Below are 72089 nucleotides of genomic sequence, written 5' to 3' on the forward strand. Positions count from 1 at the left end.
TTACTGGGTCAGTTCACGCAGCTAATTGGAGAGATGAATGCGAGAAACTTTTGGAGCGAGTTTTGGAGACCATTTATAGAGCCCGGATAGATATGAATTGGCTAAGACGAAATTTTAATGGGCTCGATAAGGATTTGACTAAAGTCCAAAGGGTACAACACGCTTGGGCGTACATCCTTATGATTATTGGGGGTCTCCTAATGCCAGATAAGTCATGAAATCTCATCCATTTAACGTGACTTCTAAAACTTTTCAACTTTAAAGAAGCGAGCAAACTCAACTAGGGGTCAGTCGTGTTGGTAACGTTGTACAGGGAGATGTGTCGGGCGACCGAACCATAAAATCAAAATCAATGGTTGCATGCTTCTACAACAATCATGGGTGCGGTATCGACTGCAATTTTTACATCCTCAAGCGGACTACCCTTATACACTCCCACTCATAACAAGGTAAATTTCATTAGATAATATATTTACCAAAATAAAATTATTTAAAATTTAAATTGTTGTGTTAACATATTATTTCAATAGGTGGAACCATGGGCTTAGTTACGTGGGACTACCTGATAAGCTTCGAGATATATGGTTTCTATTAAACCAATGACCGGAAGCGAATGTATGTATTTTTTAAATTTGAATTATATAATATTAACATAGTTCATTTAAGAATTAGTAGTATATAGATAACTAATTTTTTTTATTATTTTAATATAGTTTGAATGAATACCTTACTCCGGTTCGACAATTCAAGAATGCATCCCATCAAAATTCTTAGTCAATCCCAACATCTGGCACGTGAAGGTGCCATTGGTAATGTACGCTACCGTGGAGATACATGAGTCGGGTAGAGTGTTGCGGCAATTCAGCTTCAGGCAATTGATTCCAATGACACCCCAAGACATCGAAGATCTGCATCATGTCGACTTGCAGGGGAGGACGGATGAGAATTGGATTACATTCCATGTAACAGTCCAATTTAGACCCTAGTCGGACAGTGGTTTTGGGACCACAAATTTGAGTCAGAAAAATATTTTAATATTATTTTCCGTGCTTATAGTATGTGAATTGATATGTGTGAAATTTTCATGATTTAATTTATCCGTTTGTGTGCTTAATTTGTGAAAAGGGCTAAATCGAATAAAAAGTAAAAGTGGCATTCTTATTGTTAATATGCTAATTTGTTATGATTTGATTTATGAAAAGTTTTTAAAAGGTTATTGTGCGATTAAAAAGTTAGTGGACATTTATGTCCATGATTCAAATGACTTAAATTATTGTTTTATTTAGGTTAAAATAGTAAAAAGGTTAATAACATTAAATTAAATAAAATAAAACATAAAAAAAGGCCATGCATGTTCATTTTATTTGGCCGAAAGTTGAGAAAGGAAAATAAGCTCTTGAGCTTTCAAGTATTCGGCACTTTGGAGCCAAAAATTTGGTATGTTTCTTGTTCGATTTTTAATAATTTCTACGTTTTTGATATCGTTGCTTCGTATTCTAGCTAGCTCGTGTGTTAATTTTTGAATTGGTTGATAAATTTTTGAGTTGCCGTTGATGATAGCTTGATTTTTTTGTTTCTTAATGATGAAAAATAAATATTTGTTGATAGATTATTAAATTTTGTTAAGTAATTTTTGATAAAAAATTCAAATTAGGGATTTAATTGTAAAAATGAGAAATTGAGGGGATAAAATGTGAAAAAAATGAAATATGTGGGCCTATATGAGCTACAGGAATATTCAGCCAAGCTATGATGTTGTCAAATTTTGAATATTTTTTGTTTTGTGAAATAAGGACTAAATTGTGAAAAATGTGAAATGTTAGGGGTTAAATTACAATTTGCCCATTTATGTATTTTTAGAATAAATTTGAATGAAATGTGTTATTAAATAGCTAAATTTGAATTTATTTAGATCAAGAACAAAAGAAAACAGAATTAGAACGGGGGAAGTCGAAAGTGGTCAAGTAGTCGATTCCATCGGCTTGTCTTCGTCCGAGGTCAGTTCGTAAGTAAATTATTGAAGTTAAATTTACTGTATTTATTTTATGTATAGCTTAATCTAAATTTGTATGTGTACCTTATAATGTCGAATTGTATTTGACAAATGATGATTAATTACGAGTTTTTAATTGATTGATTTATGACATCCGAAAGTCATACGAACTACAGAAATACTGAAATGTGACATCGTGTAAGACCATGTCTGGAACGTTAGCCTCGATTTGAGATTTTCGTGTAAGACCATGTCTGGGACATTGGCGTCGTATATGATTACGTGTAAGACCCTGTCTGGGACAGTGGAATCGTTGTTTGATTACATGTAAGACCACGTTTGGGACGTTGGCATTGTACGAGCTTTTTGAGTCGATCGAGTATCATTTCTTTGAATCTGAAAGGTATAACGGGAAACCATACGGTAAAACTGAATGTGAGTTTGAGCTAAACAATTCAGGTATGTTTAAGTTATACAAAATTGAAAGTAAAGGTAGGTAGTATATATATAACATGAAAAGATGAATTAATCTTATAAAAATGACTATATATGTATGTGTACCTGAATGGTAGAATTCGGCCTACCGGTGTAATTTTTTATAAGTTCTTTGAAAATTATGTGCTTACAACTTACTAAGCTATTTAAGCTTACTGTGTGCTTGTTCATTCATTGTTTTATAGATTTTGGAATCTTGTTACGAGCTCGGGAGTCGTCAAGAAAGTCCGTCACACTATCGATCTCTATCTCGGTATTTTGAAAATTTGAATTTTTGAACATATGGCATGTATAGGCTAGTATTTGTCTTGTTTAGTCATAAAGTGTGTACATATAATTAGTCATGTGAAAATCGCTTAATTAATCTTGATATTAATACTTATGTGTTCGGTATGGTAATAGTATATTATGAAAATATATTTCATGGTATTTATATATGTATGGTATTTGATTATATAGATTTGTTATAATGTTTAAGCTTGTGCATTATGGTCGAGTTTGAACCTATTATGAAAATAGGTTATCGGTATATATGTATATATATATGTATGAGATGTGAAAATAATTTTGAATGATGGATAGTTGTATAATTTAGCTTAGTAATGTAGTAATGATAGATATGTAATGGATAAGCATGCATATATTATATAGGTTTCGATAAATGAATTTTTAGGTATAGTTCATGATGAAATTGACATGATTTATTTTGGAGGTTAATTGTGATGATTGAATATGTGGTTAAGGGATTGGCTATGTGTATGAAAGTTTTAAGTATGTGATTTAAGTGTACTTAAAGTATTATATATATATATTCAAAATGGTTCAAAATAGCATGGTCTCTTGCACATAAAATTGTAATGAGAAAAATGTATGATTTGGTGTTATAATCTAAGGTATAATTATCTTGGAAATAGTTTGTGAGTTAGTATATAATGTGTATGCAAATTCGGATATTCAAGAGTGAAAATAAATGTATAAACTAGTAATATAACCACTTAAGGTTGGTTTACTATGAATAGGTTCGTGTGGGTATGATATGTTTCAATATGAGTGAAGTGGTATATTTGGCCTTACTTTAATGGTTATATATATGGTATGGCTTGATTATGGAATTTGTAAATGAAGTATACTATGATTTGTAGTACGTGTTATAAATTGGTTTATATTAATTAGGTAAATTGAGTGTAAGACTATGATGATTAAAATTTCATACTTGACCACTTGTTGAGGTTGTTTAGGCCGAATATGTTAGGTCTATATGCTGTCTGATATTGCATAGTAGTATAATTTGTACGGTATAAGTTTTATAATAATATAAGCTTAGATAAATTTTTTTTTAAAAAAGCAAATGAGATGAATTTAGGAGTTTTAAGCTTCGAAATTTGAATGGGATAAATGTATTGATGTGGTTAATTTACGAAACATGAATTGTATTGAATGCCTGTTATGAGCTGTGATCTGTTCGGTAATGCCTTGTAACCCTAATCTGGTGACAGATACTGGTTAGGGGTGTTACATTCCACACTCAAAATATCAACATATGGAACAATAAGTACCAATTTTTACTTACTCGCGAGGTCATTGTCGCTTTTGAGTTAGCCTGCTATCTGGAATATATGTCATGGTTTAGGGTTCATGGCAAGCCATATATGCTAAGTTAAGAGGCAAGGGGCAAGCCAAGCCATACGAGGAGGCCACGATGGTGCTGTCGAGGTGGGTCCATTGTCTCTACCTACGTAAGAACCGACATTGATGATTGCACTACCCCTCAATTAGTATGACTCGATTTATTCTGGTCTTTATACTAACCCCTTCTTTTTTACATAAGCACCACACATTGCACCACATTTTTGTGCTTCTACTTGGATACTAGGTTTTGCTTGTGAACCTTCATCCCTGACATATTACATGTCGATGTAATCGACATTTTCGACGACCATGATGTCGACGACGACGTATAGGTCATCCATGTTTGGGGAACCGATCTGGAGTTCAATCGATGTGCCATCGGTGTATGGGACACAATATAATTATACCATTACGCAGATGGTGTCGCAAACACCTTCGGGATCATTGTTCTACCAAGGTGGAACATATTTGCAACCACCTCTTCCTCGACCGGAGGATACACGACGGCAACCGATGACCAATTGATTGCAATCAATTATGGGCGAAGGTGAAGAAGATGAAAGGTCGAGACCACAACCTATACCAAAGGTTAAACCAAGAAGGAATCTGGCTCGCAATTGTCAACCACTCCGATGTGGCACACATTTTGACCGGGGATTGAATTGATTTATTTTATTTTTGTACTTGTCATGTAAAATTTTTAAATAAATAAGAAATGTTTTTATTGTATCGATGTTGGACATTCTTATGTTTTGTAAATAATTATCATTTTTGACGTTATCATTTCATATTATTAAAACGTCGACGTACGAGAATAATGGAACAATGTTGCATTTTATTATTTGTATGGTATAATAAAAACACGTGTTTACAAATAACACCAAAATTTGTAAATGAATAGAAAAAGTTAATAAATATGTTAATGAAATGTTGTTTTTATATCATCCTATCGTTTTGGACATGACGACATTGTATGCCTTAGATTCCTACACCACCCGCATAACATCAATTAATTTGACTTCTCCCGAATGTCTATGTTGTCGCGTATCCGAGTCGGTGTCAGTCGACCTTTTAGTTTACGACAAGATAATCTATCGGGTAAAAACTTGAATAGAGCGCTCGATACAGGCGACCACATATGTTCATTTAGGACCAGTGGAAATACGTTTCTCCAAACGTTATACATATGTTCTAGTTTGTACATTTTGTCCACAAAGCTCATGTGATCCAAGCGTTGATTGCTACATGCTGCAATTGCATGAGCGCATGAAAAATGAAGTGCGCCAAATCTCTCACAATCGCAAGTCCATTGTCTCAAGTCTACACGATACACTCCCCCAATAGTACCTTGGTTTCATCTGCCAAACTCTGTGACCTGAAACAATAGGTCTTCACGAGAGTGACACACTAGATGCATACAGTTCGCTCATGTTGTAGCCTTCCTAATTTCTTTCAGTACATCCTTGCTCCAAATGTGGTCACCCTACATCTATCCAACATATTTCACCACTAACTTTGGAAAAATTTTAGTCAAACAGAAATATGTTTCTTTGACAACTGAGGTTATTAACAAATGACGCATTCCCTTCAAGACGGAATTGATGCATTTCGCTAGGTTTGTAATCATATGCCTATCGTAGACCCCCGTCATATGATTGTATCCACCAATCGAAGGGTATGTTGGATAGGTAGCTCGTACCCACATCATTAATGGCTCACAAATTTTCCAACATTTCGTAGAAACGATGTCAGATGAGCTCGTACCCTATTGAGAAAGTAAATAGGTTATCCATTAATCACAACATCTGTTGACCAGTTAAATATCAAATAGTTGATAGTCGCAAATACATACCTATATTGATCACTTGTGCACACTAAGCTGCAAAATTGTACTATTTGTGGTAGTTCACTGTAACATGTCTTAGACAATAACTATAGTGTGCGCGGTCCTAAAGGTTTCCCTGTCGTTCAATTACGACCAGTATTCTAGGTCCCCTATTGGAGATGACGCATATATCAGGTTGGGGGAAAACATGTCACCTCAACCTAGATTGGAAGAAATCTCAATCGTCTGTTAACTCTTCCGATGTTATTGTGAAGGCAACTGACAAGATTTTTCAATTGTCGTCCTATGCCACAGCCAACAACAACCGATAGGTGTATCTCCTATGCATAAAGGTACTGTCAATTTGTACCATGCATAAAGATACTGTCAATTTTGTGTTACCACCAAACCTCGACTGTTCGGTGTACCCACTGTCGCTGTTAACATCTAGGGTCGAAACAGATGAGTGTTTTCCCATTAATGATTTTGGGATATTATAATGGAAACATTCTAATAAAGCGATGAACCCACCACACAACTGTGTCGTTGGACTCTTGCCTTGTTCTTCCATTTTGACCTCTCAAATAGGAATATATGTTGACCTTCGAGGGCCTTCATCTATCCTTGCACCAACTCGAGAAATGGTAATCCACTGTCAATATACGTTTGCATCATCGCCTCCAACCCCCTCACAACTCTGATATCGAAGGCATCATATATGACGGGGTCGACCGAAGCACAAATTCAATATTTAAAGGATGATACTCTCATCTGGTTGGATTTGACACTTTTTTGCTTAATTTTTTTCTGAAGTTCTGGCAATTGTATGTTCTGGTTAAAAGCCAACCGAGTTGTGTTCTCTGATAAAAAACGACCCCGCTCTCGGTGTCATGCACTTCACCGTCATAATAAACAATAAAATTAATTCATCCACTCATTTTCAACAAAATAACCTATTGCACATGTTCGAAACAAAAACATCATATAGAGAAATAGTGTTGTAAATAAATATGAATAACAAAAAATGGTCTTTACTTCAAACAAATTGCGTGGTAGCTCCAAATTATGTCTTATGTGCAAACTTCTCTTCTTATGATCGTCTTTCAATTTTCTTTGCTCGTAAATGCCTTATGCCACTCAATGTTGAAATAGATTGCATTTATTGAAGAAGGCCAATTGATTCAGAAATTTTTCTCAGGCTAGTAGGAGTTGAAATTTCTAGAGAGAACATGCTTCATGTAGGATTTTTTTCAGTGCATGTAAAAAAAATCATTGAAAACACCTCAAAGGACGCGTTTTCCTACCACAATAACTGAAAACACATCCAGCTAGAAGCACTTTCAGTGTTTTTTTTTTCCTGACATGCATGAAAAAACATCCTACGTAGAGCACTTTCTCTTTAGAAATTTCAACTCCAAACTTTTAACCACTCAACCATCAAATATCCCAGGATTTTAGGGATATATTTTTAAAACCTATCTCAATGTTCGAAAATAATGAACTGGAATATTTAATCAAACCGAGTAGTTCAAGTTTTGATTTTGATGTGAATTAAAATTTACAATTCGAATAATTAGAATATATGATTGGTGTAAATACGATACTCCTAAACATCGAAGTAAATCATTATCAACTATACAACTCAAAAAATTATAAAAAAAAGTAATATATAAAAAAAGAAACCCAAAAATCCAAAAACCCTAACCTTACTGTAAAAACCTTAAAACCCTAACTCCAAATTTAAAAAATAAAACCCTAACCCTCAAAAATGTAACACAAAAAAACTACTTCTAGCTAAAAGCATTTTCCTGCAAATACGTTAAAAACAATTCCAACTAAAAGCACCTTCCTACATATCACTAACTAAAAGCGGTTTCGTAAAATTAACCTATTCCCGTAATTTTTCAAGAAAATGACCTAATCTCATAATTTTTTTAAAAAAAATTGCATTTTTGGGAAATTCAGTCGTTTTTCCAAAACAAATAAATGCTGGGAGTTGGGTCACAGTTACGCATTTATGGCATATACTATATTTGCATCAGCCATAGGCAAACGTGGAAGTCAATCAACCCAAAAGACTAAATCCAAAACAGCTGGAACCGCTGTAAAACATGGTGTGGGTTTCTGCTACGTTGGCCCAAAGAGCTAACAAAAATCGTACCCAACCCTAATTGCATTGCGGCCTAAAAAAGAAGCACAAATGGGTTAATGTTCGTCACTCCCTAACAGAGGATAACGGCGGTTTGCGTCAAAAACAGTACACACCTGTGTCATAGGATCTTCCTCGCTAGCTAACCCCTTGCCACCACACCAGTAACCAGGCTTAAAATTCATATGCAAAGAAATGCAAAATCATTTGTAGCCACAAAATGTTACCAGCATTCATAGTTCATGTCAAGTTACAGCGTCATCCATGCACATGGAAACCAACAATTTCTACATCATTAATAGGTTGACGTTTCTCATTCATATAACATAATATCTATGTAGTTGAGGAGCTGTGACTGATAAAGCAAAATCTATCCTTAGGTGATCTCTAATCTTACTTTAAGCTCTTGGGTGGGGATTCCAGATTCTACCGGCTTAAACGGCTGAATATAGGGATCAAGAGCTATTCAAAGTGAAGCTAAAGCTATCAAATCTTGTCATATGAACAACAAAGCAATAAGCTGGTAGGCCCATTACCATTTAATCCCGCCTTATAGAGAGAGAAGATGAAATCTTTCTTAGAAGAAATGGATTAAAGTAGCAACTGTTTTTCCGTTACTTACAAAAAGCTTTGACATGCAAAACAGGCTCAAGTTAAAGATCTCCAAGCTAATCCCCAAAACTAGATCTTATCAAGACTCGACCTTGCTTCAAAAAATGCACAACGGCACAAACGTTTTTGTTTTAACATTTATACAGATATGCCCTTCACCAAAATACATTATAAACATCCATCACCTTCCTTCACCTCTTGTGATGAAACCTCACTTTCAACAGGAACTGCATCTTAACCTGTCCCAATCAACAATATTGAAGATGATAAGTACAAATCACATTAAGAACATCAATTGGATTTCAATAATTAAAGCAATGACATAGTTAGGAGCAGGTTTAGCAGCAGTGGTAGCTATATTAAACGGACTCTTCAGTTTTTATAAAGTACTTGTGTCCGACAAATGTTCAGACATAGTTATAAGGGTATAATCTTCCAAATATATGGAAAAACTTACAGAAAAATTAAGCATACCCATCACTTACCCCCAAGTCCTGATGCTATAGGCAGTAGGTGGTAGTAATAATAATAACACATGTCCAATTATTTTAAAACAAGGCTACATGTTACACCCAGAACAAAATGTATCAGAGGTTAAGGTCATTTAGTCCTCACCAAACACTTTCCTTGAATCCAGGTAACCTAGATGGTATGTTGGTAGTAATAGTAATTACACATACCCACTCAATTTTAAACAAGGCCACTTAAGTACAGCAAGAAGGAAATATGTCATAGGTTACTTCAAACAAGGTCATTTAGTCCTCCCTGAACAATGCCAACAATTTCTTAGCCTCAAATATTTTCAGCACCTTTCAAACCTTAATCTTGTGATTTCAAAATAAATCCATTGTTCATCTAACTCAAACCACTTCTTAAAGAAAAACCTCAAAGCACTTAAAAAACAGAGATAGAAATGATGGCATCTTAGTGGAAAGGGCTACAGAGAAAATAATGCACTGATGGATATGCGTAAAGCACATTGCAATCGAACCAAAGTTGTAATTCGTTTCATGCATTAAAGGTGGATAAACTCATCAACTGCAAAATGCCAGAATCAGTATTTAGCTATATGGACAGAAAAGATCTTTTAACTTACTTGAGAAGTGTTATAAACAATGTATTCATTATACATCAGCTCAGATTCCTTCACACTGGATGGAACCGGTTTGCCACAAGGAACAATAATGTCATCCTTCCACTTTACAAAGTCAGACTTCTTAGGTACTTTCTTTCCGAGCCCTTTGGTAGAGTGCTTTCCTTTTGGTAGTTTTTCTATATACTGAACAAGAATGAAGAAAAGCAAAGAAAAATAATGAATAAATGCCAAGTTCTGCATCTACACATTGGCATAGAGGGTGCACTAACCTTGGCCTTTGTTAGTTCATAGACCTCCCCTAAAGCAACTTCACTGAGAAGCATGAGGCCCACAGGATTTTTCCTATCAGTAAAGCAATACTGAGCACTCTTACTGACCAAATCAGCAAAATAGACCCCCTTGCCAAACTGGAATGCAAAAGTGTTACAAATTTAATTTCGTGAAAGAAATGTGTATGTCCTGTATACAGTGATGTACAATAAAGAAAATGTAAGAGAACCATATAGCCAGTCGCTGGAGCTTCTGGAGGAGCTATTCTTAGTCCCTGGCTAAGTATCCCTACAAAATTTGTCAACCGAGAACCTACATACAAAAAAAAACGTAGCATGAGGAAAATTACCCCAAATTATTTGTAGCAATTTGCGAAGCATTCATCTCTTGCGTAAATAACAAAGCCACTTACCATGCCAGAGAAGCATTCTGTTACTAAGCTTTTCTCTGTAAGGAGCAAACTTATCAAATTCTCCTTCTCTTTCAAGTGAGAATACTTCTTCCAATTCAAGCTTCCAATCCTGCGAGTAAAATATATATAGTTGCAGTAATTTAATATTGCAAATTGAACCTACAGGAGAGAGGGAGAGGTGGGGGAAACAATAAACAAGCCCATAACCAGTTAACAGTAAGAGCTTTTCACAAATGCAAAATGCATACTCACAGTATGAGTAGGGGCATGAGTGGTAAGGAGATATTTCTCAATCAACTGAAAATTTTCACTATCATGAGGAAGGGGAGTAATATCACAATGGAGTTTCTTATATTTTTCATCAAGGGAGTCATCACTGTCAACATCAAAACCTACTAGTCTTGAGGCTATTTCAATGTCTTGAAGAGCTTCCAACATTTTCACCTACATTTCAAGCAGAAGAGGACCATAGATTACTCATAGAAAGATTGTATAAACTTGCAGATTAGTTTAAACAGTTTTCAAGCAATATTGAGCAAGTTGACTCCAACTTCCTGCCTTCTGCATACAATAGTGTAAAAAACATTGGCATCTCACTCATACCCATGGTAGATGGTACCACAACAAAGCAGTCACAAAGATAACCAGTCAATAACATTTTTCAAAATTTTTAACAGTGTTCTTTGTAGCCAAGAATAGCATCTAACTATCAAGTGCCGAGAAAATGTAGGTTCTACAAAATGAAAATGGCATTCACCAACAGCATAATGGTACAATACAAGGAGAAAATGTCCAGCTATAATCTAGCACAGTACAAGCAATCAACAAATTTTAACAAAGAGCTACAACCTAGGCACCTAATCTGCAAAAGAGTTGAAGATGTCATAAGGAAACAGCATAACACCTTCAGTATTTAAGGAAGGAAAAAAAAGAGAAGGCAATTAAGTATCAATCCTACAATGAGAAATTGTTTCTGAATTGAACATCAGAACACCAATGCTCAGATCAAACAGAGTTGGGACTGCTTAAAATAAACCGATACAGGAAGCAGACAAGTAAATTCAACTAGATGCATGCAAGAAAATTAAATAGACTACTTTATTTATTACACAATAGAAATCAGTCCCCAAACATTTAAATACGGCACAAACTAGACCTTATAATTTGGGTTTAACACAGTTTATAAGTGGCCATAAATGCCTCAAGTGAAACGAAATCAAATTTGATGGATAATGACACGGTACCATCATTGAATTGGAAGCAGTCAAAAATCAGGAAAAGGTAATAATATGTAGGATGTATACCTTTGCCTTAAAATCATCTTCATCCCTTATGACATGTGGATGGATAGAAGGAATAACAGTAAAAAATCTATTGCTGGCATCAATAATCAAGCTTTCTTTGAGAGAAGAATCAGAAGCATCACTATTCAATAGATTTTGTATCTCTGTTAATGCCTCAAAACCTGGGCCAAGAAGATATGGTTACTAAAATTTCTACTCTGCATATGCCAGAAATTTAACTCCTAGAATGCAACCTCTAAGGTGTTCAGCATGATAGAGAAAATAAACCAGATTTTACAGTTACCTACCTTTCTGAATATTGCTTTTGCTCAGCTTTCCAAGAGGCATTTCCGACATATTAATCTCAAACTCCATCATTGCGGCCCTGTAATCAAGAATGGATCTTTAAGAGATCAAAGTAATTTGAGAGAATAAGAGAGGGGAGAGTTTGCTTGGAAAATGGGCAAATTGCCTGTATGTTTCCACATTAAAAAGCATCTTCACCAATTCAAGTAAGGGAGGAGGAAGTTGACTATCTGCATCAGTGTGCTTCTTTTCTGACACCTGTTTGTTAACTCCATAGTCCTACAATTTCCAGCATGTAAAAGTGAACCATAAGAAAAGGGAATCCACTATCAAGCAAGAGGCATAATACATTTGATGACAGATGGAAAGAAAATAAGCAATACAATATCCAATGGGAAAAATCTGCCAGGCTGTTTCTGGAAATTTTGTTTCTTTTCCCATGCCTCCCATGAGTTCCCAGTTTTCTCGAGAAATAAACGTTTGAATTCAGAGATTGCATCTGATTTTGGCATCTCTTCCAATTTGCTTCTGCCAATTTTTTCATTCCCAACACGACCCCATTTACGGAATACATAACAACCTGACCCTTTATCTTCTTGGATTATTTGGAGGATGTAGTAACTTGACATAACAAACAAGTAGAAGTTAACATTTATTGAGAAGGAATATAATCAAAAGAGAACAAAAATACTAAAACAGAAAATTAAGAAAGCTAAGTGGCAAAATTAATGTGGTGATAAATTGATATACAAAACAGTCAGAAACTATGTTACTCCAACTCTTCATCTTTCTTGAAGTGCCCATGTCCGGTACTCACGTCTGGCACTTATCCAAAAATGAGTATAGGATATGATCCTCCAAAAACCCTCAAAATACATAGGAACTTTGAGAAAATTTGAACATACCGGAGATGGACACATAACCATGTCCAACACTCGCGTCCAAGTCCAAGTACCGTAGGTCAAAAAAGCAATGGGGAAAACACAATGTTTCCAAAGTAGCATGTGTGTCAGTCTTCAAAGAGGATTAAGGCAAGAAAAATGCCCTTATTATCCTCTGAAGAAGCAAGGAACACACAATCATTAAGTTGCATATGTCAATAAGCAATAAGGAAAACATTTAACACAAGTTCGAAATCAGGAATGTCAGTCAGCTATAACAGATTAGAAAGCCAACAACAGAGACAGGTGTACAAAATGAACCTGTTAACACCGGTTGATAAGTCAGACAAGTTCAGAGTTGTGTTATATATACTTCCACTGTCCTCAAGTATATGACATGAATCTTGCAGACCAGAGGCTTCATGCACAGCACTTCGTCCTTTTACTTTGACAGTGACCATGCTAGAGGACTCACCGATGGCTTCAACTTTGTACAAATCAAAAGGAAGCTTCTTCTGTTTTTTAAAACAATCAACAAGATAGTCCTCCCTAACAATTGGCAATCTCATTCTCCTGAAAAGTGAAACACTTGAAATGAGTCTAAAATGAATGAAGAACTCAAGAGAAGAAATATGGAAGCAGCTTTACCTTGCCTTCCTCCTTTCAGCATCATGACCTTCCGAGTCCCCACTCACAACCAAGCAATTTGTATCTGTAACATTATTTACTTATTTATTAAGTAAAAACCAATCAACACAAGCAATTATATCAAAATATAGTCCAGGAAGCACATACCAGTCTTGATCTTGGCATGAACCATACCACCTGCTTCCTTGATTTTTCCCTTCCACTCTTCCTGAGGAGCAAATATCGTCAAGGAATAAACAAACATTCACATTTATTCTGAACAAACTGAATATAACTTCACTAACTTTTAAAATACAGTGGAAGAGATTTTACCAAAGACTCCTTAGGCAATCCAACAATGGAAACTTTCAAATTTGCCAAGCTTTCAGCATTTGAAGTTTGAGATTGGCCATTAGCAGCTTGACTTGAAGAAGCAGAAGGTGGAGGCAGGATGCGAGCAGGTTTTTTAATTTTTTGTGATTTAAACCACTGCAAAAGTTTGAGTCAGGAAAATGTTATAGTTTAAACACTTCTACATATCACGTCAATATTAGTTAATACCTTGCTAAGAAATTCATTATTTGTTTCATCTGGTACTTTCCATTTCCCTTTAAGACGCTCAGGTTCACAAGTAGAGTAAGAACACTTGCTCCATGCCGAAATGTAGCCATGGCAGCGATATTTGCCTCCAGAAAAGCGAAGACAACCAGAACACATTGGGCATTTACCAAGTGCTCCAAACATCATCCCATCAGCACTGCACAGAATTATGCCAAAAGAATCCATTCAATTTTAAGTGCAGTTTATTAGAGTTTACGTTCATCATGGCACGGAGAAAAATCTTAAGCAATTCATCATGAAAACTACATTTAGGTACACACACAAACAACAGGTTCAATTATAAAGTGTCTGATATAGGTACAACAATTTGCATCATCAAGGTATCTCCAAAATCATCCATTACAGTTAAAGAAAAAAAGAAAACTGCTCAACTAGTGATTTACGTAAAAGGAAAAACACAATATCAAATCCATAGCATAGGAGTAACCTTACCAGCGGTCACGCAAATCAAGTTCTGATCCTGTTGCATCTTGACCATTGGCCTCAAGCATTTCACGCAGTTCTGCTGTTGTAACATGTTTCTTCAACTCATCCTTCAAAGCCCACAGTTCTTTAGCCTGGGCCTCCAGTTTCGTTTCCAGATCAGAATCTTTTGGCTTTTTGTCCGTCAAGTCATTGGCATTCTTTGTACACCCAGCCCCACGTGCAGACACTTCTCCTTCCAACTTGGTGATTTTTGATTTTTGATCATCACCAACATCCTTCTTACGTTTTGCACCAGCTGTGGAGGTTGATTGTGGCTGTTGCTCCTTTGGTACATCAGTTCCTTTGCCTGAAAGGGACAATGACGATTCAAAGAGAACACAATTGAAGTCAAAATTTAGAGTCCCCTATGGCATCTGATAAAGCCTAGGATGGTAAATCCCATACCTGTCTTAGCAGCAAGAACCTTCTTAACCAATGCAGAAATAGATGCCTGATCAGAAGATGGAATGTGTTCCCATCCAGGCAACTTTTCCACTTCAGTAGTTGGAGACAAATCCAAAAAACACTTGGCATGGTTCCACACCAATCCCTTAGATCCTTGACCCTTAGGCTTGGAAGATATTCGAACCTAACAATATTAGAAAAGCCCATGCGCAAAAGAGTGTTAAACCTCATTTCTGCACAACTAGCATCATCAGTGTTGTCTTAAAAAACTGTAAAGTGCCAAATATACCTAAAACTTAAGCAGCAGCATAAAAGCCATCAGCTGGAAACATAAATGAATTTCAAAATTCATCTCATGCTTCTACCATGTTCTTTTATATATCAATTTTCTTTAAGATAAACTAGAAACAAAAAGGAAAACAACATTCTAATATAATGAATATTTACTATAAAAATATTTATCTTTAGCAAGAAAACAAAGAAGAGCATAAGAGATTCTTATTTGAAGGACAAAAATTGAGATGCTACAGCAACAAAAATGACGCATCTGATTTGGTTCGAAGGAAACACCCAGAAACCAATGTTTGAGAGAAAACAACGGTAGAAAGCACATTAATTTCAAAGCTGAAGAAAGGTGAAATGTTAACACATCTCAACTAAATATACACCTCAAAAACACCTAATGGAAGAAAACATATGGCTCTAATCCAGCCCGTATCTCAGAACAATGATCTGACCACCTAAAACCATTTTATCTTACTATTTTGCATCTAATAACTCATTGCAAGACCAAAGGTAAAAACTTTCCAATCTATCCTTAAACATGAAGCAAACTTCTATCACCATCAATTTTTCCTATGCTAAGGCAACAAACAAAAGAAGATTGATTTACTACGTCCTTGAAGCAGTACTTTCCACCTTATACACTTACTGGGTCCTTGAACCGATACTTTCAACCTTATACACTTAATCCGTGGATCCATTTTACGTAAACCAAAAAATTAGTAACTAAAGACAAACCAAGTATATGAAAAGCATAAATAGAATAAAGCATTAAACATAAACAACCCACCTCTCCTTTCATAATCTTCTGGGAGCAACCCTTGCAAGTGGCTCGAGAAGCTAGTGAAACTTCAATAGCATATTCCATGGCTTGAGGAGTGACAGTTTTTGCATTTGAAGGTCCACCTGATTCCACGTAGTTCCTGATTTTTTGTTGGTCCTCCCATCGAAGGGATTCTATGCCTTCAACATCATCAGTACTACACATTTAAAAAAAAAAAAGATAAAAAGTTAACCTCCGCATCCAATACAGATTATCTTTCAGAAAACAGAACAGAAAATTAGTAAAGCACGTACGACTTTATCTGATTTGCTTTCCTTAGTATACAATCTGCATGGTTCCACATCTAATTCATAAAATAGACGAACATAAGTAAAAATGCTGGAAGAATTAAGCATCCACAATAAGGCAAAGGGTAAAGTTTAAGTAAAAGGTAAAGAAATGACGACAGAAACATGGAGATTTTGCGTTTTAGAATAACATAGCAGTGAATGACAACTGCCAAAGCCTAAAAGAGAAAATTGATATAAGGAAAACAACACATTAATAAGCAATTTAACAATATCCCACCAAAATCAAAATGAAAACTAGAGTTGCATGTATTTAACAATTGCCAGAATTAAGAAAAACAAAAGAAAACAGAAGACCCAGAAAAAAAAAAGGAACAGTGGAGAGAATGTACGGGCATGAAGCCATCGAACTGGGTGGCTGGGACCATTTTGCCTAGCCTGAAGACCTCCTTGTTGATAACACTCTTGCAAGTTTTGCAAGATGATCGAGCGGACTTGGCGTACTCCGCTTTCCATGGCTTTGGTGGGTTCGCCATTGCTCTCGAGAATCAGCAGCGGATGAATAGAGTAGAATGCGGTAGTTTATGAGAGTGGGGTTTCAAAAGCATATATAGGTGTGGGATAAGAGAAGAAATCGAGAGTGAATCTTGGGAAACACTGAGTGAGGAGAGAATCTGTTTGCTTGGCTTCGCCCTTACGCATTCCTTCTCAATGAGTAAAAAACTGAAAGATGAAAAGTTCCCTTTTTTATCTAACCCTCACCTCCGCCGGGCTTTTGTCTCTTCTATTAAGTTCTTAGTTACTTAGGTGGTCCATTACCCAATTACCTTTTAATTTACATTTTTTCTATTTATGATTATTTTACCCAAAGATAATCATGTAGACCAAATTCATGATTTGATTTTTTATTAATATAACATTTGATTTGGTAAATAAATCAATGTATTTTAATTATTAATTATTTAATGTTATAATAAAATTAAGAGATTAATATATTATCATGATTTTATTTTAAAATTATTTTTAATTATCAATTTAATAACATAATGAAGAATAAAAGATAATTTTGTTAGTTCAAAATTTTCTCCAATTCTCTGCTTATATACACATATATGTTTATCTTATAATGGAATAAAAAACTTCTAAGATTATAATGTTATCACGTCTCTTTTAATTATATTAAAAAATTTAAATTTTTATTTTTTATTTCAATGCTATTGCATAGAATAACTTTTTTTTTTTGAAAGGAATCGCATAGACTAATTTAATACAGCAACTATAAGTTAATATATAAACTTGGGTGGTTATAAGTCAAACTATATCCAACATTGGCTTCTGCAACAATTAAGTTAGGTGTCTGGAAGTAGTACTTAAAACATTATTCTTTGAAATGCTGAATGATGATTACTTTATCCAGTAGAAGTTGCGTTTATAATTCTTTAAATGAAATACCCCTCAATTAACTCAATAGTATTATTGCCGAATCATAAACATTAATGTGCTTGGCTTCTTCCACAATCTAAGCAAAAGTTGTAATATGAAAACAGGCAAGGAATATATACTTAATTCCAAACAATTGAATTAAACCTTTTGCTGAGCAACTTAGTTGGACAAATGACATAGCATATCAAATAACTCATACTGATTCAATGACAACATATTGTAAACTAGTATAAGGAACTGATTTTAGTGTCTCTCATTTGCCATATCAAATTCTAAGTCAACTGAAAACAAGCTCAGCACCCTTTTTTCTTTTCTTTTGAGTGGTTGGCCTAGCATTTTCTCTTACCATTCAATGGTGGGCAACTCCGAGCAGGCCGCACAATGCTTTAACGAAGCTCTGAAGAATTCTTTTTTCTGACAGTGGACACTGTTTTATTGCATCAATTATTCATAAACAAATACCTCCATGGTCGGTTTAGCAGCAGTTCTTATCTGTAGTCCTTAAATGGACAAAGACCATTTTGAACATGATGAAATATCTTAATCCTTCCATGAAGTCATCTTCCCTGCAACTGCATGCTGTGTGACAATCGCCACATATTCTTAAGTTTTTAATCATGCTGCTGGGCATTCCATCTCTATTGTTCATCAGCTCAGAAATGATTTCTCATTTCCCACTATGGCCATAAACAACTTCTTGTTTGATCTCATAATCATTACGTTTGTGTTTATGTAAGTTAATCAATACTAGGCACTAACGTACGAGCAACTTCTTCCCCGATTCAATTGCGGTAAATCCGACACACTTACACAGTCTCTTATTGCCAATTTATTTCTTATTTTCTTCACCGATTCCCACCTGCCAGCATCAGCATAGATGTTGGAAAGCAAAACATAAACAGAAGCCTTATTGGCATCCAAACGAAGGAGCTTCTTAGCTACATTTTCAGCTACTTCAACCCTTCTGTGCAATCTACATGCATCCAACAAAGCCCCCCAAACACTAGCACCTGCTCCCATAGGCATGCTGTGGATGAAGGATAAAGCTTCATCAATTTTCCCTGCCCTTCCTAATAAATCTACCATACATGCATAATGTTCCTCAGTTGGAGCAATCCCGTAATCTTGAGTCATTGCTTTAAAATATTTCCATCCTTCTGCAACCTTTCCTGAATGACTACAAGCTGACAGAATCGAAACGAATGTTATGGAATTAGGTACTTGGTTTTCTGATCTCATTTGATCGAAACAAGCCAAAGCTTCTGAGCATAAACCATGAATTCCAAAAGCATTAATCATTGCACTCCAAGAAACAACATTCTTCACTGGCATCTGAACAAAAACTTTTTGTGCCATTGCAATAGAACCACATTTGGCATACATGTCTATGAAAGCAGTGTAATTTAGATCATCCAAGTCAACCCCTTTTCTCATCATGTAACCATGAACACTCTTTCCTTGTTTCAAAGACCCCCCAAAGGAGCAAGCAAGCAGAATGCTAGCCAAGGTAGCTGAGTTTGGAGTTAATAATGGCTGTTGCAACATCTGTCTAAACAAGGCAATAGCCTCCGAGCCCTTCCCATTTTTGGCCAATCCAGAAATCATCGCACTCCACGAAACCACATCCCTTTCATTGGCCTCTTCAAACAATTTCAGCCCCAAATCAAGCAAACCACATTTCAAATACATATATATAAGGGACGTTTGCAAGAAAAGACTGGAACCAATGAAGTTCCTTTTAATACACAAACCATGAAACATCTTGCCTTCTTTATCAGCCAAAACGTTTCCGCAAGCTCGAACCAACCCTTCCACCGTAAAAGTATCAAATTCAAAATCCGATCTCTTCATTCTACGGAATAGTTCAAAGACTTCCAATTCCTCAGAGAACTTCAAGTACCCTTCCATCATAGTACCCCAAAAAACAGAATTCCTCCCAGGAAAACCCTCGAACACCTTCCTAGCATCTCTAAGAGAACCCAATTGACCGTACATCTTACAAAGAGCCGGTGCAACATACGGGTCTCCTGCCAACCCAAACTTAACAGCCAAACAGTGAATCAATTCCCCATCTTTCAGGAACGAGAGTCCAATGCATGCTTTGATTGCAAAAACTAAATTGAAGCTGTCAACCCCAACAATCTCCCTTCGCATTCGATTAAAAAGGCGTAAAACATCGAGAAAAAGCTTCTTGTTGGAATACCCAGAGATAATGGTGTTCCATGAATGGAGATTCTTGGAAGTGATGCGATCAAAGGTTTTCTGGGAAAAAAGCAGAGAACCCAAATGGATATAGGCGTCGGTGAGCCTGGATCCCAAAACGACGGATTCATTGAACCCATGGAGAACAATACGGGCATGGATTTGTTGGGCGAGAGTTAGAGTTTTGGTGAAAGGGAAAAGAGAGAAAAGGAGGGTTTTGGTGTGGTTTTGTGAAGACATGGTGGGAGTTATTTTTGGCAAGCGGGAGGATTTGTAGACTCGAAAAAAGTTTTTACACAAAAGAAAGTATTTAAGAGAAATTTATTTTGTAATGTACAAGATGTATATACAAATAAATTTTTCTCTCTATTTATAGAGGGAATTAAAAATCCTATATAATTATATTTTGAATCTCAAACAGTGTTTTTGATAAGGATTCTGCTTTAAATGGATGCCCTGCTTCCACATCTCATTTGTCTTGTTGCTTCTATAATTGCATGGTCATGGTTGTTTTCACGTTGCATACTTGAGTTAATGGTCACTTCCATTACTGCTTCTATCATGGTTGCTTCCATCACTGCTTACATCATCATTGTTTTGATGATAGCTTCCACGTTGCAAGACTTTTTTGTCTGCATCTAGATTTCTTCTTTTGTCTTCATCATGGATTTGATGATGACTTCCATGTTGCCAATCTTTATTGTTGGTATGTGGATTTTCTTTCTTTTCACGTTGCCATCTTTTTTTACTTCAACCTTCTTGATTCATCTTCTTTGTTTAGAAATGATGAATTGAAGAAATATCTTGATGACAAGTCTCCCATGTGTGTCTAATTTGCTCCAGAATATCATATGGGAAATTTTCAATTTCCATGTTGGCTAACTTTTTTAGTAGTCGAATGGATTCTTCATCATTTTCTTCAATGATTCCAGAATGAAATGCTAATATCCTTCTTCCATCAATTCTGAATTTATATTCTTTTTGTTGAAGAAGATATTTGGCTTTAGCCATTAAATCAATTCCTGCTTGGATCTGATAGTGGCTTAAATTATTTTGACACTTGTCAATTGCTGATACCAAGTGTTCTTTGTCTTCATTAAAAGCAGATAATCGGGGGCTTCCGAGCATCATATGAATCTCCCAAATTTGATATGGTTGATAAAATTTTTCTTTTTCAGTAATACCAATAAAACTACTAATTTTGATATAGAAATAATAGAAAAAATCATCATTGTTTATGATGGTTTGTAGTAAGGATTTTACTATTGCTGGAAAATCTTTTATAAGATGAAAAGAAAGATTTTGTACGAGTATTTGTAACAGCCCGATTTTTGGGTCTAGTCGGAACAGTGGTTTCGAGACCACAAATCAGACGAGAAAAATTTTATTTTTATGGTCTGCAATTTCAGGGAATGATTTCGTGAAAATTTCGTTCAAAAATTTCGACGTTTGAGCACTCAAGTTATTTAAAAGTCTAAATTGATATGTAATACCCCGAAAATTTTTACAGTAAGATATTATCTTTGATATAGTAAGGAAATAAAGTGGCAAAAAGGAGAATTTTGAGTTATGAAAACATTGGGAAGTATATTATGACATATTAATTAAAGAAATGATTAAATTGCAAAAGTGAGAAAAGTTTTGTTATCCAAGAGTAAATACTCAAAATTTGAGGGGTTAAAGTGTAAATATCAAAAGTTGAAGGACCAATAGTGTAAATATTTTAAGGGTGGAATAATCTAGAAACTAAGGAAAATGGATGGATTGGGACCAAATTGAATAGATGAAGAATTATGAGGGACTAAATCGTAATTTTACCAAATTAAGTGATGACTCAAGGATGAAATTTTAAAAGATCTAAAGGGAAAAATGGTCAATTAGAAGAAAGAAAAATCTAGAAAATAATGATGATGTTGGATATATTTTAGATTAAATAAATAAATAAATATTAGTTTATTAATATTTTAATTTGATTTTTAAATGACATTTTATCATTTTATTATTATTTTATTTAGTATATATATATGGAAGAAAAGATGAAGAATCACCTTCCTTTCCCATGCATTTCACGTTAGAAGAGAAGAGAAAGAAAGTTTTGCTTTCTTTACAATTTGGTCCTTCCACCAAAAATTTACCATTTCCACCTAGAAATCAAAAGATTTTCCATAGCTACCAAGAGAGAAAAATGTTAAGGAGACTATAGGGAGCTAGAATATCAAGTTAGATTTAAGAAACAGAAGCTGGAGGAGAGAGAAAATCAAGTTAAAGATTGAAATCAATAGCACAAGGTAAGAACATCAAGATTCCAATATACTTTTGAGTTTGATATTATTGAAAAAGTAAGAAATTAATGTTAATGTAGAGTTTCATTATATAAGGTTCTATATTCTTGTTATGTTAGTAAAGGAAATAAGAGAAAGTGATGGAAAATATTGAAGAGAAAGGAAAGGAAAGTGTTATAAATTTAGTTATCAACATTTTATACTAAAACAGTTTTGGACAGCAGCAGTAGGTTAACTTTGAAAAATCACCATAAATCATAGAAATTTAATTAGAGGATTAAAAAATATGTAATTAAATCTTATTGAGTCTAGTTTCTCATAGAAGAAACGGTGTAAGTAATGTAATTGTAAATCATGAGATACAATGAATTTTGTCAGATAAGGTCAGAATGAATTTGGGTTCCCTTGTTCTGACATGGAAAAATCATTAAAAATTGTATAAAAATAATTATGGGTTATAATTTATATATTTAAAATCCCTAATGAGTCTATTTTTAATATAAACAAACGGGGATATTATCCGAATTCTATACAAAGAGATAATTAATTTTTAGTGAAGAGGGGTCGGAACTGTCGAACAGTGAAACAGGGGAACTTTAGAGAATAAACTGTACTTATTGGCTGAACCAAAAATTCTGAAGATTTTATGGTAAGAAGAAATGTGAGTCTAGTTTCAGGTAAAATTAACGGATCTTAATTTGGAGCTCTGTAGCTCGAGATATAAATAAATTAGTGACTCAGACTCAGATGAAAATAGTGATAGTATGGATAATGTTGATTAAATGTGTTATACACATTAAGGATGAGGAATGGAGAGGAGGTGGAGGAAAAATTGGAAAATATATAAATGATTTGTGTGTAATTGGTAATACGCTCGATTATAATTGATAGACGATGAAATAGAAATAATGCATATATTTGTGCAGTATTGGTCATGGTTTAAGCTCATGTGGGAAAATAAAGTTCATAGTACGTGTGTATGGTATATTTGGTATATGATTTGGCATGAATTAATGTCATGAATGGGTATTGAATTAACACATGTTGGTAAGTTTGATACATGAATAAATATTGTGATCATGAAAGGGGGGTGGTAAGGTTTAAATTATGAAATCTTTAGTGAAATGGTTTATTATGTGATTATTTCCAAAAAGAATTATGTTTCAATGCACTAGCTTGCGACTATGGTTGAACGATATGTTTATGTCTTGTGTGATATGCATAGGAAACGAGTGTGGAAAGATAATGAAATAGTAAGTTCATATGGCTGAACTTTTATGATTAATTGTTAATGTGGGAATGATATAATGTATCAATTCGTATGTTGTTGTTGAATTATGATTATGGTAAAAATGAGAATAAGTTGAGATTGTTAGTTCAAATTAAGGGATACGCAGGATTGAGTACATACGTTCGGTAACCAGTGATGAATTGACGGATAAGTCCATAGTGGATCCATGGCAAAGTGTGAAACGTATGTATGGTATTTCAGTGAAGAAAACCATATTGAGTTGTGAAAAGTAGTTATGGTATTTCGATAAAGAAAACCATACTGAGTTGTGAAGAGTAGGTATGGTGTTTCAGTAAAGAAAACCATATTGAGTTATAGCAATGTGAAATATTCAAGCAAATCGTGGCACCAGGCAAACGATGTACTCAAATCCGTAAGACGATCCTTAATTTGACAAGTATTTGTAGTACAATTGAAGCTAAATGTTGGAATATAAGTTGACATCTAATATTGAGCTCGACTAAGAAAATTCATTATTTGATATTGTGGTTGGCAGGAAATGTTACATTATATATATTGTGAAGAATTATAAAAGCATGTTAATAATTTGAAAGTTTTAATTTTTTTAATGAAATTTTATAACTCGGTTCAATACGTTTACAGTTTATTTTTTCTGGTAATGCCTCGTACCCTATTCTGGTGTCGAATACGGGTAAGGGGTGTTACAGTATTTCTCTTACAAATCCCCATTCAATATTGGTTATATCGAACGGTTTGTGATCCAATCTAAATTTTATAGTTGGAAAACTTCCACCTATAACCACCTATAAAATTTGTAAAAACATAAGATTGTAGAAAATATTCAGAAAAATATTTTTGGAATTGAGCCTGCTGGTTACAGATGATTCTATTGATTTTGTTGAATATTTCTACCGGTAAAATCTGTCTAGATTTGTTATATAAACAGATTCTAAATACCTTATTCATAATAGGATTGTTTTTTCCTTTATGAATAAAATATTAAAAATATCAAGAAGATTGTTTATCTCCTTAATATCCATGATATAGAGTTGAATTCATCCCATTCTCTATATAAAATAGATTTTAGTAATAAATCTTCACTTCATTTTCCTTAGTTGTTTTTTCAACTAAAAATAATGAAAACTATGTAAGAGCTCTCTTGAAATTGGCTCTTTGATTTGAAATATGAGTTTTCTATATCTCGTTTATAAAACTATAAAATTCTAGTGATATACCAGGATTATAAAAATCTTTTATTTTTGAAAGATCTTTTGTTTCTTGAATTTGTTGTTGTTTCAACAAATTTTCTGCTCCCATAATAATTTCAGCATAACTGGTTTGTGCTGCCAAATTTTGATTTTGGGACCATTGTGATTGACTCACCTTTTTTGGGGTCAATGAAGAAATGTTTCCAATTGGTTGGTTTACCATTGGATATTTTAAAGCATTTGTTCAAACTGGTTGGTTTACCATTGGATAAGACACATAATATCCCTAGTTAGGATAAAATGGTATTTGAGTAGGTACAAATCCTTTTTTGGAGTTTGATTCTGCTTACCCTTTGTTGGGTTTTTTGTGAACGGTAGTCCATTCACCAACTATTTCTTGTAGAGTTTTTTACCTCTATCCATAGGGCCTACTAAGATAATCAACAATTATTAGTAATAAATCACAAATATTTACTTACTAATAATTTATTGGTGTAAAGTTTTGTTACACTCAATATCATTATCTTTTATAAGTGATGTTTCTACAAAATTGTTTTCTATAGATAACCTTACAAAATTTTTATCAATAGTAAAAGGTAAATATTGACATATAAAATTATTTCCTAATAATATATCTCCCGCATTTTAGGAAAACATAAAATCTTAGGAATTACAAATTTAACATTGTTTATGTAGATTGATATATTTTGGCTTTATAATTAATTATGGTTTTATTACCATCTATACCTATTATTTTATAGGTTTTCTCATTAATTCCTATTTTCTATAGGAATTATATTTCTTCTACAACTACTTATTGTAGCTCCAAGATCTATCAAAGCATTCGAAAATATTTTTTATATTTTCTAAATTCAAATGTAATTTCAATATTTATTCCAACACTTAATTTTTATTAATTGTTGAAGTTTGAATTTCCTCCATTCTAGTGTTTCTAGAACTTGGTTCAAGGGAAAAATAGGAATATTAACCGTTTTAATTCCTATTGGTGTCTTGTTTGTACTAATATTATCCTCTTTTTCTTCTCGTTGAGAACTAGAGGGTAAAATTAGTTTTCATTTGTATCTGGTATACAATTATTTTTAAAATATAGTCTATTACCGAAGACATATATTTTGTAGTACTTATTGGTTTAGAAGTACTATCTTTACTAATTTTTCTATAATCCAGTCTTTTGGAATTGATAGATCCCTTAAATCTAATAATTTCAATTTGTATTTTAGTAGTAAACTGTTTGGTTCAAAGAGTTTAATAATTTTGTTATTAATCTCTTTTATTTCTACTTCTGTCGTATTCGTATATTCATTAATAGAAGTCAAACTGATTGCTAGATCTTCTGCTAAATCATTTATTTCAGAATTTTTTGTCTGAACTTTAAGGCATAAACACTCTTCTATTAGAGGGTCTGTAATGGAAATAAAGTAATTTGGTTTAACTTTAAATCCTATTACACCTGTGTGTAGATTAGATTGAATTCCTCCAATAAGTGTTTTTACTGGGTTTTCAAATATTTTATCTAAAAGAACCGCTATTATAGGAATATCATAACCTCTCCTAAATAAGGCTCTAATAGTAATCATAATTATACCTAAGTGTATATATCTAACTCGAGGATATTTCTTTTAATCCTCTTAATTTTATCTTTAGTAAATAGAAAATTTCATTAATCCTCCACGAGTATCCTTAGCAATGTGTTACCGCTAATTTTCTCTATATGTCTCTGAGTCTATATTTTGAACTTAGATATTTTATATATTTCTTCTTTAGAAATATGGTTTTATTAATTTTTCTATTATTTCATCGAAAAAGTCTTTTCTTCTCGATTAAACTTCCTAGTTTAATATCCCGTTGTTCGAGATTAGGAATTTCTTCTAATTGATTATTAGAACTACTTTCTATGTTAAACATAAATATATTTTCATCATGACGCTTTGATTCTAATTCGATATTAATTCATATAATATTTCATTAGGATTTGTTTCCTCTTTATAACATATTTCTAAATCTTGTTTTTCGGGACTTTTATTTATTTTTCTAACTTCTTTTCTTTTGTTAGAAAAGTTTTTGACTATATGACCTATCTTAACACTTAAAATATATTTAAGTTTTCTAGAAGTTTTTCTTCTAAAAGATGACTATTAGTATAACCAAGAAACTTTTTATAACCTGGTTTCCATTTAACTAATTTATAGTATTTTTTCTTTTTATGCCTATGATGAGTATTAGGTCTTAATGTTTTATATCCTAATAAAGTTTTACTAAATGATTTTCCTGTATTTTCGAGATTTAACTTATTTATAGTTAAGTTTTCTATTTTATTAGTCAAAATACTAGTTGTATTTTGATCAAAAGCTATTAGATAGTTATTTGTTTGAGTATCCGAATCTATTTTTCTTTTTCCAAAAGGATCTGTTGGTTCAATATCCATAGGTTCAGGAATATCTATATTTTCATCTTCAGATGAAGTGTTTTCTTCATCAGAATTATGACTAATGACTTTTATGTTTTCATCATGATCTGTTGAAGTTTTTTCTTCATCAGATTGATTACTAATTTTTATATCCTGATCTGCTGAAGTTTTTTCTTCATCAGATTGATAACTAGAACTACTGTCTGTAGTATCATATAGTTTAGCATATAATGATAATTAAACAAAGTAAATAGATCTTTATGTTTTTCATAAAGTTCCTCAATTAACTTTAAATATTCTACTTGTTCTAATTTATCATTACTATTAGTAAATTTTTCTTTCCAATGTTCTATAAGGGTTTTATAGGATGGAAATCATATTTTGTTGTTTTCCAAATTTTTATGTTTTTTATAATTTTTAACATAGATTTTTATAATTTTTAGAAGTAGATGATTCATCTGTTGAAGTGTTTTCTTCTTGAGATAAAGCTAATATTAGTTACTATTACCGTAATATAAAAGACCTAAATCTACATCGATTCTATATTATTATTTATAACTTTGATCTAATTTATTATTAACATTAGTTAATATTTTTTAGACTCACTATTTAAATTTAAATTTTTACTTGATTAAAATATTTACTTTTCTTCTATATTACTAACCTTTTATATAATTTATTAAAATAAAAAGAAGTCATATCTACAAAACTATTTATACCATTACTTAGAGATGAAATATTGTTTTCATTTCTAGAGTCTATATCGTAATATGATCATAAGTTTTATCTTTAAACCGACACTCAATTTGCTCCATAATATTTGTCTCGGTACCGAGACCGGCTCATATCTTAACGTCTTCACACAACGCCTAAACGTCCTCCCTGGACTCAACGGCAACAAGAAGACAGACTAACAGATATATGTTTTGAAACAAATAACTGTGAAATAAACAGAAATGTAAATCAAGAATAGAAACTTACCATAAATATTACGATATTAAAAACTAAAAATATTATGCGACATTTTCAGCTCGAAACAAGCAAAGGTGATACGTGCATCATGAACATGCAACATATATGCATGTAATAGTTTTCCTTTGGTTTGGTAGCAAAAGAAAAACATGAGCTTAGATAAGGTCCTGAGTTTTTGAAAAGTTTAATGCATTCAGTTTTCTAGGTTTACCCTTAATAGCAGGGTCAACCCAAAAACTAAAATCCCTTTTGTTGGGCTTTATTTTCATTATAGCCCATTTGTTTATCTTCCCAATCCCCCTAACAAAGAAAACTCCCCAGATGAAAATGCCATTAAATCGTTCAAATTCTAATCTCAATTCCTGATTAGGATATATCCTTTTTCTTCAACAGTTTGTCGGGTGCTACCTTAGCCTTAGCAGGTAATCTTTGCAGTTTCCACGCTCTTTCTTTTTTAAGCTATTCTCTTCAGATCCGAATTTATTCACTTTCGATTTCCCTTTTTCTCACTTTCTTGGTTTCCCATTCTCCACTTTTTGTTTTCATTATTTCTTGAACTAATTCCCTTCATTTCTTGAATTAGTGCAGATTTTAAAATTACCCAAACAGGTAAAACACTTTGTTTTTCACACTTGTTCGAAGAAGATTTATAGGGCTTTGGTTATCCCATAATTGAAGAAACATGAATCCTAGACGGTCAGTTTAATCTCTATTTGTGCGAATTTTCGTTACCCCAATGGTTTGGTCGCTTAAATTGCTTGATTAGATCTGTTTGTAAATAATTGGCATCTATAAGCTATTTGAAAAGTTTACCTAATTAGTTGCCCCATTCCATATATGTTTTATTGGTTTATCCATGATTCACATGTGATCCAAAGAAGGTGTTGCGATTATAGTGATGTTCTTACATCAAAATTTTCAATCTTTTTTTTTTAATGTGAACTTGCAATCTAATTATAAATCTGAAGTGATTGGATCATAAGTTGCTCTTTGGTTATCTATCTTGATTGTGCCTTCAGTTTGTGGAATAGTTATCCTTATGGAAATATTGTGGCAGTCTACTGAGATCTGCTTTCATGCAGGGACATGCGTAACAACAGAGTTGCCCTCTTTGATGGCATCGAGGAGGGCGGCATAAGGGCCACTTCTTCTTACTCGCATGAAATTGATGAGCATGATAATGAAAGAGCAATGGAAGGATTGCAGGATAGAGTCAATCTGCTGAAGAGGGTAAGTATGGTCTTCGGTGCTAATTGAACCCTTCTATCTCATGCCATCATTAATCGCATTGTTCGTCCGGTTTATCGAGCTATATAATAAATAAGAGCTTCTTAATGAGCTTTTTTTAACTATTGAGAACCTGGATAAATGGGATTTTAGAATCTTGTCATTATATGTAATAGAAGGATCCTTTTACATTCTTGAATTCCTTGTCCTTCCCTTTTTCGCCGATTTAAATCTTGAAGCTCATTCTTTTAAAGAGTATTGAAGGTGGTATGCTCGACTTAAGTAATATATATGACAGTCTCTTGCACAAATCTATGTTTTATATTGCTATAGGCATTTCTATTATTCAGGATTTTTGGCTCTAGCATGTTTCAGGGTAGATTTTCAGCTTGAATCCTGATTCACTGACATGTTCTATGATATCATAATATAATATGTCCTGAATGTAACGCATATTCTGACACAATCTCACTTCTATAGCTTTCAGGCGACATACATGAGGAGGTGGATAGCCACAATCGCATGCTTGATCGGATGGTATGTATGCAGCAGAATAAAACTATCTTCCTCTGAATTTAATTGGTTTTTGATGCTGCTGATGTTAACATATGGCACATGGTTCGTAACTAGGGAAATGATATGGATTCATCAAGAGGAATACTCTCAGGAACCATGGACAAGTTTAAGATGGTATAAGAACTAGCAAACTCTTCTCTTTGTGACTTTGAATGGCATCTTTTGCTTGCAGTTTTTGTTTCTTCCTGTTAAGCGTGTGGATGTGTTTCTCTGTTTTGCTAAATCGATTGTTGATGTCATAACAATGAATTCGGTCTGCCTTTCAGGTATTCGAGACCAAATCAAGCAGGAGAATGTTTACACTTGTGGCATCTTTTGTGGTTATTTTCCTTGTTATATACTATCTTACTAGGTAACTAGTCTGTAATGTATGTGATGTGATACAACTGCAAGCTTTATATGAGAATTTGGAAGACCCTTATTCTAGTACATCGTGTTACTGTGAACAATGCGCTTCCTACTTGTATGATATCGTGGCATGTTTGTATAAATATGTTTTGATGTATCAAACAAACAGGCCTTTCTTAGCATGAACTGGTTAGCAGTGACATAAACAATATGCTCATTCATCTATTCCTGTCAATGGCTGTCTTCCAATATTCTACTTATAACTGAGCCACTGTCATTTGTTTCAATTTTTTAAATTTGAATTTTTGAGTTCCGAGAAGCATTTTAATGATTCTTCATCCTAAAGGTTAAAGCAATTAGGTTGTATGGTGGATTTTGACCCAGAATCACATCAATGCAAAAAACGAGACCTGCAATTACGGGAGGTCAAGTCATTAACTTCGAAGTTGATTAATCCTTTTTCACTTTCAATGAGATGGTAGAGATTGGCAGGATTCATCTAGTTTCCAATTTCAAAGCTTTGCCGTCCCAATAATTCCGCCTAAATTTGCCAGTTTCCACACCTACTACAGTCGTCACCCACACTGATTCTAATTCTATCTGTTGTCGATACTTGAAAAGGATAAGCCTTTGAATGGTATGACATCCACGATAAGTTTTTTTGACTTTTGGTAATAAAAAAAAAAAAAGGAATCGAGCGCATGCCTGTAACGTGGCAAAAAAGGAACCCACCTGACACCCTTGGGTCTCATATATATACTATATAATTAATAACATTAAGCAATATCAATTATAGCTCCTCCTAGTTAACTAGCACCTGGCTTGTTTATGTTTTACTTCACTTAGCCAGAGTTTTAGTCCAGTCATGTCTAATTCAATAAGATAAATAAAACAAAACCTGGGTTTTAAGTAAGATTTGATGGGAGTCTGCCCACAAACTAACTTTGATGAAGTGCCGGCCCCGGCCAGGCTGAAATTTTCGAGCTCAGCTTTGACAATTTTGTTCACTTAGTCGTAACAGCACTTTTGTAATTGCTACTTAAGATACAATTCTTCCCTCTGCTGAAACCATCTTACTTTCTTCATTTCTAAACATCCACAATAAATATTTGCTTTGTTTGGTTGCTAATTACGTGTTGTGGTAGAACATACTTTTAACCTTTAGGTTCCTCCAAGGGGTTTTTCTCCCATTGTTTTCTATTTTCAGGTTCAATATTTTAGCCTCACGCAAGCTGCTGATTTTATTGCAACAGTGCTTTAATTTGAGCCAAAGACTTTTTCATTTGTCAAAGGAATTCAGGATTCCAATCTTAAACTCAAACTCTATAGATAGTCTATTCATTTGAAAGTTACTTAACAACAAATTAATAGAGATGAAGTTTGGATTATTGTTAAAATTGAATAATTGTGACAATGTGATATATCAAACTCTTTTAACAGACCAAGAATTATAGAAGATATTTTGCACTACAATGTTAATTTGACATTTTGATTAAAAATGCGTAACTGTCAATCAGCTATAACTTTTGAAATTATGTAAATTGATTACTGTTAAACTAGCAAGAAAATGAATAGGTGCTGCTTTAAGGGTAAGAATGCATGGTATTTTTTGTCTTTGTATCAGCTAAAATTAGCATATACTTATCAACTTATTCATAAACAACTACAGCCTCTAATTGTTGGGGGGGGGGGGGGTTGAGATCTCCATTGATTCACCCATTGAAAGACCAAATCAGCTTAAAGTTTTTAGCAACTTTACATAAACAGTAGAGGCACTGATGATATAAAGTTGGCACTAAATACGGAAATGACTTGCAGCTGTCAGCTTACGGTGCTGTCACAGTGGAAATATAATACAAACAGACGCATGATCCAGTGAAATCAAAGAGACATTCTTGATGTATAGCCTACTGAATCTCCTGAATTCCATAAGGTGACAAGAAATGATGATTTATTTGTTGGATACTGCCAGTTCAGATATGACAGAAAGCAGAGTCTAAAAGAATTCGTCTAGGAACATTTGTAGTGAAAACCCACTTAGTTCACGACAGGATGGGAGTAATACTCTTTGCTTTTATATTCATCTGCTTTTCTTTTTCACTCGATTTGATTGACTACCCCACTCTTATTTGATCATTAATGCTACTGATTTTACCACAACTCTACCTGTTTTTTCCCTCGATCTGTGTAAAATCTAATTTCAATCTCCATCGATATGTATATATTTCTTATTTATCTTAACATCATGAAAATTTTCTCTCTGTAGTATGTATATATGTATATATATACTCTAGCACTATCGTAAATCGTAATATGCCTCCAAAATGATATTTTGGTTAATTGAATAAGATAAGCGGACAACTCATGGATGTGTGTTTGAAGGTGGAGGAGATTGCTGGATCTTGCTGCTGATGACCATTCAACCCTACATGTGGTGTTACTTTTTCAAATTGTTGATTTGCTTTGGCTCTCCGGAGGGCACATATGGCTTGACACGTCAAGGTTACATCAAATTCAATATTATTTTTTGTCTCTCAGTTCTGCTAATAATCTCGGAAGCGCTTTAAAGTAGCTCAACAGGCAGAAGGCAAACTTTTCACTTTACTCATGACTAATGGCGTATAAGTTATTTATGCGGAACCCGTAAGGCTCATGACAGAACTGAGTGACGTCAATACAAATTTCGGACTTGCTGGTGTACCTTTCGACCTATGAAATCATAGGGCTCTCAATAGAGTTTAGGCACATCAACACAAACACAAAAAATAATTTTACTTACATATATATACCACATCTAAAGATCTATCAGAGTATCTAACTGAATGTTGTTGGATCAAATTACAATAACAGTCTAGAAAGAGAAAAACGATGGGTTTCGAAAAGTAGATTCACGTTAAAGAAGGAAAGGTTCCCTAGTACTTAATCATGAAATGTGGCTATGAAAATATGGCCTTATAAGCGGAAACTAGATCGTATCTTCCATATTTGAACCTTTTCGCCATGAAAATATATGCTACTGCTGATGATGAAAGTTGGAGCAAAGACAAAGGATCAGTGATTACGCACTACCTAACATAAGTAACTTCCATGGATGACATGAGAAATGGAAATCCATTGCTGTAAACAAGTATCAATAACTTAACACCATCTGATCATGATCTTTATAAAAACATCCATGCTAAAAGGTCTATATAACTTTTTTGTATGTTTGTTTTTTGCATTTATGTATGCATGTAGGAATAGATGTACATCAAGACAAGGAACCACTGTTTACTTTTGGTTTGGATGCATAACAACGAAGGCAAATAGTAGAGTATATTTTAAAAGATTTTGAAAGGAAAGGCATATGTTTCCATGATGGGGTCCTGCAACTCAACTGCCTACATGGGTTTATTGCACCAGAAAACAAGCTTAATACATCCAAAATAAAAAACCTAATTCATGAACAACAGATTTAATCTAACGTAATAGGATTAATAATAGAAAAACCCTACCGGGAGAATTCTGATTATTACTTGTTTTCAATTTCATATTATTAGTATTTGTCTAAATCATGAGGCTTTTCACATCAACAATGATTCCTGGGGCAACTATAGGAAAGGAAATTAGGGTTTCCAGTATACTCTAAAAACCTTGCAAACAAAAAGGGCTGAAAATATATATGCAAGTTAATAGCCAATCTCCTAGCTCCATATCTATGTCTACTAATAATTTCTCAAATTATTAATGGAACCATAAGAAGATATATAATTCAAGTTTCCGACTCCATTAAAACATGAAATTACAGAAAATTTCCAGATGAGTACTCAAATGGGAGAAAACAAGATAATGCAGAAGGACACATATATAAATAATAAAGAAGAACATCTTACAGAATCCATATTTTTTCTTCTTTCTCCTCATTATTCTTCTTACTTGGTGTCTTCTCGGTCGTAATCGCCATAAAAATAGGCCAAAATTCATACATTTATCGATGTGGAAGAAACAACTTGATCATGTAGTAGTTGTAGTATTGTACCGTCGACATCAGCAAACATATATATCCTTCCTAGCTTGTAGTACTTCATAAAGAGTATCCACAACTATTGTACTGTACATATATAGAGAGGAGGTTTCTTAATTTATTAGTATTAGCTATTATGAAACATTATATAAAAATATACTACGGATCATGACCTAATCGAAGCTCCAAATCCAATTCATCATCTTGACTACTTCCATGATCAATCTTCTTGTTTTCATCAACATGGGATGGACCGATTCGCAAGTTTAGATTCCTAGGCCAATCCTCCTCTCTAAACGGATTTAGATACCGTGAAGAATTGTTCACAAATAATTCGTCCCCGTGGGGTGGGTGGGGGGGTCTGAAATCCCAACCTGATGAAGCTGGGAAAAAAGCTTGATAACTTACGTAATGCGGCTGATAGCTTTGGATTATTGGCAGGTATGAAGAAGACGATCTAAGGCTTGCATAATTCTCATCATCCACTTTGCCCGAAACTATAGGAACTGAGTTAGGCCTACTGCTCTTGGCTCTATCTTTTCTGTGAATATTCATATGCCCTCCCAAGGCTTGTGCTGTCGTGAACCCTCTCTTGCAAAATACGCACTCGTAGGACCGGCCACTGCCCACATCATCGTTGCTTTGCTCCGACCGATCGGATTCTTCGCTCGAGCTCTTGGAATCTTCATGCTGATGGTTGGTTTCCATGGAAAGTAGTGTCAATTAGGAATTAAGAAATTAATTTGATAGAGGGATTAAATGTGCAGTGAAACACAAAGATGGGGGTATTATAAGGAAGAAAAGGTGAGAAGAAAGAGATAGACAAGAGACAAATAAAGGACATAGGCATTGGGTGTCAAGATTTACTGAGAAAAAGTCTCTTAGATGCTAGCTTTGAGTGCTTTTCTGTTAGCCGGCTGTGCTGGTTAGATCCGTCTTTACAACACATTCCTTAAATATTTTTTTATCTGCCTATTTAATTTCTCTCTTGTTGCTTTCATCCCCATAATCTTTGATTTCTTACATATTAACATTGAGGCCTAACTCTATAGTTAATACAATTTGCCAATTACTAATATTTGTGTGTCAAATACGTTATCCTATAAAACTTTCAAAATTAACTTTGGATCCCTATTTCTTTACTCAAGTCATTATAACCTTTTCTAAGTTAAATTTATAGATGGAAGGTAAAGCATTTTGTTTTTATAATTAACACCAAAGAATGTTCCATCTAGAATTAATACTGCTATATTTAGACGTATTCATTAGTCCATGCTTATGAATTTTTTCATAAAAAAAAGAGAGTGAAATAGCCTTAATCAAATTAATCATAACTGGTGCATATATAAAATAGGTATAATGAAGCCTTGCTTATGACACTGGTGACGAAAGATGTAGGAACCTTCCTGCAGAAATATTTTATGAAGGGAAACAATGTATTTTTGTACTTTGCATTTGTCCTCGAGTACAAGCTTTTTTCCATGGGAAACACTTATATCTTTTAACCACTTCGATTTACGTTAATTTCAACCGATAAGCATATAAATATATTTGTATTGGAAAAGTTAACTTGATCACAGTTTTGCTTTGATCACCTTAAAATACTTTAGTAATAAAGTAAACCCAGAAAGTAAAGGGTAGAGAAAAATCTGGGGTTGATGATTGAAGAATCTTAGAATTATCTCAAGTTTTGAATTAATGATATGCATAAGTTGGTAGCTGCGTTATCAAAATATGTCTGGCATGCATATACATTCTTTGGTTTTATCTCTATGGCATGGAGCAGCTAATGTCCACCAAATTGAAGTTGAGTCATTTTCCTATTTCTCTCCTGCTAAACATATATATCTGTTTATATATATAGTTGCAGGCCAACATTTTAATATTAAAGAGTAGGTTAGATATGTTAAAAGGGCAGGTTTGCTTGGTTATACAGACATGGGAAAATGGCAGCAGTACAAAATTTCCACCAATTTTATTTATTTATTTATGTATTTTTAATGATTACAAATTCCTTTTTGAATTAATCATCTATATATCCAGGGAGAAATTTTTTTTTAACTATATACATTTAATACAATCTTATTAGCTAACTATTAGAAATACTGTAATCAAATCGTTGAGGTGAGAAAATACAAGCAAAATATTGTGCCCAGAAAAGTGGTTGAGGGAATGGTAAGATAGATGTAATTTGATTGAGCCTGTGGTGAGAGGGAGAAAGAGATGATACCAAATACTATTAGAAGGATGGGAAGAAGAACAAGGACGACAATAACGTGACTGCGATCGACCTCTATGATTCTGAATGTACCAAATAATTTTTTATTAAATTTAATTTTACATCAAAAGTGAACTAGAGACTAACTAAAATAAAAAATAATTAATTTTTTTTTTACAAAATAACAAAGGTTCTTATTAAGATTTTTTATATTTTATATATATAAAATGTAATTTAAACCCATAATAATATATATTTTTTAAATTTGGCATATGATAAGACTTAAGGGTGTTTGATAAAATAAATATTAAATAAGTTTTAAAGTCTCAATTTTATTATTTCAAGTTAATTTCCTCACAACTTAAAAAAAAAAAGAGAGAGTTTTGATCAAAATTCATTGGACATGTGTAAGCATCCCACAATTCGATTGGATTAAACAAAACTATTAAATCCGTAAAAAGATTTTAGCAAAAGATAAACATCCGTTTAAAATATAATTAAAATTGGGCTTCAAAATTTAAACCACAAGCCCAATTCACTATAATTCAATTCTATTAATCTAATGTTATATCATCATTAACAGGTAAATATTTAAAATATAAAATTGTTTCTTTTTATCTTTTAATAATAAAAATATATTTTTTTAAATATTAAATAAAATAATATATATGTTTAATAAAAATTTTGAACCTCAATGTTTGACCTATTGGCTATGGGCATTTACTCCACAACTCACTTTGTCAGTTCAAGGCGTAGTGTGTATGTGATAGTGATTTAAGGCAAAGTAAGAAAAATTCAACATTAAAAACCATCTTAAATCAAAGTATTTTGATAATTTATAGAATGCAAGTTTAAAAAACGTGGTTAATTGAAGTTGCCTTGAGGTTGAAATAGCCAGAGAGAAAACACTTCCTACAGGAGGCGTTTTTCACTAGCATGTGGCAGGAAAACGCGTACTGCAAGAAGCATTTTCACTGCCATGCTAGATGAAAATGTCTCCTGCAAGGAGTGAAAACGCTACCTACAGGGAGTGTTTTCTCTTTGGCCATTTCAACCTCTAAGCCAACTTGATTGCTTTTGCCTCTGAACCCGTGCAACTCGAGAATCTTAGGATAAAAAAAATTCTCTTTTTATCCCGCCCCATCCCCTATATAAATGCATGTTCCAATTCCCCTAATTCAGTATCCTAAATTGTTTTTCTTTTTTCTTGCGTGTTGAAATTTTTAGGTTTAAAGATTTATTTCTCTCACTTTGAGGGAGACAGTCATAGTTTTAAGTTGTGTTTGGGTTCATGGTGATGTCATGGAGCTCAATAACCTACAAATTTCACTTGTCCTGTGAGTATGGCAGCATCACCTGAGAAACCGAGATCGCTTTACAACTCGAGGTCCAAGTTGACAGTGATTATATCGTCTCGGGTTGAAGCGTAACTAGGGTTTCAAGGTTGCAAAGGTTATGTTGTATAATTGGAGCCCCAGTTGACAGTTGTTATGTGGGCACAACAACCAATTTCTCCTCATCAAAGAAGCATGCTTTATGAAACCCACACAGAAGTGCGAGGAAGAAAAACGCAGGGGCCTTCCAGTATAATCAAGTAATTTGTGTTGTCCATGTCCACCATAGGCAATGACCTTGTTAGTAAAACCTATTACACCCCAATTATGTCACAGGTTATAATAATGGGGTCATCGTCTTTGGTGGACATGGATAAAACAAAATACTTGATTAGACTAAAAGACCACTGTGTTTTTCTTCTTCGTACATTTGTTTGGATTTTATAAAGCATCAGAAAAAATTGATTGTCGTGCCCGCATAACCACTGTCAATTGGGGCCCTATTTATGCTCCATCCTTTGACAACATAACTTTTGTAAACTTGAAGCCCTAGTTGCACTTCAACCCCAGACCGTATAATCACTGCCAACTTGAACCTTAAGTTGCAACGTGATTCGGCTTCTCGGGTGATGGTTCCATACTCACGACACCACCGTAAATTCAAACGTTCTTTAAAACTATAACTATGTCTATCTCAAACAGGGACAAGAATAAATTTACAAACTTTTAATTTCGAGCAGCAAGAAAAAAAGAAGAAGAAAAAAAAAACAATTACAATATAGCACTATTTTATGTCATATTACGTGCAAAAATAATTATATTTATCTAATATGAAAATAAAGTGATGTATTTATTTCTCTAAATATGTATGGTTGAATTACAATAAAATTTCGTGTATACATTTAAACCGCGATTAAAGTTTCATGTGTATAGTTGCACTAAATCAAAATTCATGTATTAAATTACACATTAAATCAAAATTTATGTACAACTTTGTATAGATAATATAATTGAAAGATAAGTTTACAGGATTAACTTTTTTTAATAAATTTTATTTTTATCCAAGTCTATTTTTTAATAATAAAATTTTTATTTAAACCTATAAGCCGAAGTTTAGTGTGTTGATCTTCATCGATTGAGGCTCTCTTTCTCCTATTAATTCTTTGACTTCTTTGTGATGTATTGAGCATTTACTAAACACAAGATGAATTGTGAATAAAACAGGCTATTTGGTGAACATGACACATAAATATCGATGCTCCTGCTTTAATATCTAATTCCAATTTTCAATTTCAAGGACAAGAAAATGATTAAATTTAAATAGTCATCAATTGACAATTGAAGCTGTTTAAAGTATATTAAAACCATTTAGGCTTCTAATTTAACTTAATCAAATTCCAACTGTTGTAATTTGTTTTTTAATGGTGTTATAAGTTATTTATTTGGCACAACACAAAATAATTTTTTCAACTGTTTGATGTGTTGTTTTCTGCGTTTTGTTCATTAAAATATAAAATAAGCATTCAACATTAGAAATGAAAAGGGTAAAGAAAATGTTTTTTTAACAAATAATCGATTATATATTTTCAGTAAATGTCAATTAAAGTTGGTTCTCAACCAAAAAAAAAAAGATTATTTGGATTGGCTGTCCCAAGAAAGAATAATGAAAAGAATTTACAAGTATATGATGAAAAAAATACAGAAAGTAGAAAATTTTGATCAGATTAGTATGTATATTTTTGAGTTTTGGATTGCTGAAGTTGTTAGCTATTAAGAGCTCATGTCTTCATCATGAGACCTCTTGGCAGTGGAAGCCACCCCAAACTCAGCCACAACGCCGGGAAATACAGCAGGAGAGTGCATAACATTACCGGCTACGTTAATGACACCCAGCTTGCAGACGCCACCTCCTCTTCCAGGGATGTTGGTGCATGGATTGGGACCCGATGGTGTCACCGGTCCTCGAGGGAGTGATTGAACCACAAGCTCCCCATCCAGTGGCCTCATTGCTCCAACTTGAATCCAAGCTACTAATAACGACAAAACCAATAGAGTTCTGAATAGGTTTTTCCTATTGGAGAATGCCATCCCCTTTTTTGTTTTGGGAAAAAAATATTTTACTTGTGTATATTTTCAGTGTTTTCTAGCTCGAGTATTGAGGAGAGAGTTGATATGCTGAATTGGCTGAGAATTGTCAAGGGGGTTATGGATTTATAGCAATATATTGAGCCGTGTTCCCCCATGTTTATTCTATGGGTGCGGTTTGACTGCAACCTTCAAGGACTTTTTAATAAAATTTCTGAATTTGACTAAGCCATGGTTTGATGACTGAAACGAGTTGGAACTGATCAACAACACGGCACCTTCACACAGTCGTAAAAGTGGGAAATGTTTGACAATAGTACTTGTTTATTTTGTTTTCAAAAGAATGTAGTCATGGTTTGATCATCTATATCCACCCCCACAAATTATATAATGTGAAAAAAAACAAAACAAACTATATTGGAAAGTAGAGAGAATGAAAGAGAGAACATAATTTTGTTTTTATTGCTAATTGAAATGAAATCATCTGTGCTAATAAATTCGAAAAGAACCTTTTCCTACTCTTGTATGCCTTCAGGTGCAGAGTTTTTGGTAAAAAAAAAGAAAAAAAACAAAAAAGGCTTCAAATCAACCCGCAACAGTCTTGGCAAATCTTATTCCAAACTTCAAAATCAAACAACGGCATGAATTTAGAACAAGGCATGAATTTAGAACAAGGCAACGACCGCATCATTTGACAAAACTTTAAAGATTGATTTGAATATTTCAAGTCATTTCCGGAATAAATAACCATATGCTGTTTGAACAATGAAGGGTTTTGACTTCAGAGGCCAGAAAACATGTCTGCATTCACAAGATAGTCACACCTTAAATTTATGGAGCAAGTGGCTGCCTGAGATGGCTGTGCCTACTTTCTTGATGAATTATCATAATCAAGCGTAGGCTTCATCTATTTTTGTTGGCTATTTAACATTTAACTGTTCATATATAGAAAAGTTTAATCCTAGCTCAATATGAGAAGAGGAACTAGAAAAATTATGCAAGGAATACAAATGAAGTGTAATGGTATACAGATTGCAACTTGCAAACCAACACAAGGAAATATAAGATTCTATGCCACAACCCCTGATAGAATTTCTAATTGGAAGTCTTTAAGATGTAGTACAAGCTAAGAGTGTTCCCTTGTCATGCATCTAATCCATGCACTCTGGGGGATACATATCTTTTAAAAGAACTAAGGTACATATGATTCATTGAAACAAAAGGCACTAGCCACTAATCTGTTAGTCACTGCAGAATCCCATTTTTCTACAAGTTGATGCACAGCATTCGCTTAGATGCACATTATCAACACAACTGTTACCTGATTGGTCATTTAGATAAAGCATCCAACAGTTTTTCCTTCAATTGTTCGGCAGCACCACCTGGGGCTCCAATGGTGAAGGTGTGAACAATCTTGTCATTATCTGTTGTTGATACGTCAGATTCACGTGCTGCAATTTGATTTTCCTTCAAAGCTTTTAAGACTTTAGAGACTGGGTGAGCATCCAAAGGGTAACGCATTGTCACAACTACATCTTCGTGCCTTTGCTGGAAATCTATGTCAGGCATTGACAACTGCTTTTGCCCATTGTTTACCATCTCCTTCTCAGTTTCTAAGACCCTAATCTTCATCTGGAGGTCGGTGATATAGGTAATGGCATCACCAAGCAGAGAAGCCTTGTCCATCTTAGAGATATTAGGGACAACAGCCCTTAATGCATAGAATCGCTGGTTAAGCTTTTCCCGCCTCTGTCGCTCTGCTTCAACATGATTCAATGGTTCTTCTCTCCCATTGGCTGGCTTCCTTCCCCTCTTCCTTGGTTTCCGCTCATCAGGTAAAGAAGGTGAGTCATCTTTAGGATGCTCCACGCCAGAAATTCTTGCTTGTGTATTCAGACCTCCAACAAGCAACTGTGGAAACAACTTTGCTTCACTATCACCTTGACATCCATTAGAAGAGTTACCATAAACTTGATTGGAACCTAGAGCTTGAACGTCGTAAGATTCCAACATGAAGCCTGATTCATCTTCCATTTTCGGAGAGAAGTTAATACTAATTGACTGAGACTTCGAACCACCCAAACTTAGTTCACGTCCAAATATCTTTGGTACAGTTTTTGCCTGTACAGAACTCGATCCACCAAACATAGCACTCACCATCTCCACAGCATTCTGATCTTCAGGAATCAAATTGATGGATCCAAGCTCAACCACACCAGACTTCACAGGTACAAAAACCACTGTTTGCAATCCAGCAGATCTAGCTAGAAATGATCTTGATTGATAATGATCTGAACAACAATTCGAATCTGAGGACCAAATTGGTTTGCTTGACTTATAGGATTCTGCAGGACCATATGATGCATCACAATGAAATTTAAAGAACATCGAAGTGAGATAAAACATTTCCATATCCGACACGCCATCCAACTTAGCAGGATAGTTATCCTCCTCTGACCCACCAAAGCATGCACGAAGCTTCTGGAGTACCTGCTTTCTCACCTCATTTATCTTCTCAACCCCTTCCAATTTGGCATCCGCTGAGCAACTTGCATCACCAACTCCACCAAGCTTAAGATCCCGGCAATGCCCATCACCCCAAATCAAGATCGATCCACCAGATTTCAAGCTTGACACTTGCCAGTAAATTGCATAGTTCCAATTTGACCTCTCTACGACCTCGCAAAGCTTTTGTTGCAGACCCAAATAACTAGGTGGTGGAGAGATGAAATCTGACAACATGTTCTTAGAAGCCAACAATATCAAGTAGTCGCAGGCTTCAGTGCCCAAAACAGATTCCACCTTAGCCTTATCTTCCTCATTTGCCCAAAACATTTCACCCATTTCTTTATTACAGTTCAGAATTAGGTAAGGAAAGCCCCAATTATAACAGAGTAGCCAGTAGCTATGACATAAACCCTATAAATTCCTAAACCATAATCAACAGTGCCCATTCAACTCAAGCACTTAAAATATCCCAAAAAAACCACATCTAGCTGAATTAAAATCCTTAACCTGCAATTCGACAAATTTCTTAACTACTTAGCAGATTTTCATCAACATTCAATTTCCAAAACTAACAGCTTCTGAAAAAAAATCATTCCAATAACTAAATCTCAAAAAAAGAACCTATCAAATAACCAAATCAGAAAGCAAATGCAAAAGTCAAAGGCTTTAAAGGTAAGCATAAATATGCGAAACCCAATAAATAAAAGAGAAAAAAAATCCTTACTTGAGATGGAAAACTAGTGGCTTTGAACTTGAGCAAGATTCCCCTGCCTCACCTGACAACAATAAGGCTTTCAGATCTCTCAAAATGTTAGGGTTTCTTCTTCTTCTTCTTCTTTTTGTTTTTTTTGCAAATTCTATTTATTTAATTTAAAAATTCGGTTCTTATCTCTTAAATTTATCGGCATTTATTGATGCCACGTCAGGGGTCCCAGCATATAAATTGCTTTCCATCTGATTTTTTAAAATAAAATTTTAAAAAATCACTGTCACGTGAAATTAGCGAGAAAAACGCCTGCTTTTTTATATGCTTAAACGTCAATGGAAGAAGGAAAGCGAGTGATTTGTTCAATTGTTTGGGCCATTCTTTGCCCTCTTATTTCATGGGCTGAAACGCCGGCAATTTTTCTTTCAGGTTGAGCAAACCATCATTGGTTGGAAGAACAGATAAAGAGGTCCTTCTTAAGACACTGACTCAGGCTTTACCTTTCTTCTATGTCAGTGTCTTTTTTCTCCCTTCTTAAGTACTTGGGATGATATTGCATAAATTCATCAACTCTTTTTTATGGGATTCATCCAGCATGCACCTTTACATTGGGCATATTGGAAAACGGTATCAAATTAAATGGTGTATAATTGATTTTTTCGGTAGAGTGAAAAAATGGTATAAAGATGATAAAAGAAAGGTTGAGTGCTACCAATAAAAAAAATTGAATTAAGACGTATGTTGTGATACATTAATTTAAAGCAATGACTGTGAAAAGCTTATGGCTTAAGTATAGTATTCAAAATTTGAGGGGTCAAAATGTAAACATGAGTAAGTTAAAGATCAAGAATGAAAATAACTCAATTTTTTTATGACATGGAATTGTCATGCAAGGACTAAATTGAATACGTGTAGAAATAAGAGGGACTAAAATTGAAATTTACCAAAGCGAGTAGTGACTCAAGGATGAGATTTTGAAGAAACATGAAGGGTAAAATAGTCAATACCTAAATTAGATAATTATATGGTATAATAATTAAGGATGAAAAGTGTTGAAATTTGGTTGGTTGAATATTTTATTATTTTATAAGATATTTTAACATTTAATTAATTAATATAAGATATTTTAAGGAAAAATGTAGAAATTTCTTCATCCATCCATTGCTTCTCTTCATTTTTAACAATTTAGTCCTGAAACTCCACTTTTGAATTAATACAAAAAAAATATAAAATAAATCTATAATACAATAAAAACAGAAGAAAAGAAAAACAGTGTACTTTTCCTTCTTCTTACCCACCTTCAAAAGGTACATAAAAAAGAGACAAGTGTAGTAACATGGATAGGCATGTCTATAATACAGCCAATATGTCTATATTTATTTTGTTTAGGTAGAAAAGAAGAAAATAATACCATATATATAATTATAAATACAGAAAATTTATATGTTGGGTAGATTCATTGGTGGTGAGTGGAATAAGAAGTAAGAAAAAGAGTGATTGCATGAAGATGAAATTCCATACAAGCTTACGTTCAGATGTCAAAGAAAGTGGAAATAGAAACACTTGGATAGATTTGAAACAGAATAACAATAGTATTAATTCCTTTTTGACTAGCTGTGTTTCAACTTTGGAAGTGCGTTTCTCATTATATATATGTTTATCTCAATAGAAACATTCTTCTTCTTCTTCCCCCCTTTCCACTATTGAAGTTTTAACATTCTCATTTCTCATGGGGTAAAGCTGCTTTGGTTGTGGAACCCGATTCTTCTATTGCTATTCAACCCTGGAGGCTGTGGCAAAGTTTCCAGGAAATATATCTCTTATTTGTGCGTCGCACCTTTTGTTTGTTGTTTGCTGCTCTCTTACTCTACTGACTTGTTTCCTTGGCTTGAACCATCTCCTCCTCCAAATTTTATGTCTGTTTCATTTGCTATTTTGCTTCACTTTTTCCTTTCAACATGATGTTCTGAATACATATCGACTTCAATTTTGAAACACTTTAAACCTATGCTATACAGCTTTATCCATTCAGCTTGTGAATCAACGGTTAAAAATGAAATAATTATATTTTATTATAAAATTAAATAAATTTATAATAAAATGAGAGACATCACTATGAAAGAACAATTCTTTTGTAAGTCTATTTATTGGATTTCAATCACTACAAGTTACAAATATTTAAATAAGAAAATTAAGCTACGGCTATAATTTTCTTAATTTTTTACGAATATAAAATAAATTTTAGAATTATGAGACTTGAAATGCCATACATTTATGAAAATATTTACAATATTAGATGCATTGTTCATACGTAAGTCTCATATTAATACAATATATCATCATTAAATTAAATAAAAAATGGAAGATCTGTAAATAGACACTCACAATTTTATTTAAATATAATTAAACATTAAAGGTAAGTGCTACAAATAAATATTAACATCTCTCATATTTACGATCTTGGGTTTAAGAGTTTAGAGTTTAAGATCTCGGATAGGGTATAAGGTTTAAGGTATTAAATTTAGGGTGTTAGCATTTATTTATAATTAATTATATTTAAATAAAATTATTAATATTTATTTACAAGACACCATAGAGTGTTATGTTATTATTTATAAATTATGCAAAAAGACTTACACGGTTAGAGAAAAACAAAATAATAAGTATGCTGCAAAATATTAATTTGAGGCAAGAACTAAATCGTAAAGATATGAAAAGTTTTGTAGTCCAAGTGTAAATATTTAAAATTTAAGGGATTAAAATATAAATAAGAAAAAATGAAGGGCCAATAATGCAAATATATTAAGGGTGGAAGAGTCTAGAAAATAAGGAAAATGGATGAATAAGGACTAGATTGAATAAATGGAGAATTATGAGGGACTAAATTATAATTTTATCAAATTAAGTGATGATTCAAGAATGAAATTTTAAAGATTATAAAGGCAAAATGGTGAATTAGCATGAGATATTTTAAAATAAATAATTAGATAAATGTTATAATATTTTGTTGTCTTCAATTGAGTAACATGTTTTAATGAACAATTCATAAATTCAATGAATAGTAAAATGGTCTTGAATAATCAAATAATATAATAAATCGATTTAAAATATTTGTAATTACTTAAATATTCTCCCTTATCTTTGAAGGTTTTTGTTGATGTGTTAGTCAGGGATAGCAAGGGGAGGAGCCGGTTTTCTTCTCGCTCTCATTTTGCTCCATTTTTATGCTTCCAGTCCCAAGCTGATTTTATTTAAAATTGTGATACTCATAATTAATGCCCAAAAAGTAAATTTATTAAAATAATATAAAAAATTTACAGAAACAATATAAGATGTGAATTAATTCTAAAAATAAGTTGTTTTTATCGTGTTTTCGGTGTCGCTAATATATCACCTAAAACCCTCTCATTTTATAATGAGTCAATTAAAGTAAAAAAATATTTTTAAGTGGTAGCGTTAACGTATTAGCAGAAATACAAATCTTCCTTCAGATCTACTGTCTCTCTTGCTGGTTGTTGCTTCAGCCTCCTTCAGGCCACCGTCCTCTTCAGCTTCTCACCTCCCTCAGCTCGCCGGCACTGGTTACAAAATTCGTAAAGTGAGCATGCAAGTTTATTTTTTAGTTTGAAGTTTCTCTTACTTTTTCTTTCATTTTGCTATTTCTAGACGTGGGGAATCAAATTAATTAATGCATTATTTATTTGTTTGTTTTCTTTTTTGACCGAGTGAGTTGTATTTGCTATTGTGTTTGACTGTTTTATTTTTTTTTTAAAATTTATGCTTGTTTTATATTTTCAAAGCTGATACTAATAATTTACTAATAATTTACTGCCCAACCCATTTAACATTTTCGTGCCGCCACCTCAAAGTTAATTTTTTTAAAACAATAACTTTTTGTAATTAAAAATCTACCGCGTCCCACATTGAGAGCCAGTTCTTCATTACTTAAAAAAAATACTTCTAACTCCAAAAGCACTTTTGAAGGAAAAGCTGTGAAGAACAAGTTGCTTTTGGCTAAAATTTTTAGCTTTTCAGAAGTGATTTAGCTGAAAAGGAGAAGCTAAAAATTTTAGCTTTTCCTCTCCAAAAACACTTTTAGTGCTTAATTACTTTTTCATCCCTCCAATAACATGGTATTTTTATTTTTTTCTTGGTGCTTAATTACAATTATGTTAAAATCAATAATTAAAAATAAAAAAATATTTTTTAAAATACCAATTACAAATATTTAATGGTTATATTTAAATATTTAAAAGGGTAAACTACCAAAATAGTCACTTTTATTTGCCTTAGGTTACATTTTAGTCACTTTTGTTTGAAATGTTACGTTTTAGTCACTTACGTTATCGTGTTGTAACATTTTATTCACTGAGTCATTAATTGCCGACAATGGTGTAACGATAAGCTGATGTGGCACGTTAAATCATCATTTCAAACAAAAATTTTAGGTTAAATTCTACAATTGGTCCCTATGTTTTTTCATTTTCTACAATTTAAAAATTTTCTTTTATGTTCTTCTAACTTTTTTTTTCCATTCTCATATGCTTCTCCCTCTATTTTCCTCCCTTCTTCATTTCTTTTAACATAGTTTTTCTATGTTTTCCATTTGTAACTAGTCCACAAGCTCGCCTCACTCGAAAAAAATTAAATTGTTCAAAAAAATAAAACATAGAAAAACTACGTTGAAAGAAATGGAGAATGGTGGAAAACAAAGGGAGAAGTATAAGAGAATGGAAAAGAAAGAAAGTTAAAAAAACATAAAAGAAAAAAAATTAAATTGCTCCAAATGAAAAAATATGGGGACCGATTGTATAAATTAACCTAGAATTTTTGTTTGAAATGATGATTTAACGTGCCACATCAGTTTACTATTACACCGTTAACAGAAACTAACGGCTCAGTGACAAAACTGTTACAACGTGATAACATAAGTGACTAAAATGTAACATGAGCCAAACAAAAGTGACTATTTTGGTAGTTTACCCTATTTAAAATATAGTTTATATATTCTAATTAAATTTTATAAATAATTAATATTTATTGCTTAAAAATATTTAAAATTTATATTTCATATATTAAAATATTAACAACAAGTTATAATAATTTTTTTATATTCTTACTAAAATATAATAATATTAACTAATTTAAGTATTATTTAAATGCATATTTGTTACTTGATAATAACATGTCTAAAATGGACATTTTATTTCTCAAAAGCACTTTTTGACAGCAATGCTAAACACTTAAATTTTAAACTAAACTTTTCAAAAGCACTTTTCAAAAGCAATGAAGAACTAGCATTGAGTCTGATTTTTCTTTAAAAAAAGCCACATTACAAAATTACATCAAATGTAAAATTTAATATCTCCATCACTTAGTGTAATTTAAATAGATATTAAAACTAGATTGAATTGAGAACCAATTGAAGTATCGAGTTGAAGAGAGATATCTGATCGGTTGATTTGTGAACTATAAATGACTTGTTGGATCAAGCTAAAAAACCAGTTTGAATCGAGAATTAAATCGATTTTTAAAAAATATTTTTAATAATTTATTTTAATCAAACCGTATAAACTAATCAGATCGACCGAATAGATAAAGTGGTGGCTTGATCGTTCAACCATAATTAGTTTGGTTCTAAAAAACCTCGATAATTCAAGAATCTATAGAAATATTAGAAGGGTATCAAATACAAACTTTTTAAAACTTTTATTGTTTAGCAAAATAGTTGAGAGAAATATAAAAGAAATTAAGAAAGGGAACTAAAACAGATATATGTTATAGATTTGTTATGAAAGATACAAGCATCAAAGTATTAAGACAAACCTAGAAGAGTTGGTCAGGGACGATTGCACAACCTCCTTGAGCCCCATCTTTGGGTTCGACCTAGACATCTCCAAAATGTAATTTCGAGTTTTAACTAATGGAAGTCTACTTCAATGCATCTTTATTCAATTTTAAAATGCATGAAAGGAAATAAGAAATATATATGTATATATATATGGATTATTTCCAACCCGAAGTTCAACAGAAACCATGACTCGTGGGCAGAGTTCATTTAATGTGAGGGTGGACAGTAAGGAGGGATGTATCCTTCATTATCACAACCAGGGATGGGTGGTCGGGAGTGATCATCAGGAACCACGCTACCTGCAGCTTGACAAGCAATAATTAGGAGCAAGGCAATAGCAAACAATTTGACTGCACTACGGATTATTGTGTTTGTGAACAGGTACGCCATTGCTTTTTTTTTTTTTTTTTAAGGAAGGAGAGGAAGGAATTTAAGCAAGGATTAGATACTGTAAATGTATATATTAACCTTTTCTTTTTCTTTCTAGTGTCGAGTGCGTGTAGAAAACTAGAGGAAGGGGGGGGGGGGTTAAATAGAAAAACTGGTCCTATATATGAACAAATTAACCAAGTTTTTGATGAGGAAGCTACCAACTTGGGTGAGTTGAGAATTTAATAAGAAGGGTAATTAGGAGGAAAAACCTAACAAGTGGTGCATGCAGACCTGCCTACCTATGCTCGACAGATATCGATTCTATATTCAATTCTTATAAATAGATAGAGACTTTGAAAAAGTAAAGAGTAATGTCATTGCTTTCAATTTAGGTTTTCAAATTTCATTTATTCCCTTTGACATTTGAAGCAAAGGGCATCATAGTATACTAATGCCATTACGACCCAATTAGTTGGTCAATGATCAGTAGCAGTTTTTCTGAGAATATATTATGAGTCTGGTTTGGGTTGGAGGCCAGCAAAGGTGCTAAATGGGGGATTTTGTAACAAATATCCCTTCCGGGGTCAAGGATTTATTGTATTTTCATAGAATATTACATAATTTCCGCATTATTGTATTTGTAACGTGCATGCAGAGAAGGTTAAACTTCCAAAGTCCCAACATTCGAACCATGTTGAAGTTTCAAATTTGGTTGTAGTAGACATGAATCTATGATTTGAGTTAATATCTCTGATTTGAAGTTAAATGCTTTGATTTCTAACAATTCAACGTTTATACTCACCTATAATAGTAATCAATTTTTTTTAATATATAAGTTTTAAAAATTATTTAATAAATTAATTATTAGGAAGTGGAGTGAAATTCGAGCTGACCCCACTTTACAATCAATTAAATGTTTTATTTATAATTAACAAGGTTTTTATTAAGTTGGATAATACAGTAAAAAGATTATGGAATATAATAAGGATTGTTATTCCAAAGTAATATTTTCTGTTTTGTGTGTTTTATCAGCTTCGCTTTCAGACTAATTTTGTATCTTTTTCTCCTTACTTGCTTCTGATTAAATTAAGCACCCAATCCAATTTATTGCCTTCTTAAATCCAAACTTATAATGATAGAAATTTATGTTTTATGATCTATGTTTATTATTAATAAAAATGTATTCATATCATCATTTTTCCTTCAAATCACCATTTTTTTCTAGAAAAGCAGAATTACCATATTCTCCACCATTTGAAAATATGAAGGATTGCTAATACAACTTTGAATTTATTCCACAAAATCCAATTCTTAGCAATGGATTACCAATTACCGAACCCGAACTTCTCAAAACTGAGAATTTATTTTCCTTTTTGTAAATTTTGATAGATTGTTTGCAAGAGATGAAAAAAAATGATAATACGGAGGTTTAGTCAAATTATTTATATCATGATAAAAACCATAATTGATATGATAAAAAAAAGTAAAAAAGAAAAAAAAACGTTTAAATAGTAAGTCTGTCACCATCAAACAAAAAGGCCACCCATGAGCTCTCATTTCCGAAATAACTGTTCGGACAAGCACATACCATCTGTTATCCAAATCTTTGAGCTTCATTGGAAACATGAAGTTATTTTTGGTCATCAAACATCATGTGGGCTTAACCGTTTTGTCCGATCAAGTTAGAATGAAGGACAAGATCTGTCCTGTCACAGACATTCTCGTCCCATTGAGGACATCCCCCTCACACTCCGTAATGATGGTTACATGACAAGTCCAATACGTTAACATCATCTTGCATGGGACCCTTGTCTATAACTACTTCTAGGAACAACGAGGAGGGGATCAACTCTTCAAGAATACCAAACTTATACTCTATCAACATACCTTCAACTCCCAACCTTAGCATTTTCAACACCTTCACTCTCCATAACATTTGCCTCTTCGCCTCGATTGGGTGAACCAACCTCCTTGTGAACTACGCCACACTTAGATATAGGGGGAACCCCCCATTCAACCTTATGTTGGGCACTGAAGCTGCGAAACCAATCGAGATTGGCCTTAACACACATCGAGTTGTTCGCCATGCGGACCAAACCATCGAAGTAAGGGAACAAGAATCTATTCGGATGGTGGTACGAGCTCAACAAGTGACATAGTACTACAATTCAAGGGTTCACAGTAGACAATACCAAGTAGGGGACTTGGTGATGCGGAATGTGTAAGCTAGCTAGCCAGTCGGTCAAAGGGAAAAGTTGCTAGCCACTTGGGAAGGACCCTATTAGGTGATAGTAGTATTAGGATGCGAAACATACAAACTTGAATGGCTAGACGGAACCCACATACCACTTACATGGAATGTTTGCAACCTTCGTAAATTCTAAGCATAAAAGTTGTAAGCCTCGTATTTTAAAAGTTATTATTTTATTTTATCTATTCCTATACTTTCCTTATGATAGTGCAAATACAATGGATATTGGTATAGTTACATATATTGTGTTAACTTTCTTTAAAGAATATATTATGTCTTTCAGTAACTTAATCCCTTCCATTGTCTACAAATGTCATACTTCCCATGTAATTCTATAAAAGTCAAGGGTAATGCGATAGATAAATATTTTTTTTTTTTGCTTTTCGTAAGCTTCCCCCATGCATTTGGAGCAGGGCCATTATTACTACTTTTCATAAGCCTCCCCCATGCGTTTAAGAGCAAGGCCATTATTACTACTTTTTGTAAGCCTCCCTCAATGCATCTGGGACTAGGGCCATTATTACTACTTTTCGTAAGCCTCTCCATGCATCTGGGAGCAAGGCCATTATTATTACTTTTAGTAAATTCTTCCCATGCGTCTAGGAGTAGAGTTATAATTTTTACTTTCTATAAGCCTCCCCTATGCGTTTGGAAGTAGGGTTATAATTTTTTTTAATTTTTGTAAGCCTCCCCCTACGCGTCTGGGAGTAGGGCCATTATTACTACTTTCCATAAGCCTCCTTCATGAATCTGAGAGCAGGGCCATTATTTCTACTTTTCGTAAGTTCTCTCCATATGTCTAGGAGCAATGTTATAATTTTTACTTTCCGTAAGCCTCCCTCATGCATCTAAGAGCAAGGTCATAATACTTATCTTTTTTTTTTTTTACTCCAAAATACGTTTATGTTAAACAAACAAACCACCTGTATGCAAGACTTATGAGCAATATTGTTGCAAAGGATAAAATCCCAACAATTAATACTTAGTATAAATTGCAATAAATATTTAGAAGGAGCAACCTTATAGCTATTCATATTGCAAAGAAATCAAGAGCGAAAATATTGGCAATTGATGAAGAAATGATTTATATTACTACCATGCATACCACTCGTAATAGAGACAACCATGAAGCAATAAAACCAAAGCACTGAGAGAAAAATGGAAACTTTCATTACTATGAAAAACATATTACAAAAACAAAATTAATTCTCAACATTACAACCCCTAAACACCTTCAATAGGCTCCTTACTAGGTGGATCCTAGCCACCAAGTGCGGTATTGATTTCCTCTCCTGCTGCATCATAATTCCCTCTATTGCTTGGTATCGTTGAAAAGTGAAAGGAAAAAAATAAAACAATTGAAAAATGTTTACTTTGAACTAACATACACTTCTCTCCCATTTTCTCTTTTCTCATCATTCCAATTTGAAAGAATTGATTTTTATGCTGTGAAAATAGAATGTCGATAATGACAATGTATCACAAAGAAAAGAAAGAAAAATAGAACACAGAATTTTACGTAGAAACCCTTTCGGAAAAAAACCCACGGGCAGAGGAGAAGAAAATTTACTATATCGAATTCAAATGATACAAGATGTGAGACAACTACGTCTATTTATAGGTTAATTTGTAAAACCATATTCTAAACAAAGTCAAATAGAAATAATGCAGTAAGGTTAAAACACCTTATTCTAATCAACATCAAATGGAGGTAGTATACTTATATTTTATTTTTGATGTAGATCCCCCGATCTTGCCAGTTATATTTTATTTTAACAAGAATTTGGGTCACATATCTTTAACATATGCAATAGGATGAAAAATGATCACCCTCCTATTTTCTTTCCTCTCACTTTTCTTCCCAACCAAACACACTCCAAATTTATTTTCTTTCACTTTTCCATTCTTTTCTTCCATCCCTCCACTTTTCCACCTAACCAAACACACCCTTAATGATTCGCTAGCTTACTCATTGGTTGAGGCTTTTATGTTATTTGGATTGGAGTTTATGTTTGTTGATTTTATATTTAAACCCGCATAATTTAAATATTAACACCCTTCATAAAATTCTTAATTGTTAGGTTTGCTTCCTATGGTATTCCAAAGCACCAATTAAAATAAAGAGATAAACTAGGAAGAGCAACAATTAATGTTTTAATTTATATAAATAACATTATCTCCTCCATATAATTAAGTACAAAATAAAATAGTATAGAGAAACTTTTTGTAAAAAAAAAGTAGAATAGTCTAAAAAAAATTGCTTGTCCGATACATTTAAATCAAAACACCACGTTTCTAATGTGATCTATACCTCTTAATTTGATGCAATATCTCCTCTAAGGTATGATGGAAGTGACAACAACAATAGCAATAGCAGCAGAACAACAACAATAATAGTAAAGAATTAGCAAATCGAACCTTCTGAAAGACAACAGCTAGCCCAAAACAGTTATTATAGCCTATGTAAAATATTAGGACGACAGACGTAATCTATATAGGTATATAGATATAGATATAGATATAGATATAGATATAGATGATTATCAATTAAATTTATGAATTTATATTTAATTTGGCATATAAATTTGTATACACAATTAATCGTGTTATGTTATCTAATAAAAAATATAATTATTCATATAATTTTAAAAACTCTTGTATGATTTATTGAGGATTTATATATAAAATATTGAATACAAATACTAAATATGTAACGCCATAGAATTTTTATTTTTGTTCTTGCGAAGGTGTGACATAACAGTGTATCTGCTTCAGCGGTGAAGTGTTCTGGGTGTGTGAGAAGCAAATTTTTGTATTTTTATGAATAAGCCCTATCTTTGGTCATTAGGTTTTTAAGTAAAAGTTGGTAAATAATTAATAGAATGAGTCTGTTGGTTTGGTGGATAAGTAGAGTGTTGGTGTGAAGGAGATCTTGTGTTCAATTCTTTGTGATGGCGTGGAGACAATATTTTTGCTCCAATTTTGGCTAAGAGTTGTGTTGGGGCAAAATTTTGAGTAGTTGTGTTTTAATGGGTTAATAGGGAGTGATTTTAGGAGATAATGGGGGAGAGGTTATCAGAAAATAATCTGATTATCTTTTTTGTTGTAGAAAAAAAGTAGAGTTTCGGTTTTCTCTCTAATTACCTAAATTTTTCTGACATTTTCTTCTTCGTTTTCCCTCATCTGCCGATTCTTTCCCCTAGTTGCTGCCGAAATTTCCATTATTTTTTCCCCTTCCATTTCTTTCTTTATTTTCTAATTGATTTGGTTGTTCATCTTTGGTTGCGTGTGTTCGGTAAGTAACACTTTTGTCTATTGTTAATCATTCTTGATTAATCTCTGAAAGAGGGATTCCTTTTTGGTGTTTAGGAGTTAATCAAGGGGCTGGTGGTTTTGAATCGACGCTATAATTGTGCGAAGTCGTGGTTACTCAAGTGAGATAAGTGTTTTGTTACGTTTTTAGTCGAGTTCCTTCTAAAATTGGTTGATTAAAAATGAATTAAGTGATTAATCTAGAGATTTGTTGGTCGGTTTTTAAGCTCTGGAGGCTTAGGAGTGCTTACGCATTAGAAACGATACCAGGTGTGTACCCGAAACGCAGAAAATGGGATTTGGCGAAAAGCCAAAATTACTTGCTGTCGAGAAATAAGATAAATAAGAGAAAATGATGTGAAAAATTGTAGAGAAAGGAAATAAGGGTGTTATAAACTTGGAAATCAACATTCTGCACTAAAATAGTTTTGGACAATAGCAGTAGCCTAAATTTGAAAAATCATCAAAAATAGTGGAAATTGAGTTAGAGGTTAAATAAAATACGAAATTAAATTTTATTGAGTCTAGTTTCTCATGGAAGAAACAGTGTAAGTAATGAAATTGTGAGTTATGAGGTATAATGAATTTTGTGAGGCAAGGTCAGAATGGGTTCGGGTTCCCCTGTTCTGACTTTGGAAAAATCATCGAAAATTGTAAAAAAATAATTAGGAGCTTAAATTTATATGTTTAAATCCTTAACGAGTTTATTTTTAAGAGAAACAAACAAAAATATCATCCAAATCTCGTACTAAGAGATAAATAATTTTTAGTAAGGAAATGTTGAAGCTGTCAAACAACAGAATTAGGATAGATTTGAAGATTTTACTGTACTTATTTGATAAACTATAACATCTAAAACTTTTATGGTAGAAAGGTATTTGAGCCTAGTTTCGAAAACATCAAGCGGATCTTAATTTGGAATTCTGTAGCTCAAGATATAAATAATTTAGTGACAATGACTCAAGTAGACAGCTTTGAATGAACATATAAGTAAGTAGTGAAAACATATATGAATATTTAGCTAGCATGGATTACATTAAAAATGGATCGCACGATCAATGCCAATTTGGGCCGAGTGGGCCACATGGGCACACACGAGCGTGTGGGCCCATTTTTACCGGAATATTTCTAAGGTTTCACAGGTTGCCCAAGTTGATTGTGAACCTACTGTAAGGTTGGTAAGCGCTACTTAAACCCCTAAATGTGTGAAATTGACTGAATGATATCTGTACTGAGCATGTTAATATCTGAACCGAATATATGCACTACAATTGCATAATAGCATATCATCCATAGTATGTTGCAATGCATGAGGTTGGGGATTGTTATTTGGAGGAAGTGTACTGAAAGGCTTTAAGCCTAATTTATTAGCAGCTCAGCTGGAAACTACTATTTTGTGCCGCATTCAGTACTACTTGGAGTGTAGGGATGGGTAGGTTGATTATATCCCCACATGGAGTGTAGGGTTGGACGGAGGTGGTGTATAGAGGTTGGATGGGTAGGATTTTGCTACTGCATAACTGTTAATGCTATTGATATTGTGATGGGCTAAGGCCATATTGCATTTTTGACACTGTACTGAGTTGAGCTAAGGCCCAAACTGTCACTGATACTGAAATGGACTTAGGCCCAAGATTGTTCAACTGTGTATTGTGAATACTGATTATTTGTTTGTTTCTACTGGATTACACACTGAGTTTACGTAAACTCACCCATTTTGTTTAATGTGCACAGGTAATCTCCAGACTTAGACAATCGGTGCGACAGAGGACTCAGAGGTGACCATAGAAATTTTTGGACTTCATAGACTTCAATTTATGTTTTATGATTTAATTATTATTGATTATTTGGGTTGTAATTTAAGGATTCTCTGGGACTTTGGTTTTAAATTTTGTGTTTTTATTTATTTATTTTACTTTATGGATTTATACCTGCTGGTCGTAAGAAATTCAGTTTTTAAAAAGTTAAAATAGTTTCTAAAGGCTTGATCACTTAGACTGTTTTATTAAAGCTTCCGCAACGAGGGGTGTTTTAAGACAAATGTTTTAAATGAATAAGGACGACTTTTTAAGTTCTTTAAACGAAATACAAAATTCATTCAATACACATTCTAGTTTTATTCAACATATTGTAGATATTAACATGGTATCAGTCGCCTAGGTTCTAGAGATCTAATATTCGTCTGCTTCCATGAATACCACTGCTTCTGCTAGTTTTGCCCCTATCGAGCATTGTTGTCCGACATTTACTGGTGCTCAGATCGTTTAGTCCTTTCCTCGCCATGACATTGTTTAGTTGGATAATGAAAATTTTGTTCAATGGCAGCAACATATTTGCTTGATTATTGCAGGTTATGAATTGACTAGTTTTTTTATGGGAACGTTACCTGCTCCGCCGCGTTTTGTGCAGTCTCCGGAGGGATCTCTAGTTCCAAATCTGGATGCCTCGGCGTTCGTCCAACAGGATAGGTTACTTGCCTCCTGGTTACTTTCCACTATTAGTCATTCACTGTTGTCTTCTTTTACAGATGCTAGGACGTCATGTGATGTTTGGAATACTGCCACTCGTCTCTTCGCCGCGGTCACAGGTGCAAAGTTATCTCGCATTCGTCATAATTTACACTCGCTTAAGAAAGGTAATTTGTCAATAAAAGAGTATGTAGCAAAGATTCAGAATATCAGCACATTAATCGAGGCTTCTAGATCTCAGAGGTAGAGAAAGTGAAGATCGTCCTTGTGAGCCTGCCTTAAGAGTTTGACGCCGTGCTTACCTTAGTGTTGTTCTCGTTGGAAACCCTACCGTTAAAATGCCTCATTGATGTACTGTTGGAATATGAAAGTCGTCAGATGCGTACGGTTCAAGAAGTGTCGTTTCATGCTAATCTTTTGGAGTCTGTTCCGTCGCTGCCGGTGGTGGACTCTGTCTGTGGTGGGCATTCCTCGTCTAGTGGTAGCGAGAAAGGGTTTCAATCCCAAATCCAATGTCAGATTTGTGATCGATTTGGACATTTAGCCCAATGATGTTATTATCGTTATAACCGCGAGTACGATGGTCAACCGTCGGTTGCTTGGGCTTCCAATCGATCGATTATGCTGGACAGGGTTCGGATGCTGGTTTCTTGTTTCTGTCGCCAGCCTCTGGTCAATTTGGTGGTCCTATGTCGATGGCGTCGTAGGGATTTTTTTCTAGTGGTAACTGTTGGGGTGGTCATTTGCCGTCTACTGTGCATCCCATGCCTATGTCGTACACTAAGGTTTTTAACCGTTTTGCTGCATTTGATGATGGAGTAGGTCTGTCGTTTGGGCACCATGCTGGGTCAAGCCAGCCATTTGGGCCTGGACATAAGACTCAATTTGCGCTTGGGTTGGGTTCGCAGTTTGGGCCTGTTGTTAGGTTCATCAGGCCGAATAATTTTGGCCAACATACTGGGCTGCCCGTGCGTGCTAAGTCATCTGGCCAGACCAAAATTTTAAGGGTGAATATCCTTCACTTGGGCTGACTTCTAATATTCTTTCAAATGGGTCGACATCAAATTGTGTGGAGTTTGCAAGTTCTCTTGGTTATGGCCGCGAGCTTAGGATTTCAGGCGGAGATGTCTATAATGCATCTGGGTCGTCTGTTCTTTGGCAGACCAAACCAATGGCTTGTGTTTATACTGGGTCAGATCTGTGCATTGGGCTATGTCGACTACCCAATTTATATGCATCTGATATATCTAACTTTACTGGGTCTAATATTAATGCCACTCATTTTGGGTCCAATTTTGATGGTAATGATTCATATATTCCTATGCCTGTAGGAACTGTGTCCTGGTTAGAGGTGTGCATGGGCTGGGCTAGGCTCAACTAAAAATTTAGGCTCGTTTGCTAGGCCCAAGCTCGACCCAAAAAATTGCCCTAGCCTGATCCAGATAAAAATGCTAAAACCCATACCCGATTCGGCCCGGCCATATTAATTTTTATATTATTTTTTATGTGATTTTAAAATATATAATACATCAAAAACACTAAAAACATCAAAATAAATATTAAAAAAAATAGAATTTTTTTGTCCTTTAGTGAATTCGGGCCGGGCCTGGGCAAAAAATGCCTTACCCGAGGCCCGACCTATTTTTTATACGGGCCTTATTTTTTTATTCAAGCCCATTTTTCGAGTCTATATTTTTGCCCAAACCCTCCTACATAGGGGTGTTCATTCGGTTAACTGACCTGAAATAACATTAACCGAATTAACCGACCTTTCAAAATTTTTAACCGTTAACCAAACTGAATTTTTTTCAAAAAAAAGTAACCGAACAGAAATTAACCGAAAAAAATTTTTGGTTAAAAATTAACCGAATTAACCGAATTACCCGAATTAACTGAATTAACCAGATTACCCGAATTACCCGAATTAACCGAATTAACCGAATTGAATCACTATATAATTAAATTATTTTTAGACTTTTAGACTTTAGTTTTAGTTTTAGTTTTAGAATTTTATTTTTATTTATTAAATTATTTGTAATTTTTATGATTGGGTTAGGTTGGGTAATTGGGTTGGGTTGAATATTTGGGTTTGGATTGGGTTTAGGTGAATAGTGGGCCTATTTATATATTATAATTTTATTTATTAATTTTTTTGGTTAAACCGAAAAAATTCGGTTAACCGACCGGTTTCGAACCGAATTAACCGTTAACCAAAAAATTAAAAAATAATTAACCGACCCCGACCGAAAAAATTTGGCTAACCGACCGAATTTTGCACACCCCTACTCCTACATTTTACCAGGCCTTCAGGTTGGGCCGGGTGGCCTGACCCATGAGCAGGTCTAGTCTTGGTATCCGGATTCAGGGGCTACGCACCATGTCTGTCGCGATGCCTCTACTTTGAATGACTCTACACCTTACTTAGGTACATCCTTTCTCTTAATGGGTGACGGGACTCCCACCAGGATCTCATTTGTTGGATATTATGTTTTACCTACACAGATTAAATTGCTTCGTTTGTCTAATGTTTTGTGTTTACAGACTATATGGAAAAATCTCCTATCTATGTCTCAGTTTGCCACTGACAATAACGTGTTTTTTTAATTTCATCTGACTTATTGTGTTATTAAGGACATCAAGACTCAGGAAATTTTACTGAGAGGCCACATTCGTGATAGGCTCTATCATTTTTCTCCGCCGAATGCTTTTGATCAGTTTGTTGTGGCTCCTTCTATTGCCAACAATGGACTCCAGACTCGTCTTACCAGCTATAATATTTTTACTTTCGGGCACAAACTTCTTGGTCATCCCTCTGCTTCTATAGTTAAATCTGTTTTAGATAAATGTAATATTGCTTTCGATAAATTTTACCTTGATAATGTTTATACTGCATGTCAGAAAGGGAAGTATCATAAATTGCTTTTTCCAAACTCTACTACTGAATATAATGATCCTTTTGTTTGGGTTGTCTCCAATTTATGGGGACCTGCGTCTGTTGCTTGTGGAAGTAATTGGTATAATGTCTCGTTTATTAACATGTGCACTCGCTTTACTTGGATTTATCTTATTCGCCAAAAATTTCAGGTGGTGGATTGCTTTGTTTAGTTTTAGCAGTTAGTCAAAACTTAGTTTGGGAGAAATGTCAAACAATTTCAGAGTGATTGGGGTGGAGAGTTTCGAGCTTTCACGTCCGTTTTGGCTACTCAAGGGATAGTTCATAGGTTGTCCTGTTCACATACAACCGAACAAAATGGGTGGCTGAACGCAAACACCGGCATATTGTTGACGTGGGTCTCACACTTTTGGCCCAAGCAAATCTTCCTATGGATTATTAGGGCTACGTATTTTGTTGTGCTGTTTATCTCATTAATCATCTTCCTACTTCAGTTTTGAAGGGTTAGTCTCCGTACAAGGTTTTTCATAGACAAGACCCCACATATGATCATCTACGAGTATTTGGGTGTTGTTGTTTTTCATATTTGTGTCTTTTTCTGCGTCATAAGTTGGATTTTCCTTTTCAGCCCTGTATGTTCTTGGGGTATAGTTCCCAACATAAAGGTTATATATGTCTCACACCGGATGGTAAGATAGTCATTTTTCGTCACGTTGTGTTTGATGAACAACGGTTTCTGTCTACTACGTCTGCTAAGGGTTCTGAGCCTCAGTTTAGACAGTATATCTCAACATATGTTCCTATTGTTCAACCTCTCTCTTGTCGGCCCACGAAGTCCTTGTTCGCTCAACCCCCTGAGTCATTATCTCCTGCTCCTGTTTTTTGTCCCTCGCCCTCTGTCTTAGGAGTTCTCCAGGCTGCTTTGGGCTCTGACTGTGAGCCACGTCGTCTCTCTTCCTTACCCACTGGAGACAGTGTTCCCGGTCCAACTACAATTATGTCAAATATTTCATCGTCTCCTTTGTCTATGACGAATACTCATCCAATGGTTACTCGGTCTAAGGCCGGTATTTTTAAGCCCAATGCTATGTCTGTTGAAGCTGTAGAACCCCACACGATTGAGGAAGCCTTTTCTACCGCAGAATGACGTGCAACAGCACAAGCTGAGTATGATGCCCTCGTTAATAATTCCACCTGGGAACTTGTTCTGTTACCAAATAGTCACAAGGTGATCAGATGTAAGTGGTTTTTTAAAGTAAAGAAAAATCCTGATGGAACTGTCGCCCGTCGTAAGGCTTGGTTAGTAGCAAAAGGATGTTCTTAAGTACTTGGATGTGATTTCAAGGAAACATTTAGTCTGGTAGTAAAACATGCTACTATTCGAACCATATTGTCTGTTGTTGTTTTCAAAGGTTGGTAGCTCTGTCAGGTAGATGTGAATAATGCGTTTTGAAATGGCGATCTTGCTGATGAAGTGTTCATGCAACAACCTCCAGTGTATGTTCAATATGGTCCGACTGGCGAATCTTTAGTATGTCGTCTGAAGAAAGCTTTGTATGGGCTACGTCAGGCTCCGCGTGCCTGGTTTGATAAGTTGAAGTGTTTTCTCGTTTCTGTTGGTTTTTTCCTATCAAAGTCTAATGCATCTCTGTTTGTTCGAGTTACGCCTGACTCCACTGTTTATGTTCTTGTTTATGTGGATGATATTATCGTTAGTGGAAGTATGCCTAACTGCATAAGTAATTTTGTTCAGCAGTTGAATGAGGAGTTCTCCCTTAAAGATATGGGTGATCTTCATTATTTTCTAGGGATTGTGGTTACTCATTCATCCACCGGGTGTCTTCATCTTTGCTAACGAAAATACATCCGGGTGTTTTCATTATTGGACAGAAGTTCTATGACTAATGCTAAGAGTGTTCATACTCTAATGATAAGCTCGTCTACCCTGTCCAAGGATGGCAGGGATCGTCTTCGTGACCTTATTGAATACATGAGTCTTGCAGGTGCTCTATAGTATACGGTCCTAACTCGACTTGATATTGCCTATGCAGTAAATCGTATATATCAGTTCATACATACATCTACTACTGTACTTTTGGTTGCATTAAAATGAATCTTGCAGTATTTATGTGGTACTCTTTATTATGGGATTGTCTTTCGTCCATCTGACAAGCTTTCTTTAGTTGGTTATGTCGATGCTAGCTGAGGGCTGAATTTTGATGATCGTCGATCTACAACAGGCTACTTCGTGTATTTTGGTCACACACCTGTCTCTTGGTGTTCAAAAAAACAACAAGTTGTTTCGTGGTCTACGGCTGAGGCCGAATATCGGAGTCTCGCTGCACCTACCAGCGATGTTACTTGGTTGGTCTCGCTGCTAAAGGAGTTACAACTTCACTCTAACGATCCACTTACTATTTGGTGTGATAACTCTAGTGCCATCGCAGTTGCTGCTAATCCCGTCTTACATTCTAAGTTCAAACATGTAGAGCTTGACCTGTTCTTTGTCCGCGAGAAAGTAGCTGATGGTTCTATTGTCGCTGGTGAGGTACCTGTTTATGATTAGATTGCTGACATTCTTACCAAACCTCTGTCTATTTCATTCTTTGCTCGATTTCGTGGTCTTCTTCGGGTTTTGCCTGTCGAGAAAATAAGTGAATGTTAGAGTATAAATAAAGACTCTATTAGTCTATTAGTTGTTAGTTGTATTCTGTTATTCAAAGAAGTTTTGCTGTTAAATTGTTAGCAGCAGTTACTCATACACTTTATAAACACTATTGCTATATTGATTAAAAAGACGATAATACAAAATTCTTTCAATACACATTCTAGTTTTATTCAACTTACTGTAGATATTAACAATATATATAAAACTTACCTATAAATCTTCTTAATTGCCTTGGACTTATTCGAAACATCATGCCATGGTTATAGTTTCTTTTGTTATGACTTATAAAACCTGTTCAACATCAGCCCAAACCAAACATGAGATTTCCATCCCCCTAAATGTGAATAAAATACAACCACAAGTTGACTTCATATTCACTCTATTGGAGTTTTCTATACTTCATATAATCTTATTAATTTTCTTTTATACAAGTTTGATAATTTTTTAAATAATTTCTTGATGACTTTTTGATATTTACAGTTTTAGTAACTGTTATACATCAGTAGCCACTAGCCTGAGCTGTAGAAAGGATTTGGGTTTTCGACCCGCGACCCGGATAGATCCTACTCGGAGACTAAGTGTAAGGGGAATATCGCGAGGATAGCGAGGCGGGTTCGCAGATATAGCTTGCAAGGAGAGTTTGGGTACATGGCTCACACAAGGGAGTCAACGAGCACAGCTCGCAGGTCGAGCTCGCAAGAATGCAGGGAAGGCCACAACCCCAGTTCGCACGCACCCAAATAGTGTGCAGAAAGGACCATGTGCCCCATAGGCCACTCAAACACATGTCCAACAGGTACGAAGCCCACTCAGGATATCAATCCCAGGAACAAAAAGGACTGTATGCTCCATAGACACGTGTCCAGCAAGCTTGGAGTTCGTAGAGAATATCAGTATTGGGGACAGATAATGTCAGTACCGAAGCCAATAGAATCAAGACAAAATAGTGGGGCTCTGCTATGAGCTGTAATAGTACTTCCAACCGCATGTATAAATACTCCAACATTCCTATCAATTAGACATGAGAAATTTTTATTTTTATTTTATATAATTTCGATTACTTTTTCTACCAACATCGGTAACTTTTGAAGGTAAATTTATAAACATAAAACAAGAATTCATCACAACATTGTTCTCTTCATCAACGTGCTCATTCTCAGATGATTTCAATTAGCTCACTAACATGTCAAAAGCTATAGCTATTACATTATTGATAATGGCGATCGGTTATTATTAACTCCATCAGAATTCATAAGGATAGAGTAGGTGTTAGCCAATTGTAGGAGCACGAACCACCAGCCCGTTTCCATCAACCCAAACCTGGACCCTATTGCTCCTGAAGTCCATTGTGGCTGGACTTCCATCCAGCAACACCACCGCCTTCACATTACGATTCTCTCTCTCTATCGTCTCCTTCGCACTCTCTCCATTTGTGCCCACCAACTCCGGCCACGACTTCTTCTCAGTCATATTGTTGCATTTCAATTAAGCCATTAATTATTGCTCCACCAGAAAAAAAAAACATCAACCCATAAACTTAAACTTACCAGGATTCCCCGACATATTGCTTTCTCTTTCTCTCTTCCGAGTTGATCGATTTGATTGTCGACTTGTGTTTATATTGGAGTGGATGGACCTAGCTGCCCACCGACATTTTTGAATGCTCATAAAAAATTTGGCACCCTCTCCTTTTTAGTGCTGCTATTATGCGTACTGGTCGGGCAGGCTTTATTTGGGATATGGCATCTTCTTATCCTTCTGCATGTTCTCAAAAAGTAATTGAATTGAGTATTTCCATTCATATCAAAGTTGATGAAAGTAAGAATCTAGTTGTAGTTGTAATATATATTAGATTTATATCTCCGCTAATGCCTAGTTGTATGAACCGCTTCCTTATAATCCATTCACAAAGTAGTGAATATTCTTATTTATAACAATTTTTTTTTTATTCTGAAGGGAATGCATTTGTTCATTTGTTGTGTAATTTTAAACACACGTACGTGCACATACCATACAAAAAATTAATCCTAATTTAGAGGTTTAGTCCTAAACAAAATAATTAACAGACTAAGGAATTTCAATCAAGTAAAATAATTAATTTAATTTTGCAATCCTGTAATTCACCACAAGAAAGTTGTAAAGAAAATTTTGATAGCACCTATAAGAAACAAAAAGAAACTATATGTTGAGAACTACTTAGTTGGAAATGATTAGATATTCAAATTTAAATTTTGTTGAATGCCTTGTAATAAAAAATCATTTTAAAAAAATCACTTTTGACTATTTGTTTTACTTGTTTAAGAAATCATACAATAAAAAGTGCTAAATAAATAATAATTGCATAATTTATGATAGAGCTTGTAGTATTTTTAACGTCACAATTCATGCTTTAAAATTTATTGTAATAACTTTGAAACAATAATTTTTCTAAGAATAAACAAAATATTTCAAAGGAGAGAAAGGTCAGAAATAAAAAAGTGTTTATAGATTGATCTTATAATCGTAGACTTACAATAAAAAACATGTAAAGACATATAAATAGAATGACTTTGATTGCATTGATGAATAAAATATTATATGATAATGTAATTTTAGTACAAAATTGATATGTTTGATGTTTACCATTTGAAATTTATTATAATATAAAATGATGAAAAATATTATTTTGTTACGTGCGCTCAATGTTTTGCCATTTTGGCATTTTATATAGCATTTGTTGGGATTTGTTGATGTGCGTGAGTTTGTTGATTCAATATTAGTTTAATTATACGTTGAATTGTAATTGGATTATTAATGGAAAATATAGATGCAATCAAAAGTTTAGTCATGCAGTCTATAAATTTCTTATATTTGTGGAAATTTATCTAAACAGTTGATTCATTTATTAAGTTGCAACCTCTCTCATTAATATAAATAAATATCTTTTGAGGCTTTCCTTTCAAAACTTAAATGTAAATCCAATTTATACTTAATAATAAATTCCCAGTATTGTGCTCTCTAATTCGTGTATGTTACTTAAAGAGTTAACATGGTTTGTTAAATTATAATCACTTAATTCCATTAAAATAGCCACTAAAGTAGTGTTGATTTAGAAATTTTTCTTTCTAGAAGGAAGCCTGTATGTTATCTATAACAATAAATTTTACAAAATTTAGTACATTGTTATTCGCTTAAATAACATATAACATATAATATAAAAGAGAAAATATTAATAATAATAAAAGAATTTTTTTTTCATTGTATTTTTTTAGTCTTTTTTATATTCTTTATTCTTTTCTCAACTCTCTACATTTATATTCAAAATTTACAATCATATTGACAACAGTGTATTGAACAAATATAATTCGATCATAGATAAATAGATCCAGTTATCCTTAGCAGGAGTCGTCGGTTCCTAGTTTTCAACAACACGATCTTCCCCATTATTCTCAAACCCTCAATTACTTAGAGAGTGAACTCTAACATCTCAACTAATCACATAATGAAAACTTTAACCTTCTAGTAAGGAAAGTTAATTCTCTCTACACCTAAAAAAGCCAAAATTTCAAACTTGGGTTCTCATGAAAAATAAATCTCACTAAATCTCGACAGAGCAACTACGCTCAAAGATGTGTATCTATGACTTAACCCACAACCCCTACATATAAGAAAAATCCACATGAATTCTACTTAAACGAAGAGACAAAATAATAATATTTTAATAAAAAAGACTAACTCTCACTAGGAGTTTACATGGGCGGTGCACACTAAGTTCCCAAACTCAATGTGCTATCCATCTCTAATGTAATGGGTTTATTGGGTCTTTTTTCATGTATTGATATAATTATATATGTTATCTAGTCTTTAAATCAACTCATATAATTTATCCTACTCAATAACAAATTTTCTACTCTCAAAAATATTATTTATTTTAAATAAATTTAATTAAATTTTCCATTTAAATTATTTTTTCAATCCAAGTCTAATTTCGTTAACATCATGACAACTAGAATTTGAGTAAATAAATTTAATTGTCTTTTACCATAAAACTTTGATGACTACTATTAACAATAGGATCAACTCCTCTATAAGAAGTCTTCAAAGTGTCGTTCTTTGAATAGCCAACTTAAACTGTCAACAATTGAAGGTATTATTCATGTATTGGAGTTTTATCCTCACTCTACTACTATTAACAATAGAATCAACTCTTCTGTAAGAAGTCTTTAAAGTGTTGTTTTTTGAATAGCCAACTTAAACGGTCAACAATTGAAGGTATTATTCATGTATTAAAGTTTTATCCTCACTCTCTACGAAAAACTGTATACAATTTATGGAAAGGGCACCTTAATTGATGGAGATTTATACCTATAAAATTAAGGATAAGTATTAATATTGAATAGCAAATAATTATGAAAGTACCTAAAACATCGTAGCTCTAACCACTAATTTTAATTTTACAGACACCTTATGAGCAAACCTACTACTACTTGAGCTATGCATTAACATATTTACTTTCTATGATTGTGGCATTCACGATCTGACAACTCAAATGCAGCTTCAAATGGTGTTTAGTGATGATTCGTTCTCATATTGGTGTGACATTGCCTTGTTAAGGGCGCAGGTGTTTATGACATGTGTTGACATTTTATGATTTTGATGCTTTAGAGTGGCGGTGATATTTTGGCTTTGTTTGTGTTTGAAGGTGGTGAGCTTATGTTTTTTTAGGGATTTTTACTTTAGTGATTTTGATATTATATCAAAAGAAGAAGAAGAAACAATTAAAATTATTTTAAAAAAATCAAGATACACTTGTAACCCTTATTAAGTGGTTTTATTATTTTAATTGAGAAAATAAAGCTCTTTCCATTGAACGGAAAAACAAAATAAGTGTACTAAATATAATAAAATACAAAAATTATACATCAAATACTATTTTATTATTAAAACAAATGAAGACTTGAAAAGCAACTTAATTTATTCTCAATAATATCAGGTTTTTGAAAAAAGAAAAAAAGTGACGAAAGCTTACGGAAGCATATCCAAGGTCAGAGCTTTCCAATATTTCGAAGGTCAAAAACTGCAAACAAACCCATTTCATCGCTCTCCAAAATTCAACCTTTAAATTTCTATAAATTACTTCCCTCCGGATTTGCTTTTGCAAAACAGAGAAAACCAAGAGGATATCCATCAAAGAAAATGACCGACTGCAGTGGTAAGCTTCTTTTTTCTCCCTTAACCATGTTTTATTCATTCTCAGAATTAACAAAGCGTGTCGTCGACTACAGATCCAGGAAAGAGTTCGTGGCCGGAGCTGGTGGGAACAAACGGCGAGGTGGCGGCACACATCATCGAAAAAGAAAACCCAAAGGTTAGTGTCCGAATCGTGAAAGAAGGAATGATGGTGACCATGGATTTTCGTTGTGATCGGGTGCGGGTTTGGGTGGACAACTATGGAATTGTGAAGACCACGCCTCACATTGGCTAACAGTAAACCATGTGCGAAGATCACAGAAGGCACCAATAAGCTAAGCTATTAGACTTGCAATAAATAAAATTAGTTTGTACAATCCTAAGATGCCATAGGTTTGTCATTTGCTTTTTTCTTAAAATAGTTTTAGAACTTTATAATGTTTGACAAAATTGTATAATTAAAATTAAACATATGTTTCGTTTTTTAATAGGAGATATGTTTATTTTAAATAAACCCTAAACATTTAAGTCTTAATCAATAAAATGAATTCCTTTAAAGAAAATAATAAATATAAAATGAATGGCTTTTATTGGTTTATCTTAAACGTTAACCCATGATAACTTTAGCTTTCAATGTTTATAATTTTTTATTAATTTGATATTTATTTTTATTAAATTGAATCATTAATCTTTTGAAAAGAGTCAAATCGTTTTTTAACAAATAACGACGTTGGCGTAACAACAAACATTGCAGTTCACGAGTACTTCATATTAACATAACACTATTTATCTTATATATTATGCTTATTTAAACAATTAAAATAAAGATTTCATAAAAATTCTAAAATTGCATGAAGTACATGTGTATTGATATGTTAGTTGTTATATTTAAAAATTTAACGTTTTAGTTAGAATTTTTGTTACAAAAAGCGATTCAACTCCTTTTTAAAATTTTGTTCAAATCTGACTCTTTTAAAAAGGTTTGAGAGCCAAATTTAGTTTTTCTAAAACAAAATGAGGGTCAAATTGACAAAAGGTATAAATGTTAAAAAATGTCAATTCGGAATATAGGTTTAGGTAAACTACATTAATAGTCACCCAGTTATGTTTCTTTTTCTTTTTTGTCACTCAATTATGAAAAGTTACAAAATGGTGAACTAACTATTATTATATTTTTATTTTGGTCACCAATTATGAAGAGTTACAAAATAGTCACTCAACTATTCAATTCTGTCTTTTTTTATCACCCAATTATTTGGGATTTTTGAGTGTTTCCATTTTTACATTAGTCAGTGACAAAAAGATAAAATTGAATAATTGAGTGGTCATTTTGTAAGTTTTTATAGTTGATTGACAAAAAAAGAAAAAATCATAGTTGAGTGACCTCTATTGTAGTTTACCCTATAAATTTTTACTTTTAAAATCTTTTTTTCGTTGGGCAAAGGCAGTAACGCAGGAGAACTACTCAAGCGAATCAAATAGAATAAAGTAATTGAGTTATTTAAATTAATAAGAGTTGTTTTGTTAGTTAAACTAGAATTTTAAATTTTATTATGGTTGAAAAGAAATTCAAATAGAGTTTCGATAATTTTTTAAGAGAGTTTATTTAAAAATTATAAAAGAGATACAAGTTTGAATGAAAGTACAAAACTTGAGAGTTCCATCATAATCATAATATCACAAATTTTTAGCTATTCATCAAGATGATTTAAAAGAAGTTGAAATTTTTGAGAAAAGTATTGGTTAGAGGACGATTGTAAAATAAAAATCAGTCTGATCAGATGACTTGATTATAAATGTGGACAAGAGTTAGATTAAATTACAATCAATTATTTTCATTTTGTTATTTAATAAACTCTAGTTATAGGTAGAATTATTTGTATGAATTTGTACCAACTTGTCTTGAGTTTTATTAGAAACAAGCAGATTTGAGATGAACATATAATTACTATGTCATGATGGATGGCATGTTATATCATATCCTTAATACATTGCAATAGCTATTACATTATTCATTATCACTCCATCATAATTTTATTAACCAGAATAATAAAGCTTGTTAGCCAATTGTAGGGGGACGAACAACGTGGCCGTTGCTATCAACCCAAACCCAGACCCTATCACACCTGAAGTCCCTAGTGACTGGCGTTCCATCCAGCAACACTATGGCGTCCACATTTGAATTCTCCCTCTCTATCGTTGTCTTGGCACTCTCTCCATCTTTGCCCACCAACTCTGGCCACGAGTTCTTCCCTATTGCATTTCAAACAACTCGTTAATCAAACTGGAATATCCCACCCAAAAAGAAAATAAACCCCTAAAGTAATTAGCCTTACCAGGACACCCAGACATATTGCTTTCTCTTTCTCCTTCTCTCTTGGATTGCTGTGTGAGTTTCGAATTGCATCGGGCAGGATGTGTTTGATCTTTAAATACATGTCCCAAAGTATGAACACATTAATGTAAATGGTCTCTAGTCCCTGCCGACCTTTTTGAATGTTCATAATAAGTTTGGCGCCGCCCCTTTTTCAATGCCGATATTATGCGTACGTGGTGGTTGGCTTAGCAAGGCTTGATTTGTGATCTGCTAAGTTCTTATCCTTTTTGCAGGCACTCAAAAAGAGTTGAATTTTCCCATTTATATCAAATTTGATCAAAGTAAAAAGCCTGTTCTAGTTTTAGTATATCTTTTTTTAAAGTTTATCTCCACGTTAATTGCCTAGCATGAACTGCTTCCCTTTGATCTAATCCTATCTGTTTGCCAGTTGGAGATGGAAAATTTTCATTTAATAACAAAGTTAAAAAAAAAAAAAGCGTAAAGTATTTTTATTTTAGACATTAAAATATTTTTAGTAAAATCCTTTAATTAAAAGTATATACAATCGATATGAACATAATTGTTTTACGTAAAATAAAGCTTAATATTAGTTTGTTATTTGATAAAAAGTAAATTTGTTTATTACTACTAGAGCATACATTACATATATTTTGTTTTAAATCAGTTCAAGTCAGTTTAATTGTTTAAGAGTTCAAACTGTTCAGTTACAAGTTGTTATTACTGTATTAATCACGTGTTGTAATGTAAGTCAGAGATTTAATTATTGAAGCTCTCTCACTTCTAATTTGTAGTCAAGTTAGTTGGTTTTCACATAATTAAGAAAGTTAGTTTCTCTCGGTGAAATTAGAAAGATTGTTGAGAGAGTCGAAATTAAATTGTAATTTTACAATAGCAAAAATATAATTTTATCATTTTAATAGCTTATATTTTTATAATTTTTATCTTTATAATTTGTAAATAATTAAATCAAAATTTTATATTTTGAAGGAAGGCTAAAATGTTTACCTCTACTATTTTAAAATTTTTAAAGGGTTTATTTTCTTTGCAGGGCCAGGGCTCTACCAACCCCCTAGTTTTGCCCCCTGTTCTTCTTCTTCCTCTTCCTTCAATAATTTTTTATACCATTCATGGTAACTTTATAATAAATAAATAACTCATTATCTTTTGATAAATTGTGATTTTATTCATCCAAAAGTACATAATTGTTTTGGTACCAAAAATATAAATAACATTTTTAGTTCCAAATAAAGACTTGAAGGCAAAGTAATTGTGAGAAGCAATCCAAAAAAATGTAAGATGTTTAATTGTTTATGTTGATAGCAGCTTCGTATTGAAAATTCAATAAATTTGTACCATCATTTTTACAAAAATGATACTAAACAAATTATTAATATTTGTAATTCTATCCGGATTGAAGGCCCCCTGTGATAACAGAAGAAAAAAGTATACGAAAGCTATCCAAGGTCAAAGCTTTCAAAAGTCAAAACTTCAAACAAAAGGAAAACACATTTCATTCAAAATAATCTCCTCTCTAAAATTCAACGTTTAATTCT

General features: G+C 33.5%; 7 protein-coding genes across 10 annotated transcripts; 2 read left to right on the forward strand and 5 right to left on the reverse strand.

Moving 5' to 3' along the window:
* Window positions 1-8641: 8641 nt before the first annotated feature.
* Window positions 8642-17166, reverse strand: LOC105803182 (poly [ADP-ribose] polymerase 1). Its single transcript, XM_012635219.2, has 20 exons — window positions 16815-17166; window positions 16429-16478; window positions 16142-16331; window positions 15070-15253; window positions 14632-14971; window positions 14140-14335; window positions 13912-14067; window positions 13747-13807; window positions 13600-13663; window positions 13273-13524; window positions 12454-12691; window positions 12237-12349; window positions 12073-12149; window positions 11786-11946; window positions 10734-10925; window positions 10482-10590; window positions 10299-10381; window positions 10069-10206; window positions 9800-9982; window positions 8642-8942 (listed from the first exon to the last, which is right to left on the reverse strand). The coding sequence occupies exons 1-20, from the start codon at window positions 16956-16958 to the stop codon at window positions 8895-8897; spliced, it is 2979 nt and encodes a 992-aa protein (XP_012490673.1). The 5' UTR covers window positions 16959-17166; the 3' UTR covers window positions 8642-8894.
* Window positions 17167-17979: 813 nt separating this feature from the next.
* LOC105803181 (pentatricopeptide repeat-containing protein At1g06140, mitochondrial) lies at window positions 17980-20350 on the reverse strand. Its single transcript, XM_052623895.1, has one exon. It carries the CDS (start codon window positions 20305-20307, stop codon window positions 18613-18615), a length of 1695 nt encoding a protein of 564 aa, XP_052479855.1. The 5' UTR covers window positions 20308-20350; the 3' UTR covers window positions 17980-18612.
* Window positions 20351-28464: 8114 nt separating this feature from the next.
* Window positions 28465-30542, forward strand: LOC105803179 (bet1-like SNARE 1-1). Of its 2 annotated transcripts, XM_012635217.2 has the most exons (6): window positions 28465-28631; window positions 28798-28905; window positions 29292-29439; window positions 29917-29973; window positions 30067-30126; window positions 30279-30542. In XM_012635217.2, the coding sequence occupies exons 2-6, from the start codon at window positions 28892-28894 to the stop codon at window positions 30366-30368; spliced, it is 369 nt and encodes a 122-aa protein (XP_012490671.1). In that variant the 5' UTR covers window positions 28465-28631; window positions 28798-28891; the 3' UTR covers window positions 30369-30542. The 2 variants fall into 2 exon arrangements, with proteins under 2 accessions (XP_012490671.1, XP_012490672.1); XM_012635218.2 differs by lacking the exon at window positions 28798-28905 and having other exon boundaries at window positions 28511-28631.
* Window positions 30543-34103: 3561 nt separating this feature from the next.
* On the reverse strand, window positions 34104-35282 carry LOC105803177 (zinc finger protein KNUCKLES). Of its 2 annotated transcripts, XM_012635215.2 has the most exons (2): window positions 34537-35282; window positions 34104-34450 (listed from the first exon to the last, which is right to left on the reverse strand). In XM_012635215.2, exons 1-2 carry the CDS (start codon window positions 35069-35071, stop codon window positions 34443-34445), a joined length of 543 nt encoding a protein of 180 aa, XP_012490669.1. In that variant the 5' UTR covers window positions 35072-35282; the 3' UTR covers window positions 34104-34442. The 2 variants fall into 2 exon arrangements, with proteins under 2 accessions (XP_012490669.1, XP_012490668.1); XM_012635214.2 differs by having other exon boundaries at window positions 34104-35282.
* A 4254-nt stretch (window positions 35283-39536) lies between these two features.
* LOC105803178 (uncharacterized) lies at window positions 39537-40111 on the reverse strand. Its single transcript, XM_012635216.2, has one exon. The coding sequence runs from the start codon at window positions 40001-40003 to the stop codon at window positions 39686-39688; it is 318 nt and encodes a 105-aa protein (XP_012490670.1). The 5' UTR covers window positions 40004-40111; the 3' UTR covers window positions 39537-39685.
* Window positions 40112-40972: 861 nt separating this feature from the next.
* Window positions 40973-43398, reverse strand: LOC105803176 (transcription factor bHLH3). 2 transcript variants are annotated; one of them, XM_012635212.2, is made up of 2 exons: window positions 43233-43398; window positions 40973-43015 (listed from the first exon to the last, which is right to left on the reverse strand). In XM_012635212.2, exon 2 carries the CDS (start codon window positions 42842-42844, stop codon window positions 41330-41332), a length of 1515 nt encoding a protein of 504 aa, XP_012490666.1. In that variant the 5' UTR covers window positions 42845-43015; window positions 43233-43398; the 3' UTR covers window positions 40973-41329. The 2 variants fall into 2 exon arrangements, with proteins under 2 accessions (XP_012490666.1, XP_012490667.1); XM_012635213.2 differs by having other exon boundaries at window positions 40973-43129; window positions 43233-43373.
* Window positions 43399-68027: 24629 nt separating this feature from the next.
* On the forward strand, window positions 68028-68684 carry LOC105801484 (inhibitor of trypsin and hageman factor). Its single transcript, XM_012632769.2, has 2 exons — window positions 68028-68220; window positions 68294-68684. Exons 1-2 carry the CDS (start codon window positions 68205-68207, stop codon window positions 68491-68493), a joined length of 216 nt encoding a protein of 71 aa, XP_012488223.1. The 5' UTR covers window positions 68028-68204; the 3' UTR covers window positions 68494-68684.
* Window positions 68685-72089: the final 3405 nt, after the last annotated feature.

Source organism: Gossypium raimondii, chromosome 11 (assembly GCF_025698545.1).
Source record: "Gossypium raimondii isolate GPD5lz chromosome 11, ASM2569854v1, whole genome shotgun sequence".
Taxonomy (NCBI): Eukaryota; Viridiplantae; Streptophyta; class Magnoliopsida; order Malvales; family Malvaceae; genus Gossypium; species Gossypium raimondii.

What these genes read in the sequence shown, in the direction of transcription:
- LOC105803179 (XM_012635217.2), top strand. An exon ending in ATCGCATGCTTGATCGGATG is followed by an intron (nt 29,974 to 30,066) that starts GTATGTATGCAG and finishes GTTCGTAACTAG; the next exon opens with GGAAATGATATGGATTCATC. An exon ending in CCATGGACAAGTTTAAGATG is followed by an intron (nt 30,127 to 30,278) that starts GTATAAGAACTA and finishes TCTGCCTTTCAG; the next exon opens with GTATTCGAGACCAAATCAAG.
- LOC105803181 (XM_052623895.1), bottom strand. Translation starts at nt 20,307, where the DNA reads ATGTCTTCACAAAACCACACCAAAACCCTCCTTTTCTCTCTTTTCCCT.
- LOC105803177 (XM_012635214.2), bottom strand. Translation starts at nt 35,071, where the DNA reads ATGGAAACCAACCATCAGCATGAAGATTCCAAGAGCTCGAGCGAAGAA.
- LOC105803178 (XM_012635216.2), bottom strand. Translation starts at nt 40,003, where the DNA reads ATGGCATTCTCCAATAGGAAAAACCTATTCAGAACTCTATTGGTTTTG.
- LOC105803176 (XM_012635212.2), bottom strand. Translation starts at nt 42,844, where the DNA reads ATGGGTGAAATGTTTTGGGCAAATGAGGAAGATAAGGCTAAGGTGGAA.
- LOC105803182 (XM_012635219.2), bottom strand. Translation starts at nt 16,958, where the DNA reads ATGGCGAACCCACCAAAGCCATGGAAAGCGGAGTACGCCAAGTCCGCT. An exon ending in TTTAATGTGGAAACATACAG is followed by an intron (nt 12,150 to 12,236) that starts GCAATTTGCCCA and finishes TCTTGATTACAG; the next exon opens with GGCCGCAATGATGGAGTTTG. An exon ending in CTCCAGCGACTGGCTATATG is followed by an intron (nt 10,207 to 10,298) that starts GTTCTCTTACAT and finishes TTTGCATTCCAG; the next exon opens with TTTGGCAAGGGGGTCTATTT.